Here is a 66,643-nt window from a genome sequence, read left to right as displayed (position 1 = left end):
CATATTTTATGTTTAATTTTAGTTTATAATCAAAAAGATTTATTTGACTAAAATGACAAAAAACGTTAAATAATTCATAATTTAAATTTATAGCATCATACCTTGGTATAAGATAGATGCAGTAGGAAAGTTAAAAGATAAATGCTACAAATTGCAGTATCGTAAAAATTAATTCCAGTTTATTTTTGAATAAAATTATAATTAACTATATATCATTAAGATAATTTTTTTTTACATTTATTTATTTCAATAATTTTATAATAGATATACAGAATAATACATTATAACTTATAAAAATATATCTTAAAAAAATCTTGTAAAGAACTAAACTTTCGCTTCGCTGCGCTTGTTCCTCGGAGAATAATATTCATTTCAACGAGTTTTAGCCTGAATAATAATTCAATTTTTATGTGTAATATAAATATATTAAATCAAAAGAGCATTATCAACGAATCTTAATCTCGAGTTTAAGAGAGCGGGAGCAACAAGACGAATGTTAGGGTTTATTTTGTATTTAGTTGTAAAATTAATAGAATATTTGATTTTTTTTATAAGGGAGTAATTGGTGACAATTATAGGAAAATACGATACCTAGGTTAAATAAATTAGTTAACTATAAAAAAAAATCATGCCGAAAATTGCAAAATAGAAAGAAAAAGGTTAAAAAGAATTAATACTTTAAAACTAAATACTTTTCAAAAATGGGAGATTTATATATTTTTTTTACAATTATTTAAGGCATAAAAAAAATAATTTATTAAGGCTCTAGTTTATTATGTATGCCGCATTTATTAGGTTTAAATTTCAAAAAACTTATGCGATCAAAGCATGGAAATAAATTGGAGTAGAATAATATAAAAAATCCTAGAAAAAAGGTAAAACAGTATACAAAAATGTAGAAAATTAGATAATTAGTTTCATTGTTTCTATTGATCAGTAACTGAATTATTGAGTGAGCTAAGCTTAAGATAATTTTTTCCCAGACAGTAAGTGATATTTAGTATTTATCTGCCAAATATTTCATTAGTCAGTTAAATGAAAAGACCGAATCTAGTTTAGTGTAAACGTAAAAAAAGTGCGATTAGATCCCCTATGTTGAAAATCTACATACGGGTTAATATTTCAAAAACTGTATATATCATAATTTTTTATTAATAATTTAAATTGATTTTATCCTTTAGAACGATGATTCGGCAAAATCCCGACAAAAAAAATAAATAAAATATAATAAGTCGCTAGACTTTGATAATATGAACCACAAACATTAAACTCTCACTGGGAAGGTGAGTGCATAGAAATAATAATGATAAGATAGTAACTCTAAAAATTTCCCAAAATTATCAGGATTTTATGACTTCAATCGTGGATCAGGGGATAATTTATTTATATTCAAGGTAAATCAAGGAAAAGAGGCAGGATAAAAAAAACGAGAAATAATATCTAGAATATTTAACTTTTAGATTAACATTGATATATCTCAGTCGCAGCAGAAAACTACGATCTATTTCTATTTTCTTAGGAGTAACACTCAAGGGAATACGTCGTTATAAAAATACATCATTATTGAAAAAACGGGATATTGATCATTATATTATTCTGGGTGAGGCAAGCTAAGGTTATAATTCGGTCAGGTTCGGCTAGCAGTCTTTTTTTCAAAGACAGAACCGCGAAACCGATTCAAAAAATTAAACAAAACCATGAAAAAAAATTTAACTGGGGATAGAGAGATTTTTTAGTGATTCTAAATATTTTTATAAAATAAAATATCATTTTGAAAATTTTAGCCTATTTACAAATAATAGGAGTAATAGAATATGATAAATACAATGACATAGTATATTTGCAACGACATATTATATTTAGTCTTTTTAAAAAAACCCGATTTTGATTTTTTTTTTCATAGATGGCAGAAAGATTTGGACCTCTATTTGCTAAATCTTGAGTATTATGTAATATTATTTTGGCTGAAATATTAATCGGGCAGTTTTTAAAAATCCATTCAAATTCAGCCTTTTGAACACTAATATTTATAATGTCATATTATATTACACAAAAGAGTTGTTAAATAATCGAGATCAAGGCATAGATAGTCATGGATTCTATCCTAATTTTGGTAATTTTCCCCGGAATGATTATTTTCTATTTGAGAATCGTGATCGAGATCATTATTGAATTTTTTACATTTTTATAAAATATATTTTAATTAATTTTTAAAATAAAATTAACTTATTATTTCATATTTTCATTTTCAGTATCCCCTATAATATAATAATCCATTACAATATAAATGAAACAGCGCGTACGCAGGATTTGGATCTGGGGGGGGGGGGGGGGTTAATAAAATTTTTTAAGAAATATTATTGTTAATTAAAAATACTAAGCATAAATTTATTAGGACTAATAACAATTTTAAACTAATGTGAATTAAAAAAATTATATATATAAACACCGGCATTGAAAAACTATAAAATAAATGTGAATTATAAAATATAAATTGAATATAACCCACGATATGAATCACTTAAATGACCCAAAATTGAAATTTGAATTTTTTGAGCTTTTAAAATATAGTATAAAAAATTTAAATGTTGGAAATATAAATTAATACACAAAAAGTTTCTTAGGAATAATTGTATTTTGTATGTTTTGAGCTAATTTTGCAATTATCTATCCTTGCTTGGCGTTAAATGCCTATGAATATTCAAAAGATTCAAATCATTCAATCTACTTTCAGATTTTGTATTTCATAGGTATGTTTTTCACAGACTTGCAGGCCCAGACCCCGAGCCGGACCGTATTTTAATTTTTTTAATACACGGGTAGGCCCGTAATTTTTTTTTAAAAAAACACCCGGGCCGGGCCTGAAAATTTTATTTTCAAAAAAGCCGGGCCGGAAAAAATTTTTACAAAAAATCTGGGCCATGTCCTTCAAATAGTACCTCTGCAAAGCTCTGTTATTCTTCTTAAAAAAGAGAATGTTCTCTCATTAGTTTACTAAAGAGCTGCTAATATATACACATATATATATAACCATTTTAATACATTGGGAGTATAATCTAAAATGTGTTTGAAATAATGCAAAGCATCCATAGCATCTTTTGGGACTGCATCAACCATAGTTAATCTTTAAATCAAAGTTATTCAGCTAATAAGGCATCATAAGATATTTTAACATCTTCATGATAAAAATCTAACAAATATTTATATTTTTTTTCTATCACCATATGAAAAAGGTTGGGAGAGGGGACATTTGTTTTATAATACTCTTCTAATGATATTATATTAATGTTTTGACGATGAGCTTGCTTGCTGCAAGTCGAGGTAACAAATATTAAAATCGTATACCTCTGCTTTTGAGTCAACAATAACATATAAAATATGAAATTCTTCATCAACATTAGCTCTAATTTCCTTGAGTTCTAATTAAATGCTCTCCGCTATTCTCATCTTCTTATTCAAGTCATTGTTATGCTTTTGAAAAGTATTACATAAAGTAGTTGTATAATTAAATAATACATTCTAATGAGAAAAAAAATTTGGAATAAGTATTGAATCCAATAATTTTGCTTCTGAGGAAATATTTCTTTCAAGCCATTGTGATATTTCAGTAATAGCATTAATATTAATCGGCTCTTCTAACTTCATAAAAGCTGTTACTGCTTGATGGCGGAGACTTGATCTCGTTGGACAAGCTTGCAATTTCTTTCTCCCTGTTGGACAAGGAGTTTCAGAGATAATTATTATTTGACTAGAAATTTAGATAAATATTACGCCACTAATTTTTTTTAAATAATAGGTAAATTACGCCAAGGAAAACTTGAAATCGAAATTAATTGATAAAATAACTTAGTAGATGAATGTGATAAATAAATGTAATTAAATATATATATGAGATAGTAATAAATATTAACATATATAAATTAATATTAACAATAATATTTTTGGAAAATATAATCCGGCATCTGCATTTTTTGGCTTTTGGGGGGGGGGGGGATTTGCCCCCCCCCGCTGCGTACACTAATGAAATGAAAACCTTCTACCCTTACCTTAGCTTCAAAGCTTCAAAAGTATTTTACCATGTTAGTAACGAAGATCAAGCTTAATTGGCAGTATATAAATCTGTCACAGAATAAACTGTTAAAGGAAAGGGTTATAACATATTTGGAAAACCAACTTGATCAACCTATTTGCGTTTCAATGATAATTTGGGGGAAATAGAAATTTTGGGATTAGTATTTAACAAAATACTATAAACCTTAATAACTTTTTTTTCAACTGATGAATCAATTAATATATTTAATGCCTATGCAATTAAAAAAAATATTTATTGAATATAATACCCTATTACCCCAAAGCGCTCATGTGAAGTGCTTGTTTATTAAGCAAAACACGTTCTTAATGAAAGACATGGGTGTCTAAATGATATAGTATTTTATAATTATAAAATTGTAGTTATTAAAGCCAAGGGCCTAGCGTCATATTTACAAATGGTGAATAATTTTTTTTTATAAATAAAACCATACAAGATATTGAGATTTATAACTAAGCAGATATTTCATTGTGTTAAGTAAAATATTAAAGCACTCAAATATATTAACAATTTTGACTCATCTTGTTTCTATTAGTTTATTCTTTAAGATGAAAAATCCGCTGTGTACTTATGATTTGAGAGTCAACAATTGGATTATAAAAATCATTGAAAAAATATATGTATGATCAATAAAAGGACCTAACAAGCCTATTAAAATGTGGGCCAATATAAATCAGCTGGTGTCCTGCCAATTTGGTTGCACATGTAAGAAATTTACATTAAAATTTTGTGAAAACATTTTTAAAATAATTATTATATAGGAAAGCAAAATAGCTTATCACCAGCAGATTTAAATTCAACGCTTCATAATGCATCATCGGTCTAGATAAGTATTATATGTCATTGGATATCATACAACAATAATAATATTATTTTTTATCATAAAATAATAATTTCAATTAGATTTGATATATCATCACTAGATATCCACTTATGAACCATGACCTAATACGCAAGATAGATTGTATTATTTATCTTCATAATCATTTCACTTTGCTACTTAATCATCTTTTAACAGCAATTGTTCAGAAGGAAAAGTTGATTGAATTGCCGACTAATCCCTATGCCAGCTAGTAAAGACAAATAAGGGAATCTAGTAATATCAAAGTAATATGCAAAGGAAAAAATTAAAATATGATATGGAACAATTGTGTCCTATTGAAATAGCTGTTCATCAGAATAGTGATTTTTAAAACTCAAAATAATAATAAGAATATGTTTTAAAGATATGATAACCGTTTATCAAGATTTATATATATATAAAATCAGTGTCCAACCTGCTTTTCTGAATAGATTTCAGAATTAAGAACCAAAATTATTAGACTAAGACCACCCTTATATTCAAAGTAACATTTTAATATTTTATCACAGTTTAAGCTTATGTTGCCCGTTTAGTGTCATTAATAATGGAAATTATTGTTACGCGTATACAATAATATAACAATAAAAAGTGGGGATACGTTTTGTGTATGAATGAAACTTGATTCCAAAACCTTTTGATATTGTTTATATATATTCAATAATCATAGAAAGTTAATATATAATCTTCCACCGGTTCAGACTGAACTTAACCAAGTACCGTTTTCAAAAACAAAACCATTAAAACGATAGCAAAGATATCTCAACCGTTCAGTTTGAACCGCTATACATGCCGAGAAAACAACCGTTAACTAACAGTAGATCAGACGCTGGAGCAAAAAACAAAGAATGGAACGTGATAGGGCGTATAGGAAACTATGATAAACTAATAAAATAACTGGTAGAGACTTTATTATATTTAATTCATAGTTAATTCAAAGTCAATAAGATATAATAATTTATACATTCAAGATGTATAAATAATAATCAATTTCTAAATGTTCATTGTTTTTTAAATAATAATGCTCATTTAATACAGGCATAAGAAATTGGTAGTTCAAGCATTGATAATGAATAAAACTTGGCTATTTACAGAGAAAGATGATTTAATATAGAGAAAGGAAACGATTTCCTGTAAACAAAAGATTCAAATTTAAGAGTATTAGAGAATAACTTACATAATGTTTAGAGACTGGTAGTTCAAATGAAATAATTGCTTATTTATATTTTCTAAGCTGAATAATATATATCTGTATATCTTATAAATTAGATAATAAAATACATATAATGCTCTGACCTTTGGTTTGTCATATCTATGATTCTAAATAAATTTGAATAATAAATATAGATATTTTAATTTGAATACCCATAAATATGGTATTAATAAAATCAAAGAAGGATTTAAGTTCTAATTTGATAAATCAACAATTAATAAAAATTAGAAGGGCGGCAAATAATTTGGTTAAAAGTATAGAATATAAAAAATTCATAAAACAAATTTGAAAAAAATTTGGCTATTTTTCTCAATCATGGATGATTTCTATCATATGAGATGTTACAAATGCGATCAAACAATTAACGTTAATGAGATAATTGATTCGAAACTCACTACCTTAGGTTTTTAATTCTTTTTACAAATTAATAATAATATGAAGTATAAAGATGAAACTCATTACACAGAATCAAACAAATATCCACTGCCAGTTGAAGTGATATATTTATAGTATTAATTTTATATATTATTTAGGTGTTCACCCGACTCAATGATATATTAAAAGGGTATGTAGAGATAAATTATCCTTTGTGCCATGTAAATAACAAATTAAATACTTTCTTAACACTATTTAGGAATGTACTGACACTCTTTATGAACAACTTACATATGAGTTGAGTGATATTGAAAAGGAAATACAATTATATAATAGTGTTATTAAAGTAATTGATGAACATGAAAACCCACATATTGAGATAGATGATAAAAAACTAAAGATAGAAGAAGAAGATGAATCTGTCTTGAATAAAGTTTAATAAAAAAATACTATATATAGGAAAATCCATTAGCAAATTTTTTGAACAAAATTTTTTATAACATAATTAAAATGTAAATTTATTTATACAAAATGAGTTAAGTCATTACTCACTTAATAGTCTTATGATTAAACTTATAAATATAAACAATCAATTTAGTTATTGCAAATTTATTTTATTTAGACTAAATTAGAGGAAGAAGAACTTAATAAAAAATTGGAATTATTAAAAATTGAATGCCAGAAACTTGATAATGATTACAAAAAAGCTATAGAAGAGAGTGAAAAATTGACCCTTATGGAGAAACAGTTCTAAGAATTACTTAATTATGAATTTTATTATTATTAGGTTGAATGAAGAATACAATCAAGCCAAATATCAAACAAATGCAGAAGAAACTGAAATGAGAAGGTTTTATATTTATTATCTTTTTTATATATTTTTAAATTTGATGACATATGATCATACAAATAATATAGTAATTATTCATAGTATATAAAACAATAATCAAATGACAACAATATCTTCTTTTTTTAAATTATAGGTTAAGTTTTAATCTATTTTAAACACAAATTTATTTATATTAGCCTTCAATATCAACTTGATTACTTGGAAGGTGAAATTGAAAAATGGTCAAAAATTGATCCTATAACCTCTGTTTTTAATATAAAGTATATATATTTGTTAATAAAATTTACAGGAAAAAAATCCACACAATTAATAGTGCTCCCCCCTCTTTTCCTTTTAGCAAAATCCTGGCTATACTTATAAACATGAACTAAATAGGTTCTAGTTATCAATACTTAATAAAAAACAGTTTTGATTCCTGAAGGTTTTATAAAGAGGTTTAAGTTAATAGATTTGACTATTTATTTGTTCTAACCTGGTCAGTTATTGTAAGGTTTCACTTTCTAGATCTTTTATGGTTCCAACTCTCCTCAAATTATTTTAAGTTAAAAATAATATATTGCTGGAGGTAATGTATAGACGTCCTACAACTTATTTAAATATTTAAGATAACTTTGTTTTTAGCAAAATTTTTGTTATTCTATCAGCTTAATTTTCAAGCATAGCTTATTTTAAAAATCGACAAAATCGAGCTGTTTAATAGATATAGCAATGCTTGCTTAAATTGTGTTGTTTATTTTAAAAGGTTTGAAAATCACTTTGGCATTATTAATGGATATCGATTGGGGAAAATTTCAGGCATGCAAAATTGCAATGTTCCATGGAACGAAATAAATGCCGCTTGGGGTCAAACGTTGCTCCTATTGAATTCTTTATCCAATAAATTGGGATTTAAATTCAAAAAGTAATCATTATTATTAGGGGTGTACCTATACCACTTTTTGGAGGCCAATCCAATCTGATATATCCAATATTAAATTGGTATCAGCCTATTACAGATCCGATATTATATCTAATTTTGTATTCTTAAAGATATCAATGGTTTTAATTTTTAATATACTTTTTATTAGTATAACATCTATATTTTAACTATACCATAACTTATGTCATTTAAATATATTATAATGATCAGTTATAGTTTATATTCAATTCAATTGTAATTTTAAAAGTATATAAAATATTTTTATTGTTAAATCACTTTTATATAACAAATAATACATTAATCTATATACATTAAGTAATAAACAAATTTATATGAAATTTGAAATAAATATTTAAAATAATATTTAACATTAATATATCGAAGATTTCTTTTTAGAAATACCAAAATTTCCAATTTATCAGAGGTCAGCCTGCGGTGATGGTAACTGTCAATATCACCAGCTTCACTAAAAACTGATTCTGAAGATATTATCGCACACTTTTATAAACAGAATGCGCAAAAAAATAACACTATGGCAGAATGTTTATTAATTAATTATTATTATTAAAAAAATATACATAGAAATGGATTTCGATTTTATTTATAAAAATAAATGATTTTTGATTAACATTTTTAAAAATTTTTACATTTTATTTTTGTTAAAAAGGCCATTTTATAATGGATCGGAAAATTTTTTAATATTGGCCAATAACTGATATTTTAAAATGGGTGAAATATCGGCCCGATCCGAACCGATAAAAAATATCGGTGCATCCCAAATTATTATATTAGATTGTATTTATTATAAATTTGATAATATTATTATTTCCCACAAATTAGTTACAACTCGAAATTATTTTCTAAATAAAGGTGAAATCTAATTCTAATCACGTTTGCATAACAACCTTGAATGAGACTCCCCCATTTTACTAATTTAAATAAATAATTGACATAGCATCATAATTGTTTAAATTTAAAAGATACGAATTAGTGCCGTTAAGTATCCATTCATCCATTCGCGTATACGAAGATTTCAGTGCCTCTCACCTAGATAAAACGCAAAGGGCAATAAACAGTAGGTTACTACCCTTGTATTATACTGGAGGGTTTAAATTTTTTTGGGACACCAAATTTGATCAAGCTATGCTAGCTTTTTTGGAATGCGTTTCACAGGTATAAATCTTTCTTATTTATTTGTTTGGAGGGGGGATTTTCTCACTATCGATACATTTACAAAAGCAAATAAATTATATTTGAATTTGAAATTAAAATTAAAATATTGTTGTTATTCGAAAAATATAACTGTTACGATCATTATTTTAATTGTTACACAAAAACTTTAAATTTTGTTAATAGATTAAAAAACGACTGCAATTTATTTTTCTACTTTGTTTTATTTTTCAATTTCATGTATATTAAAAAACAATTATATTTTACATCTTCGAATTTCTTATTATTAAAAAAACATTTCTATGTTACATATTATTTTTTTAACTCTTTTTTTTAATAAATACAAATAATAATAATAGCATATATAATTTATAAAAAATACACAACACCTTCATGATTTTTCAGAATTATATACTTCAATTACTAAATATATATAACAAAAACTACATATCTAACAATATTGTACTGAAATTTAAAGCATTATAATATAATTGACCATGTTCATTTGTTCAGATCTTGAATTACCATATCCTTTAGAATTTTCATCCTGGGTCCCCTGAATATTCCTCTGCAATACTCCTGGTCTTTGGACCGTCTTCATCATGCTAGTAGGGCGTCGGAGGGATAGCGGATTACAGTGGACCAATTTGAGCTTTGATGGCATAATCGATTTCCGTAAATTTATCGGTTTTCTAGGTATCTGAAGAATTGTCCTCTCCATTATTATAAGTCTAGGAAAAGATCTTTGTAGTATCCGCCTTCTATCATTGATGAAATATGAAAGTGTCTATTCTTGCTGGTTGCTTGGACAATAACTTACTTTGTGTCCATTACCGCCACAGGTATAGCACGTAATCTTCATGCTAATGATAATATTGTTGTGTATTTTTTTTATATTTGTTTATTATATATATTATTATTTGTATTTATTAAAAAAATATAGTATAAAATATAATATGTAATATCTAAATTTTAATAATGTTTTTCTAATATAAGAAATCGAAAAGATAAAATAATTCATTCTGAAATTGAAAAATAAAACAAAATAGAAAAATAAATTGCAGTCGTTGATTAGTCAAATATCACCAAAATTCTTCAAAATTAAGCGGAAAGGTGCATTGATCCTTTCCTCATTTTCCTAAACACTGAGACAATTTTGGCTAATGGTCTTGATTGATAGCCATATAAAATTAGAATATTCCTGCAAAACTTCTTTTGATATAGAAAGAGGTATCCTATTTTATAACAAATAATTAATTTCAATATTATTTGTAAGTATAAATATATATAATTTTATAATAATAATGCGCCAGCTTGCGGATTAATATTAAAGAAGTTAATTTAAAATATTTTTCATTGAAGTTTTATTTAATTTAACAGGCAAAAATTGTTTATACTAACAAATTTTATAATATTTTTTATAAAAATGAATTAATAATAATGATAATATAAATTTATAAAATAATCAAAAATTCGATTTGGTAAATAATACACCATAATTTAGGAATCATTTGATTACTATAAATAATCTATTGATATGTTAATATTTTTATCATAATGTAACATATTTTCCCCAATAGGGTTGCTTGAATTAGTTCATTTTTGAACGCTATAGGCAACCTAGGGAAAAATCAAAAAAAATAATTTAGACCATCAACTCTATTCTAAAAGTCTTAGATTACATAACGTTTCCTTTTTAAATAATTAATATTTTATTGTACATTTATAGCAGACATTCTATACTAACAGCTGGCAATTAAGCTCAAAATATATATTAATCAGTTAAAAACCATTTAAAAAACTAATTTGACAATACTTAAGGATTGAAAAATATTTTTTCTTTACCACCTGCACCTAGTGTTGTTAAACAGCTCATTTTGAGCCTATTTTTTAAAACGGCTAATTCAATATTTTAGCCAGAAAAATATTGCCTAAGCCTCGAGATTTCGATAATATATGCCTATACCTTTGTTCCTTCTATGAACAAAATCTTCAGGCTTGCGTAATATTTTTCTGAATGAAATATTGAGTTAGCCGTTTTTAAAAATCGGCTCAAAACGAGCCGTTTAACAACACTACCTGCACCTATAGCTTCATAGTATATAACAAGCTAACTCTTAATTAAAACTATTAACAACACATTATCTAGGAAATAAAAATACACCACTCACATTCACTATGTATAATTAATTATTCTGATTCCATCTACAACAAAACACTCAAATAATCCTACTCCAATATTTTTGTTTAAGACTCAAAGTAACAAACTTCTCAGGTATTAAACCATCTTCTCATCATTAGCATGAAAGGAATCTGGCCAATTTGTCATAGACTTATTAATTTAAAAAAAGATGACCATCTATACAAACATGGCCCCATGCTCTCCCTTGCTCAGGTTCTAATACACAAAAGGCCAACTACTCCGTTTACTTGGTCGATGTTATTATTTTCCATGCTGAAGAGAGATCATCCAGTACACAGGGTACTGGAGGACCCTGAGGCCATGCAAGGCCATTCTTAATGTCGTTTATTCAGTTAATCATATATTTATGTATTAATTATAAACGGCGAGGCTATGTTCAATAGCAATACTATGTATATAACAATCATTATACCATGTAATCAACAAGACTATACGTATTGTCGTGGGGTGCGAACTTAGTTTTAACTATGGAAAAACAAAGAGTTAATCCGTAAGGTAACGCAAGGATAATTTATTTTAATTTTAAGAAATTCGTAAAAAGTAAACAATTATCCTTGCGCAGCCTATTTATAGGCATAAGACCTTACTTCTCCGAGTGGATGATTTGGTTCGGTATTTGTTTTTCCCTAGTATAAGGCTGAAACTGATAGGTCGCTATTATCATAACGTACCGTTTCCAGTGGATCTATCGATCCTAATTTGACTATCGTCGAGTGATTTTACAATTTATTAATTAAACTTGTTATATAATAAAAGAATCTATATAGTTATATATTAGTATTAAAGTGGGGTAAGGGAGCGTTCCTCGAGGGTCGTATGTTCCTCGCAGGCTAAAAGGTAGGCCTAAAACGAATTATTTGTTATTCGATTTGATTCGATTCGAAAATTCGAATTTCCAAAAATTAAAACAAAACTGGTACTAGTTACTTAGTAACTAAAGCTTTCTTATGAATATTTAGAAAAAGTATTCGTCGAAAAGTAAATTTTTATTATTCGATTCGAAATTATTCGTGTTATTCAAAATTATTTATAAATATTCGTTAATATTCATAATTTTTCGTAAATATTTTATTTTTTCGTTAATATTCGTAGTAAGTAAATAATAAATTAAATTAAATTTTCCTAGTGGATTTCATTTCATTTTACTTAATTTTTTTCCTCTTATAAATCATATGTTATATTTTGTTTGATGCCCCAATAAAGTAAATTATTTAAATTAATTTTATTTATATATTTGTGAAAAAGAAATATAATTTTCTAAGAGCTAAAATTTTAAGTTATGATTTTTTGGGTAGTAAATTTCAAAATGGACAACTACAAAATTAATATAAAATTGTCAAAATAAGAAAAGATTGATTTAACCCTTCACTATACAGGTGGAAAAACTCTAATAGTTTCTATTTTACTCCAAATTTTAAATAGCTACATCTTAGATAACAATAAAATTTAAGACCTAAAATTTTACACAATTATTGTAAAATTATAGGAGATAATAAATACAAAATTTCTATATTTCGATTTATTTCTAAATAAAGTTATAATATTTTAACTAAAGTTGCACAAAAAAAAATCCTTAGTGAAGAGTAGAAAGCATAATAAAATGCTTATACTTTTTTGGTATGTGTAAGATACTAATGTCATATTATCTTGAAAGGCAAATAAGCTTGAATAAATATCTTTCTTTTTAAAATTAAATGATGTTGGAATCTGCTTTTTATGTTTTTCTTAAGGTTCCTACTATAGTTAATGAATGGGAATTTAACAATAACAAATGTTTAGCAAGTTCATATCTGGTAAACTAGTTATCTGTGATGACACATATATTAGTCTTAGACAATTAGTATTTCAAGCACATCAAAAGGTTGATTGCAGGTTTGACCTGCCACTTTATAGATGAAGTCATTGTTATTAGATATAGTACCATTTACTGATTCACATTCTGATGAAAATATACATGGAGAATTTTCTCAAATTATAAAAAAGTATAATATAGATATTAGTAACATGGCAATTACTTGTGATAATGCAATATTGAATTTAACCTTTATAAAAATTCTTCGTATAAAACAACCAACTTGTAAAATTTTACATGTACGATGTTTTGCTGTACTTAATTTGGTAGTACAAGAAATACTTAAGAAAGTAGACAGTCAATTAACAAAATTAAGAACACTCATTAAAGCTATTCGTAATTCTTTTATAAAAACAAATATTATGAAAAATGTATGCGCTTCCTTACTTCCCCCAATGAAATATCTTAAATTAAAATTAGACACATCCATCAGATGAAATAGATGGGAAGGGCCATTGATGAAGTTGTGACTCAGATATATGATGATATAGATATAGAAGAAAGACAACTGAGTGAAGTATTTTAATTGGTTTAGGTAAATACAACATAATCTTTGTAATACAAAACCTAGTAGATATTCTGACCTGGTTTTTACAGTAGTTTAATATTTGTAACAAGGAATACAACTTCCAAATTTCATGATTATTGATTTGACAATTTTTGGGATATATGTAATTTGTCGAACTTGGGGTAAAATATTCCCCACCTGTGTAATTACATAATTTTTTTTGCTACTAATTATGATTATATATGGCAGGTTAATATATAAAATTGATTTTTTTTTATTTATTTCTATATTTTGATTGATATATATGACTTAAATTGAACATATGATTTATAATTTAAATTATTCTAATGAAAGTAATTCTATAACAATTATATAGGTAATGGATTTTGAATCAAGTGATGATAATTTTTTATTAGATAGAAATCACAATTCAGAGATTGAGGAATCACAGAGATATGTTTGATAATTTTAATGAAAACTGTAAAAACTCTTATAGTGTTGGACAATATGTTGCAATTGATGAAATGCTTCCAGCTTTTAGAGGGAAAATCCCTTCAAGCAATACATGCCAAATAAGCCTTCAAAATAATTTATGGCCTAGTGGATTCAAGAATTTTTTACTCTTTAAAAATAGAATTATATGCTGGCAATTATAAATTGAACAATAAACCTTTTGATGTGCTTGAAATACTAATTCAACCAATTTCTAAGACTAATATATATATGTCATCAAGTTAACTAGTTTACCAGCTATGAACTTGCTAAACATTTGTTATTGTTAAATTCCCATTCATTAACTATAGTAGGAACCTTAAGAAAAAATAAAAAGCAGATTCCAACATCATTTAATTTTAAAAAGAAAGTTATTTATTCAAGCTTATTTGCCTTTCAAGATAATATGACATTAGTATCTTACACATACCAAAAAAGTATAAGCATGTTATTAAGGATTTTTTTTGAGCAACTTTAGTAAATTTACTTTTTTGGGGCATCAAACAAAATATAACATATGATTTATAAGAGGAAAAAAATATAGTAAAATGAAATGAAATCCACTAGGAAAATTTAATTTTATTTATTATTTACTTACGATTTACGAATATTAACGAAAAAATAAAATATTTACGAAAAATTATGAATATTAACGTTATAAATAATTTTGATTATTACGAATAATTTCGAATAACACGAATAATTTCGAATAACACGAATAATTTTGAATAACACGAATAATTTCGAATAATAAAAATTTGCTATTCGACGAATACCTTTTCTAAATATTCATATTCGATTCAAATTTTCTAATCGAATAATTGTGAAATTCGTATTCGTAAAATACGAATCGAATCGAATTTCGAATAATAAATAATTCGTTTTAGGCGTACCCATTAGATATCTCATTACAAAATACTTTTAAAGTAGTAATTTTTCTTAACTTACTTTATATCTAAAATTTAAATAATAGCAACTTGCCAAAGTATAGCTTTATATCTATATTTTAAATAATAGCATTTAAAGCAAGGTTGGCAAGTCGGTCATTTGACAGAAGGAGTATTTGACCTGGTCAAATACGGTCAAAAACTCTAAAATGTTATTGGTGAATAACTGTATTTATTTAATGAACTAATATGTATTTAAAGAATATTTATCTATCTAATTTATTTACAAATTATTTTAAAATATATTTTTTATCATCTAGGCATCGATTTAATTATAATTTTATATAAAAATATAATATTTTCATATTAAAATATTAATAATTTTTTTCATTATTAATTTGATTGAATCTAAATATAAAAATTTAACTTAAGCATAGTTTGAGAAAATTGCTAATTGCGAATTTATATTACATTATGTACAATTATCCAAACAAGATAAGCATCACCAATTAAATATAATGAGCAATAACAAATATGCAACAAAGCTCTGAAAGCAGCTGTTGAAGAAGTTGGATAATTTTCCGAGAGAAATTACCAATAATATATAATATATTAAATTATATATTTTGGACAAAAAATTTAAAATTTTAAACTATTCATAAAAACATTTAGCTATCTTGACCTTGGTTCACGTAAAAAATGAGATGCTTAATTTATAAAACACATAATACAATCATGTCCATGATTTTTTAATTTTCCAACCTAAAGAAAAAATATTAAAGATTAGTTTTAAAAAGAAAACATCAAATACATGTGATCACCCTCCATTGCTGATTATTGATCTTCAATATAAGGGCCATCTTACTTGTGTTTGATGAAGCATATGACATAATACAAAAATTAGTCGTTTTAAAGAGATAATCATCAAAATATTTTAAGTGATATCATAAATTCCAGAAGTAAAAGCGGCGTATAGCCAAAAAGAAACCAGTAACTTTCATAAAAAAACAATCAGATTTTGGGCTCAAGTTGTATTGGGCTTTGTTCACTTTTAATATTAAGAGAAATGTCTAAGAAATCAGATTGAAGATATCGACAACCAGAAAATTGGTGGGAGTATATCATAACCTAAGATTGATTAAAAAATGTTAAAGAAAATAAGATTGAATATAAATTAGAACAAGGTTCTGCCATGGAGAGCGAAACATTAATTATAGAATTTAAAAAATAATTTAATATACATACATTTTTTACTATTATATATAAAATAGAATTAATAATATCCTAAAAATACATTTATTTGAATTTGACCATATTTGACTGGTCAAATATCGGTCAATTGACCGAATCTTATTTGACCGGTCAAATGCACAACCCTGATTTAAAGTGATAATCTTTTTTTACTTACTTTATTTTTAAATGTTAAACAATAGCAGCTTGCCAAAGTATAGGAGTTAGACCCAGTAGATATCTCATTACAAAATGCTTTTAAAGTAATAATTTTTCTAAATTGTGGTTTAATTAAATATTCAAATTTTATTTATAGATGATACATTTTGGAGCAATATTTTCGTCATATGCTTCATTTTCTATCATGATTAAAGAATATGAGCAGCCAGGCTTAGTTAATTTATATGTTGCAAGGTCTACCTTGTTAAAAGCTCCTCACCCTGAAGAGATCATAAATCTTTTTAAATATCAAAAGGTTTATTATTCTTCTAAATATGGGGGCTCCATACAAAAAAAAATCGCTCAAGAAATATAAGGAATGCCTCAACATTCCGTAAAATGTCCTCATTTAAATTTACAGTTTGCCTTAAACACAAGGACAAAGTCACACGTGTACTTATGGTTTTGTCTTGTCGCCACATATTAGCACTTCATGCTGCCGTAAAATTAGATATTTATCTTAGTCATCTCTGTGGAGAGAAGTTGATTAAAAAATATTCACAGGATAGCTCAATAGTGTCGCCTGAAGATTTTCCTATATCTCAGTCATATTTAAACATTTCCCAACATCATGATTTTTCATGAACAAAAAATTTATCCACCAATGAAAAATTTAAACAAGTTCAATGAATATTGATGCCTTTCATGTTTAACATCTCAGCTTCCTTAAGAAATTGATATATATATCGAAAAACCAAAAAAAACTTGATAGTATAGTTCAAACAGAAAAATATTTTGTTGTCATTGAGATCAGGGTATCTTTCCCAATCCCATAGTTATTCCAAAGATAAACATTATATAAGGATCCTGTGTATATTTTTTAGTCCACCTCTCTCCAAAGATAAATATCCAATTTCAAGGCAGTATGAAGTGCTAATATGTGGCAACAAAGCAGCTTTATGCAAGTCAAAAAACCACATGTACACGATTTTAGTGTGACTTTGTCCTTGTGTTTAAGGCAAACTGTAAATTTAAATGAGCACATTTTACGGAATGTTGAGGTATTCCTTAATTTTTTTGTATGGAGCCCCCATATTTACAAGAATAATAAACCTTTTGATATTTAATAAGATTTATGAGCTCTTCAGGATGAGGAGTTTTAACAAGGTAGACCTTGCAACATATAAATTAATTAAGCTGACTGCTCATAATCTTTATTCATGCTAGAAAGTGAAGCATACGAAAATATTACTCCAAAAAGTATCTGCTATAAATAAAATTTGAATATTTATTTAAACCACAATTTTGAAAAATTATTACTTTAAAAGTATTTTGCAATGAGATACTGGGTCTAACTCCTATACTTTGGTAAGTTGCTATTGTTTAAAATTTAGAAATAAAGTTTAGAAAAATTATTACTTTATTCTGTAATGAGATATCTACTGGGTCTAACTTCTATACTATGGTAGTTCTCCCTATTATTCGATTTATTTCTCAAAAAATGGAAACAAACATATTTTAAAATATAGTGGGTTATCATGTGAAAATGAATTGTCATGTGATAAAATGTTATTATATCACGGGCGTTAGCTCTAGTCACGGTCTAAATTTAAATATAGATAAAAATGGCAAGTATCAGCTAATACTATGAATGACGGGTCAATTTCCAATATTTGGTATCGGAGCTTTTTTATGGTTTAAGAGCTTATTTTAATTTTTTTAGATGTCCGAAGAACTTGAAAGGAGGGATGATCAATTTAAACTACCTTACAAAATTGACAAAGGACGTCTTTTAGAACCTGCCACTTCCATTTTTTATTCTATCAAGTTTTTAAATTTTTTATATTATCTTTGTAGAGTTATTTTGGCAAAAAAAGGAAAAGGAATAAGGTGTTTAAAATAAACATTTAATTTAAATGGATTATTATTTAGATGACATGCAATATTTAACAGCTGATCGAGTGTATGAAATCCTTTTTTTTGATAGATGAAATTAATAAATGTAAGATTTTTATAAATTTGATCAGAAATCGCGTCCAATGTTAAAAGAAGTCTTTAGCACGCGGAAGAGTAATTCAGGCTTGGTGAAAACGTGCCTCTTATCTGGCAATGCCAAAGCCTTTTATTTTTATTGCAATAATGAAAATATTTTTATTTTAAATTTTATACAGAGCTCAATTTAATTCGGAAGAAAATTGGACGAAAGCATTAAAATATACCCTGACCAATATGCAATGGCTGCAAACTTGCATAATATCATCATATTAATTAATTGTGTTTTTTTTATAAACCAATCAAATTACCTCGAATTAATTTTAATAATTTTTATTGTTGTATATTAGTCTCTTGCGTAGCGAATATAATATAATAGATGCATAATTAATTTTTTTATATATATTCATAAATAATGTCTCATAAACGGCTTGAATTTTAGTGCGATCTAATTGCGCGTTCAAAAAAATAATATGATCAATTTGCACAATACCATTTGAAATGCATTGTTTGCGGTTTTCATATATAAACGCAAACGTTCAATTATATCGCACTATTATAAAATATTTTTTTTCTAATATTTAAATTTGATACTTCTTTTAATGAAAATTATTATTTTTTAAAAAAAATTAATATTGGATTGAATAACTTCATAGTATCAATGATATAGCAACTCCCACTTCCCCCTATATAAAAAAAAACATTGATATAATTTTACTGCATGAAACTTAAAATTATTGCAAAGTATACAAAGTTATTACGCAATTTAAACAGATCATAACTGGAAGTATTTTATAAATTGAATGATAATGTTAAAATTTATTCGTAATTTATTTTTATCATTAGATGGGGTTTAGTTAGCTCATCCAACATAAACTTTGCAATATTCTAGTTTTACGAACATGATCCTTGCACCTCATTCACCATCTATCTTAACATTCTCAATTTCATTATAGACAAACTTCGCCCCTCCTTTTCAGTGCCCATGTCTTTAATCCGTAGAGGATGGTAAATTATATCTGATTTATATACTTTGCTCTTTGGCAGAGGACATATTTTTGTTACCTATAATACCCTTTGGACTTTTCCATTTCTCCCATCACGCATGTATCTTTGATTTAATTTCCCTTTTTATGCCTCCCTCTAGTTGTATTGTGGATCATAAATATTTATAACCATCTATTGATATCATAAGTCTTTATATATGCCATTTTATCCCGAGAAACTCTGATATAGAACATTTATTATACAACATGTCGTCTGATGTAGCAAGCCGTTCATACATGTCATATTTTCGATGGTATTTGGAAGCCATTGTGAAATTATTGACATAAATATAAAGAGTTTAGACAATGTGCTCCACATCAAAGATCTGCAAAGTCCGTCTATTAGAATTCTTGCACAAATTACCCGACCTGAAATTTCTATTTTACCTGCCTGCCAAGATTAATGACAATAAATATTAAACTATTCGTAGCTCACAAATGCGAATATTAAATCGCGTATTAAATAATGTGAGAAAATTTGATTTTATATATATATTGTGGAGCAAATAGGTTATTAATATATTGAATGCCTACTGATTATATTTCGCATTAAAGGTGGAACTGAAATCTTATATCATGCCTTAAGAATTTACACCCAACACCTACAGACTCATGATAAATTGATTACACTTCAAAAATGCCTTTAATAGCTTGTATTGTGATACCTTTCTGAAGTCTTTTTATGTAATTTTTCTTGGCTACGCTAATTTATCTATTAATCATGGGATCATAACACCCCTTCTGTACAAGTTCCATTACCCCATTGGATCCCGATACGCTTTGCCTTAAAGTCTATAGTTGGATAGCTGTCAAATTTTATAATGGTACTTAGTTGACCCACTCATTTGTGGTCCGTCAATAAATGCACTCAAAGTCTTACACTATCTGGAGAAGAACTTCTCAAACATGAGCCCCTTATACTTAATATAAATTTGTTTTTTAGATAGCAATCCTGACAGAATAAATTGACCATGCTCGGCCTCCCTTTGAAAATAAATGTTATAGGAAAAATTCATAAATAAAATTTCCCATAATTTTTATAACATGTTAAACATTTTTGGCTCATCAATCTATTTTTATTTCATACAATATTTAATTTTTTACAAATCTTCATCATTATTTCTAAATATGGATTTCTGCAAAAAATTTTTAATTGGTCACTAATGGCCTCAAGTGTCTTTATAGTCAGGAAAGTCACGACGTCGAGTAATAGAAACACATTCCAAATCACTAGGAATCATACAATCTGTATCCCGAGGAAGGCCTAAGATCAATGGGCCTAATTATAATCGGAATCAGAATTTTTTAAATAAGGGATTATACGTGTGTCGTTAGCGTAATTTCCTTCAAATATCAACTCCAATCTTCATATTTTAGTCAAAGCAAATAAACAGAATCTTGATAATTTCTTACTAGGGAAACATCGACAAATAATCATTTTTTCGCTTACTTTTATATTTTTAAAAACTAGGCCACAAAATCAAAAACTTAACAAGTAATTTATATTATTGAAATTATTTGTAGATATAAATATTATTGCTTTGTGAACATAATTAACCATTATATAGTTTTTATTTTTTATCTATATTTCCATTATAATTCTTATATATATTTTTTAAATGTGATATTATAAATTACTTTAATAAAATATTTAATGAAAAAGAATAATCTTATAATATTTATTAATAGGTTTTTACCAAACAAAGAGCCCTAGTTACAACCACAAAAACGACTTTCACTAATAATTTTTTTGAAATAAAGGATACTATAGACGCGTTTTTTAAATCTAAAAATACTCCAATTTTGATAATTTTTCTTATACTAAAAATATTTATATAAAATTAAATACTGCCTTTCTCTTAATTGCTAGTGTTCAAAATTTATACTTTCTGATCGTCGCTCTAGACTGGGAATGATAGTATAGAAATGATTTTTTTATCAAAATGCAACAAAATAATTAAAAAATGAATATTACCATAAATATTTATTTTTATTACATAAATTTTTTATAATCAAAACTAATTATATTTAAATATTTATAAATGTTGATTTTTATGTATTATATACTATACAATTACATTATAAGTAAAAAATAAAACAAATTTATTCTAATTTTTTTTACAAAAAGCAGGCTAAAAAGTAGCCTAAGCTACTTTCAAAAAATAGTAGCTAATAGCGCTTTACTTTTTTTGATAATACTTAAAAGTAGGGTTTAACAACTCTGATTAAAAATCACAAGTAATATCTATATCGTCGACATTGTTATAAGAATTTAATTGCTTAAATAAAAAAACTAATTTTCCTGCCTTTTTCTGTTTATAACCGATTCCTAAGTTTCGAATGAACAACTCTAAACGATGAGAATACTCTCGACTGAAGCGGATGATGAAGATACAGTAAATAGTTGTTTTATTATTTTTAGAATATTCACATCCTTTATCAAATTATCTTGGGCTACCCACCATTTAATTGGGTCTATTTTATTTACTATATTATCCGAAAACATATATTTAGTAAATGGCTCTGATCTTGTTTGAAACTTTACCAAGATAGATAAAATGTCAGTGTTTGGATACAGAAGTCCCCCGTATTCCATTGCCGTTTCCATATCATTGGTTGTTAAATTTGAACGATATTTCGGATTTAGAAGGTAGGATAAGAAATGTACAAGAGTTAAAGCTTGATTGTATCGTTTAGATAAGGATGAAAGTTGATTACTACTTATTTTTTATTAACATGTAAATTGTGAAAAACGTTTGCGAATTCTTTCAGCCATTAAGAGTTTTAAATTGGGTTAATTCTTAACCGGTTTAGAAATAGCATAGCTAATTTTAGTTTGGGAAAATTAAATTTCATTTGGCATTTTTATTTGAATCAGAAAATTCAACTATAAATTTATAGTAAATTTAAAATAAATTATATATCAGCGGCTCTTTATTTGGAAAAATAATCTCAAATTACAACATTATTTAATTTTCAACAATTTCCTAACCTGTTCCCTTGAACATTAGTCCTTTACTTGCAAGATAATATTAAGCAGAAATTTAAAAAACTATTTTACAATCATATCCCATAATTCTTTAATTAAAATTTTTATTTGATTTAAATCGCAATTTAAATTAAAAAAATCTATTTTTTGATATTTTTTTAAATTAGGATGGATTTTTACCAACCTTATTAGTGGCTATATTGAAATATGGTGAATAGATTTTAATAAATAATATTTCGCAACTTATTTTCGTACGAATACTATTTTCAAATATATTACAAACTATTGTAATTATGATATTTAGTGTCAATATTTTATAAGGCAAAACACGAATGATTATTTGCAGAGGTCACTATTTTATTTAAATTATTTTATCTAATTTTTTTTTTTGAAATTCACTATTTTTTACCCTCCCAAGCCTTCATTCTGAAATTTTGTCAAAAAAACTTGATATTTTTTTAACTTTTATTATAATATTAATAAATAATACTATATTATTTTATCGAATTTATCCTTATAAATAATTTATAACTTAATAATTCATGAAATTTGGCCCCACTTATAAAATAATGGTATCACATTTTCATGTTAACAACTTGACTAGAACAATAAGAAAAAAAACTTCTAAAAATAGCTCATGAAACTATGATTTTACAATTTGAATTTAACATTTTAAATTATATTAAAGGATCTTTAAAATACAGTTTTTGACCCTATTATTAATTTCCAGTTAAAATTATGCCGCCATAATTCTCAATTTTTAATATAGAAGATTCTTTCTTTCCCATTTTATCTCACTCTATTTCATTCCCATCTATATACTTTTTAAATTTCACCCATTTAATAATTTTATTAAAATAGTATTTTCTAACTTTATCGAGATCCCAAATATATTTTTTATTTTTCCATTTTAGGGTATGTGTGTGTGCGTGTGTCAATTAATAAATTACATAATTGATAAATCTAGTATTTTAAATCCTACACGAGTGAGGTACGAATATAATTTTTGATTTAAAGTTTTATATTAAGGAGGTCTTTTCCTTTTATATTGGATGATCTCCTAGAGTTGTTGCTGGAGTATTTATTGTCTCTAAACTCTGTAAGCATACCTTTGAGTTCACTGATATCACTCTTTATTTTTTCATTAGCTTGTTTCAGCATGCCGTATTTGATGTCAATCGTGTCACCTTAAGCACATATAGAAAACTCGAAATTTAATGTATTTTTTTTTTGAATGAAAGTTATAAAAAATTGGAAAATGACAATAACCATCATTCATAATAATTCCGTGTCACTCACCAAACCCTCTTAACACGTGGTCCGCTTATTTTTTTGGAACTTCAAATAATTTACGACAAATTTTGATCTAATATTATATAAGATATATTTTTTTAAATAAAAAACAAATTTAAATATTAAATATAATTAGAGTGGGGTCCAAGTCTCTCCCCACCCCCCATTTAAAAAAATTGGGCGGGCTCTTGGATATCTCAATTATTCCAGATTCCAAGAAAAAAACAGAAATCCCTTGCAAGACACCATTGTCGACAATGTTGAATAATATGAATATTTAAATAAATAGGTAAGCTTTATAGTTAGCCAGTTTTTAATATCCCATGTTAAATAATTTATAACATATATGTGCCTAGGCTAGGTCTCCCTGTTGTCTTTTAGCTAAATCCATAAGAAAGCTATATTTTAATAATTGGGAAATAATTCATAACGAATTATAAGGGCGGCAAAATGGGGATATGCACTATTATATTTTTTAGTGATGATATCAACACATCTTTCCAATTAGTTAAATTTCGTTCAGTTAATAAAAAAATGATAATCATAAAGATATTACAAATTTATATTTAAAACGATATCAAATAACTATTCATATAGAAGGAACTCATACACACCTTAATCTAAACATTTTAACTTAATGATATCATTGAAGCCCACTGTTTTAATACATAATAAAGCTTTTTTTGATAACCATATACTCAACAATATATATTCCTCCCTGGAAAAAGTATATAGATGCCTTAATGATTTTCGCTCTAAAAAGGGGGATTGGACATCAGATTTTTATTTAACTTACCTATTTCAATATTTATATGTAGGCCAAAATTTTTACCCAATTACATCTTTAAAATTTTATTCTCCGACTTTCCTCTATTTTCCCTACTCCCTACTACCAAATCAAAATTAGCAAACAAAGAAAAAGGAAACAAATTAAAACTACCTCTACCCCCCTTTAATTTTATTCAAATAATGATAGAGCCTATATAACCCAATTTCATTGATAATCTTGAGTCATTCTCGCACTTGTTTGGGCTGCAAAATTCAAAGATTTTTTTAAACTATTCATACATGTTACGCCCTTAAACTAAACAGCGAATTATGGCCAAAAATTTCAAAATCTTCATATTTTTATATCTATCATTTTTACTTCACTTATAACTTTTGGAAAACTTGCCCTAACATTTTTTTTAAAAAAGAATTATGGGCTCACACATCTTGAATCAAACCGAGAACCACCCTATGGAAGCTAATTTTTGAGGCAGAGGCCAACTAAAACTATAGCCATTTTCAAGGCCAATTAAACCAGCCTCATGATGGTCTCCATTTGGAGAAACCATCAGAGGTATTCCTTTTTATTTTTCTCTAAAGAAAAAAAAATAAAGTTTAGTGTATTTTGTTGAATAAATATAATAATGTAAGATTAGGATTATAAATAGTTTTATATACCCTAACTTTGGATGAAATAAAAATTATAATAAATTAGTACCTTCATTTTGTGGAATTCTTGAATACAAAATTGCGTGCAAATAACGTCTTATAATTTTTCTCATCATAATCTGATAATTTTATAATATTATTATTAATAATAATAAAAACTATTTTAATAAATCCATTTTTTTGAAATAAATTTGCATAAATATTTTTTTTTATTGTAGTATATAAAGGTGGAACTGCTACAAAAGATACTTCCTTATTTTATTCTAGCTAACTAATTAGGATTTTATTTAGAGTCCCTAAGGACGATACACATTTGAGGGTATAATTTAAAAAAGTTTGAATCAAATTTATTATGGAAAGAAAGTGTTTTGCATATATAAATAAAGGTGAATTTGATGGAAAGGGTTTAAAAGATTTTCAATTCAAGGAATCAAACGGAACTGGTAAAAAATATGTATTATTTAGGGTCCATGTTCCAGAGCATCAACTAACAAAAATCTTAAGGATTATTGTTTTCCTGGATGGAATAGTAGTTAAGTAAAAGAAAATATTTCTCCGCTCCAAATTTAGCGTATTATATATTTTTTAAAAATACCATGACAAAATTAATTCCCCAATTTATGCTTTAATTTTCCTTTTTTAAGGTTCAAAATTTATTTACAAAATTATATCTAAATAATTATCTTTTTCAGACATCGCTAGTAGATATATTGATCTTGAACCATACATAAGCGTGATAAATCAAAGGATAGTTTTTAACGGAAAACGAAATATAGATTTATAAATTCTTGAGAACTCATGGCAGTGCTTAGAGTTTTGGCATCCAGGGTCAAAATAAATTTTGCGGTTTTTTAAAAACCCAGAAAAACCTAAGTGCTAAATAAAATCTAAGTTTAAATTAGCAAAGAAAGATAGGAAATCAAAATTAGCAACAAAAAATAGGAAATCCAGATTAAAATTAACACAAAAAAGATAACCAAAATCAAACCTGACCCCTTAAAACATTAACTATAATATCCCTTTAATGAATGACAATCCACCCCATTGGCTTACATCATATTTGTCGTCAATAATTCCATCCCGCTTATTTTCCCGGTTCAGCCCATTGGTCAACCCCATTTCCCGATTTCTCTAAATAATAAAATTTTTAGTTATATTTTTTTTGAAAAAAATTCTTATTAGTCATTTATTTAGTAGCACTTCATTAATAGGGGGGGGGGGGAAGAGGGAAAAAAACTAAAAATAAAAAAACTGTAAGGATAAAATCCTTATTAAATAATAAAAAAAGGATATTTAAATTGATATAAATGGAAAAAAAAAATATTTATCTTTTAAATAAAATGGAGAAATCACCTTTATAGATACCTATTTGTTGATCAATTTAAATTTGAAATTTATCGGAGTTCTGCTAGTAAAAAAAATAGTTAGTGTTATTAAACAGCCCGATTTGAGTCGATTTTTAAAAACGGCCTGATTATAATTTTAGCCAAAATAATATTATGTAAGCGTCGATATTTAGCAAATAGAAATCCAATCCTTCTGCCATCTATGAGCAAAATCTCGTGGCTTACATAATATTATGGCCGTTTAAAAAATCGGTCCTAGCTGTTTAACAGCGCAAGTAAATTTTTTTTATTATATTAAGATTTTTTTAAAAATTAGTTCATATTCTTTCCCAGAAACCTGCAGAAGGTCAAAATTGTTAAAAAAAAATTTTCAATTCGGCCCGGCAGAGTTTTGTAAAAAAACGAACCCCGTTCTGTTTACGTTTTAGACCGATTCCGATTAATAGAAAATTTTGACCTGGGTTTAGGAAAAAAAGGATAGGTTATTAAGCGTTAAAAATTAGAAATCTTGATTATATCTCTAAAAAATTTAAAAAGTAATATTAAAAATAACAATAATATATGCTAGGCAAGTAAACACTTGTATTTAAATTGAATATTTAAAAGGAATCGCAAATGGAGGAAATATCATCATTGTTCTTAGAATAGAGAATGATTTTTGGGAATATTTGTGCTTTTTAAAAAAAAAACGTTAACATCTCCCAAGCATATTTATTAATTTCATATTTACTTAGAAATTTTGCTGAAGATATAATCGATTTTCCCAAATGTATTTAGGTTCAGATTTGCTCTGCAAACTTTAAAAGGAATTTAATTTATTAAGCTTTTTAAACCATCCCAATATTATAAATTAATTTTGGTGTTCAACTATATATATTTCGGGTTAGGCCTTGGATTTAAAAAGCCGGACAAAACCAGTCCGGTAGTTAGTAAAAAATGGGACCGATTCGGGTAAGGCTGAATACAAATTTGGCTGGGCAGTGAGAAATTAAATCTAAACTGGGCTGGACCTAAAAATTTAGCCCTTTGGAGACTACTACTCTCTATGTAAAATTTTATGTTGAAATTTATTATTAAAATAATATTAATGACTTTTCAATTTGATTTAGTAGGGTAGTAATATAAGAATTATAAAGGTTACATTTCTTATGTATAATATCATAAAAATTACCCTTATTCTGAATTTATAGTAAACGCGTTATGTTCAAGCATTGCGTTATTTAACGCCATCGAAATCACAGCTGATTCTTCCCAGCGATAATTTAATTGATATACTAAAATAAAGATGATTATTTTACAAAGAATTTTGTATTTGGCCTTTCATTTTTTTTAGAGAAATAGCTTGCCATTTTGATAATTAAAGGACTACAGCCAGGGTTGTTAGGTCTACCACATTGACTACTAGACTATCACAATTTTTTTTAAAAGTAGAAATTTAGCATACTCAACTAAACTACCACAATTCTACCATATTTCTAAAATTTCCCTAAATACACCATAAAACTCTCACAAAATCTCCCACATTCTAAAAAATTTTCAAAAATTATGTTTTTTTCTTTCATAATCCTTAAACCTTAAAATTGATACTCAAGATGTAATGGCTAAATGTGATAGCGGCCGATATGAGAAAAATGAATCTTACAATTATTGATGCTCAGGACCGTCAAAAATGGAAAAAAATATCAGAGGGAAAACTGGCCAACCTGGGTAAACCTAGGAATCGCCATTAAAGGGAGAAGAAGAAATAAAAGAAATTTATCATTTAAAAAAAATAATTTAATACTTGTCCACTTATTTATTTTTTTCAAATTTATCTTATCAGATATAATAATGTCCCGTTTAATATTAACAAATGATCCACCCTTAGTGTTTTCTCCATTTTAATTAAAAAGATAGCACATTTCTTTGTGGCATGTTTTAAGTAAATATTTTTTCCCAGCAAATTTTTATTTCCTAAGTTTTCCTCAATTTTTTCCCTGCAGTTTTTTCAGGTTTCTTTTTTTTTCCGGATAGGAAAAATAATTTTGATGCTATAAAAATAAAGAAATAATTTATAGAAGATAGAATATATACAAAAATATTTAAAAAAACTAAATAATATTTTAAAATAATCCAAAATTCGGTAAAGACTCTAATTATCGATTCTAAGGCTATCTGGGATTTCACCAAACCTTTTAGTTTTTAGAAAAGTACTTTTACTTTAAATAAATTTTAGAACTATAAGAGTTATATATTTAATGTAAATTTGATTTTTAGAGGTTGTGTGAGAGATTCATTAAAGTTTTATATATAAATAGTCAGATTTACGATCATAAAAAAAAATGTAATTTTACATTGTAAATATTTGGGTCGTTAGCACCGCTATGAAGCGACACTTTGCGCATAATCAACAAACTGGTGTGCTTTACAAACTCTGCCAAGGCAAATAAAATTCCACTCAAGAAATCAAGCGATGGAATCAAATTAAATGGAATAGGTAAATATTCGCGTTCTTGGATAAAAGACATCCAAAGCTTGGAACGGGCATATTTCCATTCAACGTCTTCATCATCCTGTAAGATGGAAAAAGAAACGAAATATAAGAATGCAAAGGGGAAAATGTAGAATAATGTGAATCTCGAAAAAAAGACCTATGCAAAAAAATTTGGACCAATTAAACTGCGAAAATCACGGAAAAATGGAACTTAAATAAACTGATATACTGGGGCACAATTAAAAAGATAAGGATAATTCTTGACCTTAAATATTATCCTTAGTAATTATTTTCCGCAAGTTATTTTTCCCCATTATCTGATTGAACTATTTATTATTATATTTAAGTGCTAAATAATTGTCAAAATATTTATTAATCAAGATTCTATCCTGGAACAACTTTAAAAAAATGTCAAAAAGGAAGGCAAAAAAAAACTTTTATTTGTTGAAAGGAATCGGTCATCATAGCTATGAGCATATTAACGAGCACGACTAATGAAGTAGCTGTATACATTCCATAAAGAATATACCCCGAATTTTGGATGAAAATCCTTGATTTATTATCAAATTTGGGGGCACTGGGGTCACCCATGCCGAAAGTGGACCAAAAGAGTATCCCGAAAGTACCTTGTAGACTATGTATATACATATAATTTTAAATAATTTATTTATTAACGCTAAAATACATATAAATTTGAACAAGAAAAACGACTAAAATATACGAATAATAATATTTGCTATTAGAAGATCTGCGCCGCATAAACCAAAGGTCTGCAATGGGCGAGTTTTGGCCAAAAAGCACGCCCACTCTTTATTTTAATTTTTTTAACCCGCCAGCCCGTGTGCCCAGGGATTTAAAAATATATAAACATGCCCGCTCATTTTGATATTAAAATTTTCTACCCATGACCCAGTATTTATAAATTTTTTAACTCCTGGCATTTTTTTCAAAAGGAGTGATGTGGCATAAATGACCCTCAAGACTGGCCACAACTCTTTAACTTTTTGGTATATTAAAATTATATTATCAATTAATGAAAATGATAAAGATTCTAATTTCTACGGGCAGGCATCCGCTGATTTTTAAAAAATAGCCCGCACTCCCATCATTATTTATAAATTATTTTTATTTTACGTATTCAGTTGCAGCAAATGGGCGGGTAGGACAAAAAAGATCAAACAATGAGCGGACAGGCAAATGGATTCTAACCTTCCTTTTATCAAAACCCTATAAAACCATCTGTGAATAATATTTTTTTACGATGTAAATATATGGTTGGATCCTTCTATACTGTACATTCCATACAAGTTAGTCATACCACAAATGAAGGCCGTTAAGACCAGCACAAAAATAAACCCGAATTTGACTATATCTTCCATCATCCGACCTAGACTAATTTGTAATGGACCAACTTGCTCGTTAGCGGGTAAGAAGTAAGCCATACGCATAAAGCTCATTACGTTTGCCAACGAGAAGAATACGTTAAAAATAGCTACCGGTGTTTCCAAGGATTCGGCTATATATTATGTTATATTTAAATTATTCGAAATATATAGGTGTGATATTATACGAAAATTAAGATTTCAACTTTGTTGAATGGTGGATTTTTATCCAAAAAATATTGGTTTCGATCTTCAAATTGAGGTTAAATTTAGAGTTTTAAATCATTTTTTTATTCTAAAAACCTGACTAAATCACGTTAATGTTAGTAAAAATTAGGTAAAGCTCTGACAAGAGATACAAGGATGATCTCTAACACTAGGGGTTATAAATAAATTGCATCATTAAAATCTTAAGGGGTACCCTCATAGTAAAATATTTAGCTAGTATCCATTTTATATTTATCGTGGGGAAGGGAGTTTCACGCTATCGGCTTGGGGAGGGGGAAGAAGGTAATGCTAGAGAGTTTTGGATATAAGGTGTGACAAGGATGATAAAAAATATACATCTTTTTCCGTTGCGGCTTTCAATATCGGCCAAAAAGTCTTGAAAGGTCGTGAAATTGATTGTATTGTAAATTTTGAAGTATATGGTGAAGAGTGTAGCGTAAGCGGCAAAGTAAAGAAGAATGAGATTAAAATGCAAGTAATTCCACCAATCAGTTAGGTAATTGGCAGGCCCTTCGTTGAAAATCTGGTTCACTTCGGTGACCAAATAACCTTTTAAATATGGCAAAAAAAATTTTAAATTATTTTAATTTTAGAAATTCATATAAACGATAGCATAGAGAGCGGATAGGTATATATTTTTATATTTTAATTAATTGACCTTTAAATGGATGGATTAAATTACCCCCCCCCCCCCCTCATTATTTACATACTTATTATCTGAATGATAAATAGTCAAGTTTTTTTGAATAACCTATGACCCATAACACGACTAACAAATGAATTATGCCGAAAAAATAAAGATATTGAGCTTCGCGCAATTCTTCCTTGATGTTATCGTTTGAATATGTTGCCAACGGTGGTAGACCCAACATTTGTCGGAACAGCTGATCATTTCTTACACTCAAAAGCCCCAGGAGAATAAGGAAAATAACGTGAGACATCGCGTGCATCATAAATTTTATGATGGGACTTTGCAAAAATCGACGAAACTTTTTTTAAAATAATTCAAATTTTTTTAGGCTTTTTGAAAGGCACCACAAGCATTTATCATAAAAATTTTTGAATAATTATTTTCACAATTTATGTTAACTCATATATTTTTTTAAAGGATCTGAAATTAAAAATATATATTTTTAGGCTCAAGATTAATGAAATACTAATCAGTTTATCAGAAATAGTTGAGTCAAAAAAAATATCGAAATAAATTTTTTAAATTTATAATTGCACTAACTTGCTTGATAGGCAAGATGTAATGCCCCAGGGCTAATAAAGGAATAAAAATTCCTATTAGAAAAACGATAGCTATTTTCCCCATCGAATTACAATGTTGCCAAAATGTGAAGCCCCGATACCAAAATATGGATAGTTGTTGCTGGCAACTAGGATGTGATATAAACTTTTATTTGAATAAAAAAAATGTATAAAACATATATAATTAAATAATTAACAATGTATCTCAAAATATCAAGAAATTGTCCTATCTGGGAAAATATGATTATTGGGATAGTTAAAAATGATGTTAGATTAGATTAGATTCTATCTAATTTAAACATTTGTTTAAATTATTCATGAATTTTAAAAAGATGGAGGTTTATTATATACTAGCTGATAGGCCGTCAAGAATGACGGGGAATCAGAATTTTCTTATTTATTTAATGATGGATGAATAATAAATTTTCCTATTTTTACATAAAATTCATCTAGCAAGAATATATTTTTTATATTATAAATTACAAATACAAATGAATAAAAATTTAGTTTAAAAGATTTTTTATTGTGCACATAAATTAAAATACTATATACTTTATAAACATAATTTATAAAAAATAATGGAAAATTTTAGAATAACTCCTCATCTAAATAGATATAAATTTCTAAATCACATCTCATAAGATAGGAAAATTTCTGATTCATTCATCATCAAATAAAGGTAAAAGTTATTATTCATCCATCATTGAATAAAGAAGAAAATCTGATTCCCCGTCATTCTTGACAGGCTATCAGCTAGTAACTTATATTTTTGATAACGGGTTCTTAAAAAATCCCAAAAATATATGTAAAAGGAAAAGTCACAACAGACATTATTTTTTTTTGTTATTTATGCTAAAATAAAAATGGATTAATATTTCCTCCATATATACACTTCACAATGGCTTTCTTTATTTCCTTGTGTACAACAATTTCTTGAATCCAGCAATTATCAGAAATTTTTTGCAAATGATTTAAATAAGGCATATCTGTGGTTTGATTATTCTTTTAGGTTCAAATAAAATCAGATGGAAAATGAAATAATTCAGTTATTGAAATTAGAGACCTTCACGGGCCTTGATTTATTCATCAGCCTCCAGTCCAGGTCAGCAGTAAAAATAGTTTGCAGGCCCAGTCCATATTTAATAAAATATTCAAACCAAAGCTCATCATAAGTTTCAAAAATTTTGCCCAAGCCCATATCCAAAAATTTAATTTATTGTTTTAAATAATAAACAATATTTAAGTGTATTTAGTCAATCACTTTGTTTGCAATACTGACATTTATTATTATTAGAAGAAAAAAAAATCAATATATTTTTAAGTTAGTATTTAATAGGCTAAATTTAAATGAAAAATTTTGAGGCTTTTTATCAAAAACCCTGTCCTGGCCCAGGCACGTTAGTAAATATATAATACCTGGCATCCCTCAATAAAATATTTTGTCACCTGAGTTAGAGATTATTCTATCCCCATTTTTGTCAAAAATATTTTTTTTGATTTGATTGATTATTTAAGAATATATTAATCCATTTACATAAAAAATTTTTAGAATTTTAACTTATAAATAAATTATAGCTAATATTAATTTATTCTGTTTCCCTATTTCTTCTTATTGATAAAAATATATTATTCTGATATTTTAAAACATTTTTAAGTATTATGTAAATGGAATTAAGAGTTTTTTAACTAATAATATGGTTTTATATAAAGATCCTGATATTACTGGTTAAAAAAACAAAAAATTAAAAAGAATATTTTTTATTTATTATTTAAAAAAAATAATATTACTATAATTTTTTTCATTCCATTAAAATATACTAAAATATTTAAAATAAATGGTAATTATTATTTTATAAAATTTTTGGATTTAAAGAGAAGTTGTTTGGAGAATAGAATAATATTTCTTAAAATAAAAATAAAAATTTCATATTTATTCTATCTCCAGTTTTAGAAAAATAATAAAAATAATTTTTTAAGAGTGATGAGGATTAAATATACACATGAATTTCATAGAAAACCTTCTCTTATTTCATAAAATCATTTAAATAATACTCTTTTAAACAAAGACCTCCTAACATAGATTTGAATCAAATATGGGGTCAACCCAGTGGCGCAGCTACGAGGGTGGTTTTCGGGTTTGGACCCCTCCCAGAGCAAAATTTTTTTTTAGATTATACGTTCAAAAGACTTAAAAGTGACTTTATATCAAATAAATACCATTAATATTTATATTTTCCTGATTTTGTGGAAGGATATTATATTACTATTGAAATTATTCTGGATAGTATTATTATAAAGTCACTGAGAATAATCTACTAAATTATAATAACGTATTATTGATGCATTTAAAAAAATATTTATTATATATTATCGAAGATATGTTTATGATTTGTAAGATAAACCCGGCCGAAGGCCGGACAAAAGGGCCGAAGGCCCGTATAAGGGGGTTGCTTTTATATGTATGGACCCCTTCTAAGGAAAATTCCTAGCTACGCCACTGGGTCAACCTGATTAGGTCACAAAAACTATGTAATGGTATTCATCCCATTGCAATTGGGTATTTAGAAGATTATTAGCAAAAATAATTGCTATGGGTCAAAATCCAGAGTCCTAATTTATTAAGTATACATTGCAATTAGGATTGAGTGTTAAGGGAGAAGTCAAAATAGCATGCCACTCTTATTATATTCAGAATCCTCTTCCTAACATGGATACTATCAAAGTCTACTTTAAAATGTTTTGATAATAAATTTCGAGAATATTTCATTAATTGTTTTACTCCTAAATACCTAGAGACATACATGGTAAAATGTGTTAGAACTGGTAGCTTGTCTTGTCCTTAACTGCTGAAACACCCAATTAAATGGCTTCCACCACCTAAAAGGGGGAATATCCAGTGCAGTGAATTTGCATCCACTGTTTAGCAGTAAAATTTACCCAACTGTCAGGGCCCATTTAATTAAAAAAAGATGATGGTACCTGTTCCACTAATTGACAGTAATTTACCCTACTGTCAGGGCCCGACAGTAATTTATATTGGTAAGAATAGAAAAATAAGAAAATACATAATTAATAAATATTGTGCTTAACTTTTTAGAGTAATTGTTTCAATAGATTAGTGAATTTTTGAATGATTATATGAATAATTGTAAAAAAATATTTGATGGTAAATCTAGAAATAAAATTAATGAATGATTATAAAATAATTTATTAGTTGTTCTGTGAAAATTAATGTGGTGTATCATTGCATTTAATCATTAATAGTTTATCATAATTAAAACATACAATTAAGTGGCTTCCACCACCCAAAAGGGGGCATATTCAGTTCAGTGACCTTGCATCCACTGTTTGGCAGTAAAATTCACCCTACTGTCAGGGCCCATTTAATTAAAGAACGATGATGGTACCTGATCCACTAATTGACATTAATTTATCCTACTGTCAGGGCCAGATAGTAATTTACATAGATTATTAGTATTTGGTAAGAAAAGAGAAAGATTAAATGCAATGATATTCAAAAATTCACTAATCTATTGAAACAAATACTCTAAAAAGCACACTATTTGTTAATTATATATTTTCTTATTTTTCTATTCTTACTGAAGAATATATAACATCTTTATTATTTGCATAGTTAGATAAATCATGCAGAATTGTGATATTATAACTTTTTTATCCTATATATTATTACAATTTGATTATTCATATTAAAATAAATTACATTTTACCTTTTTATATTATTATGAATTACATTTTATTTCTCTTTTTCCCCCAAAAAATGTTCCTTTTTTATCTTTTTTAAACAATAAATAAATCATGAAATAACCAATTATATAAAATGAAAATGTTCGTTTAAATTTGAATTTAAATTGATATCAAAAATATATATCAATTGTCAAAATAAATTGATTTTAAAATAATGTTAATACGATAAAATAAAACATTAATATAAAATAATCTCGATCACTTATTTAACAATTACCAATGTAAATTACTGTCGGGCCCTGACAGTTAAATTACTGTCAATTAGTGGATCAGGTTAAGGAACTATCATCTTTCTTTAATTAAATGGGCCCTGACAGTAGGATAAATTTTACTGCCAAACAGTGCATGCAAATTCACTGCACTGGATATTCCCTCTTTTTGGTGGTGGAAGCCACTTAATTGTGTGTTTTTAATATAATAAACTATTAATGATTAAATGCAATGATACACCACATTAATTTTCACAGAATAACTAATTAAATTTTTATATTAAATATTAACAGTTGAGTCTTTAAATCTTCCATCAAGTTTATTTTGAAATCTAGATATTTGCCTACCATCTTTAAATCTTTCATCAAGTTTATTCTGAAATCTGGGTATATTTGCGTATCATAGTAATATTTTCATAGAGTTTTCCATATGATTTATAAATAGAACTGGTAGCTAAATTGAATGAATGTTGAGTTTGGTAAGGGATTACTATTGGACCGATTACGCTATAATCATTTTTATTGGACAAATACGTTTTACTATTAGCTAAATTTGATTGACGTTTTTTGAAGATTATTATAATAGATATGTTTACGGTGTGGTTTTTTCCCGCAATGTGTTATTTTTTCAACTTTAAAACATTTTTTAGGCGCGTTTTATTTAAATTTAAAAATCTGATTTTAGCGGAAATGTATTCCAGCATGTTTAGAATACCTATCTTATGAATTGTAAACAATTATACCTTAACTTTTGAATGACTTAAATAAAATAAATGATCAAATATATGAAGTGGTGAATAAATTAAATGTTATGAATTTTATACCTTCTTTTGTTTGGTTTTGATGGCGATTTTGAGCATATTCAATTCAGAACCGTCGATCTCGTCTGCGTTGAAAGCGTCTATGTTTTTCGTAAGGTTCTTGTCTCTGTCGCTTTTAATAAATTTGTTTGTAGGTTTTGGCGTGGACTTCCCCTTTAAAATTGTTAGCAGTTCATCAGTGGATCGACATAAGTTCTCAAGAACAACGGAATAATCTTTGCACTGGTTGCTGAGTTTCACATATTCGATCTTTAATTAGATTTGTGAGTTTTTTTGTAACTATTAATCTAAATAGTTTACTTTTCCAGTTACCAATTATTTTTCAAGTTAGTATTTTTCAAATTACAAGTTACTTTTCAAACTACTAGTCACTTTTCAAGTTACTAGTTACTTTTTAAAATATATTAAATATTTATATATAATATATCTCATTCATTATCTTCATTATAGGATTTCCAAAATTTAAAACTACTGTTTATTAAATATAATGTCTCAGAGGTCAAAGATCATGTCCTATCGGTCTTAGAACAGGACCGGACCGGACCGATTCAATCTTTTTTGAGGACCGTGGTCCGGACCGGTCTTTTTATTTTTTACGGTCCAGACCGGTTTTTTATTATTATTTAAGTTTGCTTTACTATTCAATTATTATAATTTTTTTGTATATTTTATTTTATGATATTTTTATAGATGAGTTATTTTAGATTTTTTAATTTTTATTTTACAATATGAAAACCATAAGCTTGTCCAAGAAACATTTTACTTATAGTCCCAATAAAAAACATGAGTATGTGTTCACTGCAGTACCAAATTTAATGTATCGCCAGCAACAAGTAACAAAATAATTATAATTTTTTAAGCAATATATTAATCAAAATAAGCGTATTATTATTAAAATATTTGGGTTATTATTTATATAGTTCTATTTTTTCTTAAGAAACTGTCTGAATAATTCATTGTCAAAATAACTTAACCTTATTCTTAATAAAATAATTAGGTACCTTAAGTAGACATCTAATAAAACATAAAATATATACTTCTAATGATGAAAATGAAAATATCTCAAAAACACAATCTACTCTTAATTTTAATATGCCCTCCACAAGTACAAAATCACTTTCTTCAATACTATTGGATAAATTTTATTGTTTATATAATACTCTTATATTTAATAAAATGATAAAACAAATTAAATTAGGTTAAAAAATTTTTTTAAACAACGGGACCGGTCTTTTTATTTAGGACCACGGTCTGGATCGATTTTTTCTTAAGGACCGTGGTCCAGTCCGGTCCGAGGTTATCGGTCCAGCCCGGACCAAAGACCGGACCGTGACCTTCACTATGTCTCACTTACATTCTTTCGGACTGGCGCCATATTGACTAGTAAAAAAAGTCTCACGAGGTCCCTTAAAAATGCAGATGTTGATGCCTTAAGATGTCTCTCGGACCCTAACAAAATATCTTGTAGTTGGGGACTTCATTGAGGCCCCAAAATATATTCGAAGTTCTTTATTTTATTGAAATTTTTTAAAATAACTATATTTCAAATGAAAGAATGCTAATTATTATGTATTTGTACATTTTGATTTAAATTCACTGTAGGCAAACCCCCTCTGAAACCTATGCCTGACCATCTAAAATAATCGAATTAAGCAGGAAATATGCAGAATGGCGTGTTACAAAATCAAACTTATATATAGCAGGCAGGCATAGTTTTTATTAGTATTGCAATCGTAGGCGTTGAGTTTTTCCATATTGTCTCGTGAAAGCATTTGAGAGAAATTTTTTTTATTAAATATTAGTTTTCTTACTACTTCTAAACATATAAAAATTATTTATCTTCAAAGTATTTAATATTTCTAGATTGAACATTTCATAAAACTGTTCCAATTATTTTGGAAATTTCTAACTAAATTATAGCCGTCAGTAAAGTTTTTGAGAAATCCGGCACTTCTTATTTTATGTTAAGTTTTCATAACAAATACATTTCCCACATTTGCTGGTTTGCCAATTCACGATTTAGCAGGATTTAGAACCGTTAAATATAAGTTAGGTTCTTTTCGGGTTTTAGTTTAAAATTTTATAAAGGTTTTGCTTCATCGGTGTTACATCTGAATATTTATTATTGTAAAGGTTAAGATATATTTTAAAAGGTCACGTTATATATTTTAAAAGGAGGTTATTTGTATATTATAACTTTCCGACATGTAATATTATATTATCGAGGTTAATCAAATTGCATATTATTAGAAGTTAAATTGGATAATTATATAAATGTATATATACCAAAAGAATTACAAATAAAATTCATTATCGTTTTTTAAACTTTAATCGATTTAATATTTGGCGACGAGGTAGAAGGTCGCGCGGTTTTCGGTCTTCGGTCAAGTTAAATGTTATATAGAATTATAATTTTTTTTTCCTGTTATAAAAAAAATAAATAAAATAATAATAGATTTGTTTAGAAATTATGGATAAATGAATGAGATAAATGGGCTATTGACGACTATAGACACATAAAAAATCCTCAAAATTTTCTATTGACGACTTAGAGGAGGAATTGATTTCATTAGATTAAGTCGCGGCCCTACTGAATCCATAATAAAGAACTAAGAATTCGCGATCAATTAATCGCCGGAGAACTATGTTTACTACCCAGATACTAAAGACGAAGACCAACCGTTAAAACTTAAACAAAATTATAGAATTTATGATAAAGGCACGATGCAGCCTATTTAGATTTCCATGGATTATAGAATTTATAATGATAAAGGGCACTATCAAAATGATTTTGCAGCCTATTTAGATTTCCATGGATTATAGAATTTATGATAATGATAAAGGGCACTATCAAAAGTATAACCTATTTAAATTTCATGGATTATAGAATTTATATGAAAAAGGGCACAATCAAAATGATTGATGCAGCCTATTTAGATTACCATGGATTTTAGAATTTATAATGATAAAGGGCACTATCAAAATTATTTATACAGCCTATTTGGATTTCTGTTTATAAAATTTGACACAGCCTATTTGGATTTCCAGGGATTATAGAATTTGACTTATCGTTACCAACATATGTAGAATTAACATGATCAACAATATAATGATAATGGTAACGTGAATATTGACAAACTATATAGAGTAACCTGGAGTACTCCAATGGTAGTGGTACGTAAAACTTCAGGTGAACTACGATTGAGAATAATTCTACCAACGAATCGCAAAAATCGCTATAGATCTACAGATGATAGAAAAACTAGAATCGCCATCACAATCCTGGAAAAGGGAAGAAAAAAAAATAAACGTACAAAACCGTATTAAAACATTCCGACCAACTACGAATAAGGGAAGAAAGGGAAGAACCAGACGAAATCAAATCAATAATAACAATTGAACTCAAAAAGGAAGGCAAACGGGTTCAACAAGGGAACTAAAGCCAACAAAAAAATTAATAGATGAACTTGAACTTGATAAATAAAAAGATTGGTAGACGATCTTAACTTGGTGGGAAAGAAGATATGTTACATCTGAATATTTATTATAGGTTAAGATATATTTTAAAAGGTCACGTTATATATTTTAAAAGGACGTTATTTGTATATTATATTATATTATCGAGGTTAATCAAATTGCATATTATTAGAAGTTAAATTGGATAATTATATAAATGTATATATACCAAAAGAATTACAAATAAAATTCATTATCGTTTTTTAAACTTTAATCGATTTAATAATCGGGTTTTTTTGAAGAATTTTATATCGGTTTGAGTTGGAATTTATAATGGTTCTTTTCGGATTGTTCGTGTTTTTTAAATTTGATTTTAAAAAAAAATTAATCATAAATTATATATATATTTTTAGGGAAAAATCTTTATTTATATTTGTATGTTTGTAATGGTTGAAGCCAGGTTCGTTGGCTGTTCATCCATCGGAGAGGGGGGATCGACTGAGTTCGATGGTCCGGGATTATCGGAAAATAAGACTGGAGGACCGGACTTAGCGGGCATTTTTGTCATCGTAAGTGGTATTTTAGACAGAATGTAAATTTATTGAAAACTAAAATTGTTGCCGTAAAAGAAACAAACAAAAAACCATAAAAATATAACTACATAAATTATTTAATGATGTATAAATTTTTTAGGGAGTCCTTATATACTAAACATTTCCAAACAAAACGAATAAAAAAATCTATCGACGTATTGTTATAATTTTTTTCCTCATGTAATGGCCAATCTTGAAACTGGCTAGGACCAATTTTATAAAATATAAAAACAAGCTTTGTCTATAAATTACGATTAGGGTAAAACAAAATAATGGATAATACTGTTTTGAGTAAAAAAAAGAAACCATTTAATAACACACTTTTATTTCTGTGATAGTACCAAAGGTATAAAATTATAATAGGATTTTGTGACAAACAATGTGGCGAGGCTTTGGTGGGGAGGGGGGTATATAAGAGATTTTTAAGTGAAAAGAAACGTCCCATCGAGATTAGGTGTATTAAACACAATAAATTTAACCATAAAGATTATTTCTTATCTAATTAACTAGTAATTTGCCTAACTAATTTCTATTAAATTAAGTATATAAACTTGGTATTATTTAATATGAAGATAATGGCGATTTAATTGTATAAAAAATTTAATTTGAAAAGAAATCACAAATATAAATTTCCCCCAAGGAAAATTAAAATCTCATATTTAGGTTAATAATTTAAAATTAATATTTTTAAAAACCCTTATGAACCAGGTTAAACAGGTTCAAAATATTTATAACAGTTCGGTTCACTCTTTTTATACTTTCTTTATAGCTGTTCGGTTACAGTTCAAAAAATTATAACTGTTCGTTCCGGTTTTTGGTTCGGTTCGAAACCTGCTATTTAGTCTATATTTATATTCGGTAATAACCAAACAATTTAATGTTCATTTTGTATGCAATTATACTTTCTTAGAAATAATTTTGTTATAGTACAATAAAATTTAATTTTATATGAACCTTTGTGGTACTCCGCATATATTTCTAAGTGATTAAATTAATTACCAGTACCATCACATCATTGGAATTCACAGACAATTAAAATTTATCCTAAATATTGTGCTAATTCATTTTTGAAAAATGATCTCAATATTAGAGGAAGATTTTCAAAGAAAGAATATAAATGAGCTATAAATGTTTATCAACTCTTTAGAAAAAGAAACAAAGTTTAGAGATAATATAGGCAATAAAATTGTTCCATTTATGATTGCTTTGGGTTACCCCTTTTCCAGGGAGCAGTTTAGCTTGGCATTTACTTGTTTATCATTTTTTATTGGACGAAAAATTGTTTTCTGGATGGCGTAACTTAAAGTGTCAGGTCCGGATTAGAGTCCCATAGATTAAATTTTTGGACCCGTTTTATCATGCTATTGGTTATTTAAAATAATACTGGGGCTTTACTTTAAAAAAATGGTGGCCTCAGAAATCAAATAACATACTCTTTTAAAATTCTTTTTTAGGGAATTGAGGCGATTTTATTTGAAATAGTGGATGAAAGTAATTAAATTCTAAAAAATCGGAAAATACATTATTAAACCCATAAGTTACTCTCTAAGGAATTAATTCTGAATTTCTAGCAAATTCGTTTTTGTTCCAAATAGTATTGAGACTGATTTTTGCAGTAGATCTAAAGCTATAGACATTATTCCATCTCGTAACACAAGACACAGAGAACAATAAGCTTTCAAAATTGCAGATATAGGATTACGAATTTGTAACGCTGTGCATTTAATCTTGATTTAGCCTCTTCTTTTTTAAAAATTATAATTAAAGTTTTTCATTTAAAAATTGATAACTTGAAACTGAAACTTAGATTTGTAAGATTATCTTCAACAACATTTACATCCAAATTACATATTTTAAATTCAGATTGCGTAATTATCACATTAAAAAGAGCAAATAATTAACTTCTCTTTTCTACCGATGAATGAGGAAAAATTGGATTTATACTGATTTTTAATATTTATTACTTATCAAATTGTAGTAATTTATAATTCTAAAATCATATTTTTATGAATAATTTTCAATTAAAAGTTACTAATATTTTTTTGTTATCAATTATATATAATTATAAATTATTATTTGTTCCTACATATAATTGATGGTAATTTAATTATATACTATAAATCTAACATAGCTGACTTATGTGATTTAAATGATCAGGTTATCAAGGTTTTACGGCAATAAATTAGTGTAAATAATAATTTCTTTACCGCACTATATTTTAACCTTAAATTCTTTTTCTACTTTGGACAAGTCAGCGAGCTCCTTGCTGAGTTCAAACGCCGTGTTAAGTGGATCATTGCTAGAGAGGCTTATATAGGCCTGACTGGCCAGCCCTTTGTAAGCATTAAGCCTGGAGTGTGAATGCCTTACGGAATCAAATTTTCGTTGATTACTGCAGCTTATGCATTTGCAGTCGTAAATGTGTGGTCGTGGTATTATGGCCCCATTTGCCAAGAGCAATTGAATAAGTTTCACATTGTTCCTTTGCGCAGCCAGAATAATTGGCGACATATCGGCAGAAAAACTTAGGTTTTCTGTCTCGGTACTGAAAAAGGAATCGTTACCTAGGAGTTGGTTCCTGATAAGTGTATTTCTGTGGAATGGATGTTGCAAGATCTGCTCGCATATTGCCAGATTACCTTTATCTATAGCATGGAGCCAGGCCTCTCCTACCCTTTGCAACTGCATTCGAGGAATAAGAAAGTCGATCACATCGATCTGTTCTTCCAGTACTGCTAGTTGCAATGCACTTCTGCCTAAGTAATCGACACAATTGAGATTTAAGCCCGGGTTTTCTTGTAAAATCTCGTGAAGAGAAATTTGGTCTCCTTTTTCCGCGGCACTTAAATATCTGCTCTCTATTTCAGTCAAAGAGGCATCACCAAATATTATATGTGAGAGTCTTTCGTGCAAATTGTTTTCGGGATCTAGGGAATTGTTGGTGCTTTGATTTATTTTTCCAGCAAGTTTTGGATCGTGAATCTTTTGGGAGTATGAATAGGGGTCTTTTGGTTGTTTCATTCTTTATATTATCGATTGAGTTTTGGATTGTGAAAATATATTATAATTTCCTAGGTTGTAATGACGAAAAATGATTATACTTTATTAGTACGGATGTTAGCGCGATTGCCTCAAACCATTCAAGGAAAACGTTAAATAAAAAATAGATTTATTTGTTTTTATTTTATTTAAAAAAAATTTAATAAAAAAAATGATATAAATTATATTACCTGTTAATATTATAACGAATCGAATAAAATAATCGAAAAATAAATGGAAAATTTTATAAATATTTTAGTGTTTTAAATTTTATATTAAGAATTTTCAGCATTATGGAAGTATATGATAGTTAAGCATTATTATGAGCTACTGTCTTTTCATCAATGTTTACTAATTCTTCTTTTCTGCATTTTAAGAGAAAATAATTGCCAGATTAGTTAGACTCAGACAAACATTCTAAGCCTGCATTTATAGTTAGCATGAATTCGTGGTGAAGTATACAAAAATTAAAATTATTATATTTATATCATATTTTGTATATCTCGCCACGAATTGGCGCTAACTGTGAATGCAGGGCGAGATGAAAATTGTATTTTGGATTTTTTAAATATACTTATGTATATAAAAAAAATTCAAGAGAAAAATGAGAAATCTATTTATTTTTATTTTCCTCTAGCATGTATAATTTATCCATCTTTTTTTAAAAAATTATATTCTTTTTCTTAGTTCTTTAATTTTTTTTTTCTTAGCGGATAAGTTTGAAGTGGATCAGAATCTTTAAAAAATAGTAGTCATTTCGGATCTGAAGAACAGAAAATTTAATTTTTTTTCTCGGATAGGGCGGACTTGATACAAAAAATATATCGGATGCGGGGTTCTAATTCATATCAGATTTTTATATTTATAATATGATAAAAAAAAAGAATTGGTTTTTATAAATTATATTATCATCTGCTATTAATTTCTAAATATTCCATATTTTGCATTTTATATTGTATAAAATTTAATTAAATTTAATATAGTACTAGGAATTTTTTTTTAGTGCCCTTCCACTTATTATTCTTATGTAGGTAAGATTTTGGCGACTTTCTTATAAAACAGGTTGTAGAAGAATGTGCAAAATAATAAAGAAAACCATTTTGCGTTTTTTTTAAAAATGGCTTCCAATGCCAGGCGGTAATATGAGTAAGATACCATTTGAAATAAATTATTTCCGTTTGACCCTGTATTCATAGAGCGCGAATTCGCGCTGGAGTATACAAAATATGCTGTAATTTTGTATTATTTGTCGCGAATTTTGTATGTTTCGCTGGGAATTAGCACTAACTGCGAATGAGGGGTGAAACGCTCAATCTGTGCACACTATAATCCTGAAATAAAAGTTGAGGAATATAAAATGCAGCATTCTTTACATATTGGTAAGTATTTGACTTTATTTTTTAAAATTCATGGCTTAAATTTTTTATAGATCTAGGCCGCCTGATTTGGATTTTAAGAAACTAGCTAAAAATATTAGGTCGTGCCGGGCGCACGGGGAGGGCATGACACAAGATCTCCATTAAAATTTAAAATAAGATGGAATTGGGGTATGAGGAAATATGGAGAGGTGAATATGGGTTTGGCTAATTTTGATTTAAATTTCCTTTTTTGCTAATTTTGATGATTTAGAAGTAGGAAGGAAAGTAAATTTTTTTTTAGGAAAGGGAGGGTGGGGAAATTGTCATTTGCATTTTAGTGAGTGTAGAAACTAGAATGGGCTAAAAAATATCACGGGCAATCCAAATATATTTTCTAATGATCTTTAGACACTGGGTAGTGCTGATATTATTATTATAAATTTATTTTTAAAAAAACTGTATTTTAAGAGAAAACATTGATTGTAGATCTTTTCGTTAACCTTCATAATTTTTAATTTTTTTTAATCTAATTTTATCTACGAAAACTGTCAAACAATAATCAAATATTAAATTATATTTCATCATTATGTTTATTTCTTATACAAATCCTATATAGACAATTATAAATATGGTGTGTGCATATCTATACTTCTCTCCTCCATTAGCTCAAATTATTAGACAACTTATATATTTTCCTTAATTTAAATCTGTATTTTAAATTAAGATAACATTTTTGACTTTAATTGCTACTGTAGTATATTCAAAATTTCTTTGATCTTTTCATATAAGAAAATCTTTTAAATATAGTAGGAAAGATCGAATCAATTATTAGTATCGAATTTTAAACATTGCACCAGATGAAAAGCTAACTAGTCAAAATAAGACTATTTTAAGTGCGCTTTGGTTCTTGCGCATTGATTTTCAATTCCTTTTTCTTGTTACTTTTGATTTTGATTTACTTTTCTTAGGCCTTGGGAGTTATGATTTTATAATTTAAAATAATTTATAATTATGTGATTTCTCATTACTTGCATTTATTCTTCGTCCAGGATTGTATATATCAATGCGAGTTGAATAATTTGCCATACTTAATTACTTTAGCCCGCACATATTTTACATTTTGTTCAAAAAACATAGGTGTGAGAAAGCATAAGATATGCAATAATAATATTGAAATTTTGAGAATCACTGCCAAATTGTTAGATCTGTCAATCAACCCTGCATTCCATTTGATTTTTTATCTTAATTATATCGTTTATAAAAGATACTTTTTAAGATGTATCGATATCTCAATAATAATTATATCACATGACTTAAAAATATATATATAACACGATACGCTTTAGAAAATTTATCGAGATATAGATATAATTATTTTCACTATACAATGCAATATATTATAATTATAACTTAAAATATGCATAAAAATGTCAAGATCTCATATTTTATAGCGCATATATCAAAGCTGGCTATGAAAAAATGAAAAAATTGGATTATTTCTATTTTTTCCTTCTTCTTATCTTTTGTAAATTCCACCAAAATATTTATCTGCATTTTTTATTATGGAAAAATTATTTTAAACATTAATAAAGGAAGGAATTTTTATTGAAAATGGTTGAATTCCATGTAACAAAATCAACTATTTATCTAGACAAGAAAAGTTTGAGTAATGTTTTCATTTTTTAAATAACTGAGATCTTTTTTATTGAAGACGAATACCATTTTCTATATTTGATTTAGATTTAGTCTTCTGAGATTTTTTTGTTTTTATCAAAATAATCGAGTGTTTTCTCTTATTAAAAAGGAAATTATATGCCCTTGCGTCTTCAGGCTCCGCATTAAAGGTTAGATATTTTAACAAATTCTAATATCTTTAATTATACCAAATATAGGTAGCCTTTGAATGATAAATAAACACATAAAATGGGGCAGCAGAACTTTTAAAAAAATTCCTCTTATTCTTAGCTATTCATTCCATACTATCTAAATTATAATATTTTTTCTTTGTTATTTTTTTTATAAAAAGAAGATATTTTCGCATATAAATTCATCATGTCATAATTTTTTTTCCATATAAAATCGAAATACCTGGTCAATGTTAGTAAAAAAATATGTATTTTTTTTTATGTCATAATATTTTTATTTTAAAAAAAAATATTTTCCACGTTTATTAGTGATATGATAAATCGCATTGCCCTTTAATCATTATAGATACACTAGAGCCATACTACCAGGTATTCCAAATTTCCATCAAACTGGTTATAAAGTAAAAGGGATCGAAGAGCCCTATACTCGTTTGTAGGCAAGACGCACGTACTTGTACGCATGATATGTGGTCGAAAAAAAAAGGATTGGGCAAAGAATATAGCCGAACTCAACTATAAATTGCATATATGTATAATTACTTTATAGGGTAAGGGAAAGGGGTAATTTTTATTTTAAATTACTACATATCTATGTTAAATAAGTTAATTTCGTTGGTTGAAAATATTGAACAAATAACTTTATACCATGTTGATATAACGTTTTCGTAAACAAGTATAATTTTATAGTTATTCACTTTTAATTAAGCACTATCTTCGTGGATAAAATATTATTTTAGGAATAGCGTGTGATTAATTTGGGAATTTGGCCTTATGTTTGTGAGTGATTAAGATGTAAGGCGCGGCAAAAATCTATTTTTAATTTGAGGTTATAAAAATATATAGATAATTGATTTTTATTTTCTAATTTGAAGCCTATTCTATTACTTTAATCTTTATCCTATAATATAAATAAATTTATTGCGTTTAGTATAATATTTTATTACTTCTATATTGGTAAATAAATAAATTTTTTAATTTTATAATAATGATATTATTTATTTATATTGTGGTCCACAGTTTTGATTTGATGCTTGAAAATTCTCTTCAAACCAAATGTGAGTGGTGACCCTGAATTAACTGTACTATTCTTTCGTTCGAGTTATGTTATAAAATTCAAAGTAATGGATTAAGTTTTAAATTATTATTAGATACATAATTTAAATTTGAATCTAACAATCGTTGTTTTGGGATGACCAATTTGTGTTAACATTATAATTTTATACTATAAAGTTGGTGTTATTATATTAAAATTAAAATAAATATCAAGATGTTAATTATGAGACATATATACATTCAGATATTTTATAAGTTATAAAATAATATAAAACATGATAATTACCCTTAGGAAATAGGTAAATATATATATGATGCTAGATATAGGTGCTGCATTTTTGATTATAAGTTATAAAAAATACCGTAAATATTAGTATAAGAAAAATATAATTAGTTTGACAATTTAATGCATCAAGAATAAAGATCTTAGGAAAAATTAACATTTATAATGAATAAAATAATTAAGTGTCTAAATTTATCGATAATTGATATAAAGAGTAGAAACCAAAAATGAGGTGGGATTGTATTGCAAAAATAGATGTAGTTAATATAGCAATTGATATAAAATATACCGGAGAAATTGATTAAAAAGAAAGGAGAGGAAAATGATGTAAAGGAAAGAAACAAACAATCTCAGGAATTGGAAACATGGCGAAATACCATAGTAAATATAATAAATAATTATAGTAAATATTGAGATTTGAGATGTTTAGTGAATTAAATTATGAAGTTGATTTCCATTCAAAAGGAAGGATTTATGTCAATGTTGTCTAGTAAGCCGAGTTTCATCTAAATGGAGAGCAAAAATGGAAAAATAATAAGATAACTGGGTGCGAGAAAGAATTAAACGTTGGTTCTGGCGAAGGCCATAAAATTGAGGTTGTGCGGTTCTCGAATTACATTGAATCCTTTGGTGATGGAAATGAAATACCCGTTGCCATGAATAAAGGAGATTTTGGTAAATTTGAAGGGAGGAAAGTATTTTTCGAAAATAGATTTTTCGCATGCGCATTTGCAGTTACCCATGGCAGAAACCCTGAAGTTATTGAGATCCCGACATTGGTTATTTACTTTTTGTCGGTTACTATTTGGGTTAGGATTATCAGTCCCCATTTTTCAACGTACAATAACGCCCGGCTTCCTGTGGTTAGAAAGTATTTTCTATTACTTGAATGATGTTTGGTTACTGGAATAACGATGTAACAATATAATTATAGACTTGAAGACGTTATTATTGAGTGGCGAAAAGAGCGCCATGAGTGTAAGCGAAATTACATATTTGGGTCATAAAATAAATGGAACGGAAGTGAAATAGTTTGATAAAATTTAATGCATTAACGAATAAGGCAGAGCTCCAATTTTTTATGGGAATGACGAATTATTACCATCGTTTTATAGCGAGTTTTTAGAAAGAAGGAGCACCATTATATGAATTATTAAAAAGGGTTTATATTTTGAGTGAAAAAATGATCCAGAAATAGCGTTTGAAACATTAAATTAAATAATTGTGGAAGAGCATATTCTAGTATTTTAATTGTGGCGGTGGAAGCATTCAATAAAGATATGTGTCGGGCATTATTACATTGGTGGATAGATGGAATTGAAAGACCTATGTTATTATTCTCGAGTAGGTAATAATACAAGAAACTTTTGCTGTAATTTTTGGTTTAACAAAATGTCGCGAATGTTTAATAGGTAGAAAGTATCAAAATTTGCATTGTATACGGATCATCATTGTTGATATGACCGATTAATACTAACCTTTAAATTGTTTTTTTAATGTTTATATAAATTGATTTTTTTATAAATTGTGTAGATTGATTTTTTTATATAAATTATTATATTAATATGGAAATTGTTATATAAACCTAATTTTTTAGTTTTATGGGAGATGTAAAATTTTAAAATAAATTAAATAAATTTAAATTCGTAACTTTGATTTGTTCTAAATAAAATAAAATAAACTCGTAACATTTATTTTAAATTAGAAAACTTCATAAACCTTTAATATATTTGTTTAAGAAAGATAACAAAGAGTTGATGTTATCGCCGCGACTTCAACTTTGGTTGTTATTAGTGGGTAGTTATGATTTGAATTTAAGATTTTGACGAGGAAAAGAAAATCAGTTACCGGATATTTTGTCGAAATTGTGAGCTAGATAATTGATAAAATTAGATATACTGTAAATCTACGACATATAATATTCCATTGTTTGTATTGAGCTTTAATTTTTTTATTTAATTTATGATTTAATTTTATCAATAGTTTTATAATTATATTTTACGTTTATTAAGATAACTAAATTAAAATTACTCACTTTATAAAAAATTATATTTGATATATTATATTATTTAGTAATTTTATGGATCTATTATTAATAATTATAATACATTTCACTTTTGTCTTAAGACTTATCTTTGGCTTATATTCCATTTCTTAAAAAACATTTTTGGTTCACCTATTTTATATATAAATGATTTTTTCCAAAAATGTATAAATTATAAAGAATAGTTTTAGTTTAAAAAAATATCAACTTTTACATTTTTTCTTTCAAATGATTGTTTAAGATATATGCATATATTTTTGGGGGTCAGCGAGTGGTGGGAGGATTAAGGGGGATATTTTTTATTAGCTTAAAATGATATTCACAAAAAGTGATAAATTTTTGAAGGGCTACATTTTATCGCATATATTCCAATTTACATTTATTTATCACATTCTCAGCAGTAGTTTTGTTAAAAAGCCTGATTTGGATCAGAAATAAATACGCTACTTATTTATATAAGAATTAATATCGATTTCGGATTTTGGCGTTATAATTATCTGCCATTTTTAAATTTCTCAAATGAACATTTTCTTCTTTTACAAGAATAAAAACATACCTGAAATATTGCCTAAGCCTCGAGATTTGGCTACTAGATATCACCTTTTTGCCAACTATGAGCAAAATCTTTAGGCTTGTGTAATATTTTTATGGATAATATATTGTGCTCGCTGTTTTTAAAAATCGGCTCAAATCAAGCCTTTTAACAATAATTCTGAGAAGTATACCTCATAAGTTGAAAAAATTATGAATTTAGAAATTGTGTTCCCAAAAAGGAAAGCAGGTAATTGCAGCTATATTTTTTATATATAATGATTGGCAAATATATTTATCATGGAGACAAAATTATATAAAATTAGTCTTCTACATTAATACTAAATTGTCACAGTGTTCAAGAAAATTTTATGACAAAATTGATCAACAAGCTTAATATAATAGTCTACATTTTTGAGCAAATTGATATTTTGCTAAAACACCTTAAAACAAATAAAATATTATATTTATTGTAAATTCTAAAATTACCGTCTGAATTCTAATTATAATGTCAAATTGCTTAATATTTTCATATATTCTATAAAAATATTAGCAAATATCTGACCTGAGAACCATTTATTAGTTTATCCTCAGTGAAGAATTCTAATTTTTAAAATCAACAAATTGAATATCCATTTGTGTTATGCTGAACCCAAAATTTTATTATAAATTCGAAAAAAAATTGACAATAATAAATCACATTAATAATAAATCATAATAATAATAAATCACAATAATATATTAAGTATACCATATTATATACCATACTAAAATGCTATGCTAATTCCAATGTTTTATTATAAATTCGTAAATAAATCACAATGTTACTAATCTTCATATAACTATGTTGATGGAGATTGGTTGGAAGGAAATATTCATAAATGATGTTAAAAAAAATATATTATTAATTTTATTATAAATAACTAACAAATAGCCGGCCAAAGATTAAAGGGTGAATTGAAGTAGATATTTTGTACTCAACTATTGCACGAATAATTTAATTTTAACAAAATTTTGTCAAACATTTATAGTATATTAACATAGTGTCCTTTTTTTCTGAAAAACATAGTTACTTCTTGACTGAAAAATTCTAGAAGTTTATCAATATATGTTTTTAAGTACAATTATATAAATTCTCGAATTTTGTCCCTTTTTTCATCTGGGTACAGTCTTATAAGAACAATAAATATATCTGTTATCATTTTGAGTGGGACTATAGTTTAGTAAAGAAGAATACCAATTTTTTTAGAGATATTATTAAATTGTAATCAAATAATTCATTAAATTAAGCTGGGCATTTCTAATTCACTCTTAATTATTCAAAGGGCTATTTGCTAGTGTTATTAAAATTTGTATCACCTTACGGTATATAAGCGATCTAGATCTAGTTATTATTGCTACGTACAACTAGTGATAACATACAGACAACTATAGAAAAAAAACGAAAGAAACATACGCCAAATTTTGTAAATTTTAGCCCATATCTGTGTTTTGGCGAGATCAGAAATGATTTTTTAAATTTAAATAAATAAAAAGCTAACCCCTTCTTTTCTATCCGTAATATAAAACATATAAAGAGGATACCGCTTCTAATATTAAATTAGTTCCAGCATAATAAATTTATTAAAAAATATTTTTTTTGTAATTGGGCTCAAATAGAATTTTCTGTACCATGCCGGATTCCGCAAAGGTTAGGACTATATTTAAAATTGGGGCTAACTAAAAAAAACAAAATTCAACTTATAAAATCCATTATTTATATATTAGAGTCTGTATTTTGGCAAGCGCTATCGTTCTGTAATTTAAAAAGTAGAAATTTATTTTTATGATCATGTTATGTATATCACTAATTGCCCATAGCGCAAATTAAATTTTTAATGCAATTTTGTTATTATATTGTATAGTGTTAATTATATATCTATCTTAATTAAATTATTACAAAAGAATATTGCGATTTTGAAATATCATACATTACATTACATTAAAAAATTATAATAATTATTGAATTCATACTTAAAATAAGAATTACTAATATGATCTATTTAAACATTATCCAAGATAAGCAATCGTTTAGGAATTAAAAGGTCCGTTTCCCCCGGGTCCCTGTTTATAAGATAAAAATAACTTGTACAATAAAAAAATAGGAATTAACATGGTAATATACAGTTTTTTCGTAACGTATTATTTCTTTCAAAACAGATTTCGATGAAGTTGAACTTAGACTATAATAAATATTTCGTTCTAAATTTAAAATAATTTTAAAATGACCTTTTGGTTCAGATTCTTTATAAAATGATTCTCTCATATTTTTAGTAGTTTCCATGGTCTCTGGCCTGTTAATAGGCTGCAATTTTATTTGAATAATTAGAAACGAATTTAATCCAAAATTTTGAATAAAAAAATTATAGTCTTATTATAGAAATGGTTCACTTCAGATCCCCCGAATTTTTAAAAGCTTATTACGGTTCAGGTGGTTCCTATGGGTTTAAAGAGCGAGTCGCAGGTTTTGGTATTAAATTTGCCATGGCTTTGAGAGTTCTGGTTCGAAACTCTTATTTTATGAAACGCATTTTATGTATATGTTAAATAATAGCTTTACGGTTTATATATTATATTTGAAATATTGAAAAAATAAACAAACCCAATTTTGCCTGGATCTGGTTCGTGCAACAGTTACTTTAGTAGTTGGAGCAACTGTTGTTGTAGTTGCTTTCATTAGTAATATAGATAGATTGATTATATAAGTATATAGAAAATAATTAATAAGTAGTAATTTTCAATTTTTTCAAGTTCAATAAATTTAAGGAGGGGGTTATATTTATTACACATTTAATACACTTTCATTTTGCAAAAAGATAGATACTATGTTTTGGAAAAAGACAACATAATTTGGTAAAAGATAGACATGCGTAAATTATTACTTGGATCCATAACTAGATTTTGATTTGAAAAAAATGTTTATCAAGATTTTGAATTAATTATATATTTTTATTTATGATCAAATATCAATATATATTATGTTAGCTTATCTATATATTCGAATTTTAGATGTCGCTTCTGAAATTAGTTTTTATTTTCTTAATGAATAAAAAGTTTTTCCATTTGTGCTTGTGATAATAGGTATTACCAAAATATGCAGTAAATTTTAATATATTTGGAAACTTAAAATATATAAAGTATGCAACGCTTTCGTGACATTTCTTGGAAGATTATCCCCCAGAAAATCTCTAATGTCAAAATTTAATTTCTGGAATTAATTGTCTCTCTTGACAAGATATTTGATTATTTTAATATCAAGAATTAATGTATCTTCAGAGGGATTGTAAGATGATAATAGTTATAAATTAAATCGAGTCATATAATGAATCTCTAATTGTTTTATTCATATATTTGGGTCAATAAAGTATATCTAAAAGTGTTATAAAGACGGCAATTTTATAATAATTTTCAATCGAAGCAACACTAAAACGATATCTCATTCATATAACTTTGATTTCATTTCAACAATTTTAATATCTAGCAAAAACATTGGTCAATATACTTTTTTAAGTTGTACTACATTAATATTAACGCTATTATCATTTAAAATTTTCATTGTTTGGCTATGTGGACTCACCCCCCCCCCCCACACAGCCTCTTGCCGATTTTCCACTGGCTATGCGTCCGACATCAAAAATAATTGTACATTATGATTTATGACCTCCCCTTGTGCATTTTAATTTAAAAATGCCACCTTTGAGTGACGTTGGAAATTAAAATTAATAATAGTAATGATTGCAGATTAAATAAGAATAATTACGGAAAAACTAACAAGGATAATTAAATAATTTTGGAAAAGGTTAAACCATTTATATTGTTAATCACGAGCGTTATCTTTATAATTTTCCATAAAATTTTGATACTATCTTAAATCTTTCATATATTCTTATCGGTAAAGGATAAATATTATATTATCTTAATTCTTTTAACTAAAAAGATCAAAGATTTTAAGCGAAAAATTCCTCCACCATTACACACTACCAATATTTTATTGCATTCATATTGAATATATTTAAGAATATTATTTTTAAATGATTACTTAAATATAATTCCATAAAAAATATTATAAATAATATGATATATCATAATATCAATTTCGTGCTATTATAGACCAATAACCTTTTAAGGTCTCAGCTGGATTATTACTACTGTTAGTATCATTATATGTACATCGGTTATATATAACCCCAAAATTTGTTTGGTATTATAAAACTCAATTTTAAAAATAAATCTAAAGAAATTATGGAAAAAATTAAATTCTTAAACCTTGCCCAAAAAATTATGATTTTATTGATAATATCACCACGTAATTATAAAATTTAATGTTAAATATCTTTTTTAAGTTAAAATTTATTTAATAAAAATATTAGATATAGTATATATAATGTTTTACCCCTAACTGTTAGAATTGTATTTTTGTGATAAGAAAAAAAAATATGAATAAATAAAAAGAAAGACTAAATAAAGAGATAATGATATAGTTACATCCTAAATAAGAGATCTCTATATAGTTAATATCTCGATAAATTATTGACCATAAAATTTGTAAAACAATAACGTAGAAATAAATATATAAAATATTCAGCTTATTTTTTTTGCGTAAATACATTTTAATTTTAAAAAAAAATCAAAAAATTTATTTCCAAAACTTTATTCTATAATCTGTATTTTTTATCCAATTTTGTGTTAATAATGTTATCAAAAAAATAGAAAGATATGCAGCAGCCGCTCTAAATAATTAAAGATATTTATATCTAAATATCTCAAAATTAAGAGTAATTTTGTCAACTTTAATACAATACTGAAATCAGTATATAAAAATTTATTAATCAACTTAATTCAAATCAACCCTATACATTATGAATGTGCCTACAATTGGCAATTTGGAAAAAATATTCCACAAATCATGGGAATTTTTTTTTATATTATGAAAAATAAAATAGTCTAATAATAAAAACATCGGTGCTTTAAATTCTTCAACTAGTAAATTAGAACAATATTAGTAATCAATAATAAAGCATCAGTATACCTATAACAGATTCCAAAAAATTTTAATCATTAAACAATATACATTATAAATAATCAAGTCTTTACATACATAAAGTTACTTTATCCTTGTGATAAATATTTTTTTTAATTATTAATCAATCTCAATAACAAGTATAATTAATATTTATGATACAACAAACTCACCTTTTTTTATACAATAAATTTCTTCAACAAACTCACATTTTTATCACATATTTTTAAATAATATTTTTGAAAATTTAGTAATATACATTACACAATCACATAAATTAATATTCATGCTGCAATAAAATCAAAAGCTTTTTTTATAAACATCAATGTCTTCTTCTGATTTTATACAAAAATGTATGATAATTTTAAAAATATATATACCAAAGAGAATTAACTATATAGGTTTGTATATTAACCGTAACATGTACATTAAAGTTAAACCAATCTCGAAATTTTACTCCTTTCTTTAAAAGAATTCGGATTTTTTTACATAACCATTATTACAATAATATTAGACATTATAAATTATTGTCACTTGCTATATCGCATCTCACTATTAAATCATGCGTGAATAAAAAAAATTAAGTTAAAATATTAAAATAAATTTGACGATGCTTGTAAATATATTTAATAAATTGATTGAGAAATATATCAAAATCATAGTTTGCAAAAATATATTGATTAATTAAATAAAATATTTTACAAATACAATTTATATTAAATTTATTTTATTCGTAAATTTACTTAAAAACTCTCTTTCACTAGCTAAATCAATCAAATATAACATGTTTATAAATATTGATAACTATTATCAAATATATTATAAATATACCATAACCATCAATATACTTTAAAAATTATCGGCGATGAGGCTTTTCATTAAATCAAATTTTTAAGGAAAAAAATAACTACCAATGCCGGAGATCACGATAAAGAATTCTCTTCTCCGCCAAATGAGCACCTTGGAGATTTTTTGCTCTTATGCATTCATTCCTCCTTCGGGTGATGTACCTTCACATTCTTTTATATTAAGTCATTCTTGGAATTCCCTATACTCATCCTTTCAAATTATTTAGTCACATTTATTATATATAATATCTTATAACTTTTTAAAATATTTGTAACCATCCTCCTGTTATATTTTATATTGGTCATTGCTCAATAAAGTTTTAATTATTATGATATTTTTAAATTTAACTATTTCGGTTTTCATTTCATGTAGATAAATCAGAAATTCCATATGAAAAAAGTTATAAAAATCAATTGGTAACAATAACAGAATCAATTAGCTATAATCGTATCCAAGCTAGCTTGAAAATTTAGTGAGAATGGTTTCCTCATATTAATATGCTTTATTAAACTCTACGAAAATTATACCAATCGTTTACATCGACAACGTATGACATATTATTTTGAGCGATATTTGCATTTTTTTTACTCAAAGATAATAGAATTTTAAATATTATAAAATAAATTATTTAATTGATTTTATCTTATTTATTCATTTAGTCATATTAAGCTGGCATCTTTCACAATTAAATTTATTAATTAGCTGACAACATGTCCAAGTTTTTCCCTCCAGTTTTCTTTACTTCCTCAAGCAATCTATTTCAAGATGGGCGTCCTGCTATTGATAAAAATGTCGCATTCCTTATGGGAACAGCTTAAATACATTTAGGCGATGATGTTCAAAAAAGTCGTGGGGAAACAAGCTAATGCCTCAATACCTTAGAAGATTATAACAGCTTATATTCGGACAATGATGCTCAATCACTAACAAATGAAGCTAATGCCTGACTATGGTATAAGATCATTATATCAACAATTCCCTGACGCAAATGAACCATATTAATAAAAAAATCGCTATTTTGTACTATACTCAATGCAATTGTATAATATTTTAGGATATTTAATATATATCCATTCTGGTTGGCACAGAAAGTTATTGCTTAATATATATAATAGACCCATTATTCCCTTAGCTCGCTCACAAACCTTCTAACAATCGTAACCACTTTTTTTAAATATTTAAGCTAAATATTGTTAATCACTTTATAAATCTTTTTTTTCCAATAAAATATTATAAATAATATAAACAATTATCTGAACTTATTTATTATGAACAATGTACGAATTTCTAAATTAGTCAAATAATTTATTGTATAAATCAAATGCAACTTAAATATAACTTCAATGTTCTCTTAGAAAATTATTATTTTATAAATCATTCAATTTTTGAAATTAAAACATAAACAATATTCTAGACAATATATATATAAACCTATTTCACCATCTGTTTCTATATAAAATTGTATATGGTTTAACATAGTTAATTATTATTAATAAATCCATTAAAATTTATCAAAATATATCTCAAGATAGCTCGATGAATATTATATAATATATAGTAATAGATACTGATAAAAAATAATTGCTTTTAATAAAAATGCAAAATGTCAGTTAAGACAAAAATTATCATGAGCTTTTAAATATATTTTATGCTAGAATTTTAGACAAACCATAATACACTAGCGTAAACATAACAATTATAATGATATTTTTAATGTGATCTGTTTAGTCATTTTAGTTATGTACTTTTATGTAATTAATTGTAGGAGATTTTAAATATTAATTATTCCTTAGTGTTTAATAAAAAAAAATAGTTAAAGAACTTAATTCGATCCCTAATTCTGTTGGCCCAGATTTTAATAATGCTTTTACTTAAGAAGAAATAACGATATAATACTTGATTGTAATAATCCGCTTGTGTATTATTTACTTCGTAACTAATGACTCGATTGTCAACAGTGTACATGTATTATTTTCATTGGAGTTGATTTTTACCTAATTATCATACTATTCTTTTCGGGAAAAATTATTAAGGGAAATAAGTAACGCAGTTAATTCAATGATGGGCGAAACAATAGACTCAAGACCAATTCAGGCTTTGAAAGATACCAGGACAAAGTAGAAATTATTCAAAATTATTTGGGCCTTGAGTTTTTTTTAATATTAACTAAATTTATTGATGAGTTGATTAGCCACGTTCTTCCAAATATTATGTTATATTATGTTAAAGTGACCAACTCAGTTTAAATTGCCTAATTCTATGCAGGGTTAAAGAATGTGTCTTTTGGCATACTATAGATTCTAATCAATGCTCAATTATTCAACAGTGTTCTAAAATTGTTCCCTGCAAGGTGATTAACATTATTATTGCAACCTTCGATGACCTTTGATATCAACAAAAACAGTTGTTCCATAAATTTTTCATAAATTCGCATCCCAGTTTTCATTTTAAAAAAAAGCTCTCAATCAACTTTTAATGAAATATTTTTATTTAATAAATGGCATCATTTTAAAAATCAAAAAAAAAAATATTCGTTGTATATATAGTATATACCATAAAAATTAGTTTGTTTTAAAATATAATATTATTTCGATTTATACCATTAATCAAAAATGCAAAATTAAAAAGTCTATTATATTTATTTCAAGTGAAAGGAAAGTTAATGTTCATGATAATAATTCAATTAAAATATAAAAAAATAATTTTTTAGGAACCTTTTAACTGTAACTATATCTGGCTAACCTTCATTCTAAACCCAAAAGGTTGGTTTCAGAAAAAAAACTGGTCCTGGCCGTTCATATTGGCATTGTCGGTAAGTTATAAAATAATTTGCATATTCAAAAATATAAAGGATTTCGTTCTTAATTGTTCTTTTATAGATAATAAATAACATCTTCTATATTGTATATTTTTGCAAATTTTTATAGTCCAAGAACATATTAATCGATGTAAAGTAAAACGGTTCTTGTCGTTAAACTTGATCATGTCCTAATCAAAAATATCCGCAACTTTCTGAAAGAAAGAATAGATTACCCTTATTTAATGGCCTTATGAATATGGCTTTCGGTTTGGTGCACAATTTTATATTTTTTGATTCTTATTAAAATAAAAAAAATCTGACTCCAGCAGACGATATCAAAATATTTATTTAATTTTAAAACAAAAATGTAAAAAAAAACATTTGACCAATTTGAAATATGACAAATATAAACCATACTAAAATTTGATATTATGATGCCACTTTGAGAAATATAATATTTAAACTTGCTATTTCCTGATATAAAAAAGACTATTATAAACCCTGTTATCTTCTCATATTACATCTGGCAATATTGACATATTAATCTTATATATATATTTTGCTAATGCATGCAAGATTTAACTCTGGATATCCATGATTAAAATTTCTCTCTTCTCAAAATGAGCAGTCACTTTTCTAAGAAATAAGTTTTAAAATAAACATATTTTGTCTAAATTGTTATTTCTTAAAACCTTAGAATTCATAAGTCCAAATTTTGAAAGTGTTACGAGTATATGATATTCTATTATAATCATTGTGAAACAAATTCTATCAGGCTGTGCTGTTCTTCGTTAATAATAAATAATAATTTAAGAGAAATGAAGCTATTGTGATAAAATTTTAAACTATTTGTCAAACTAAGTTCTTTTTAGGAATAAGAATCATTTACAGAGATATTATGTGGTAATAAAGCAAATGTTACAAAATTAGCGGCTTATAATCTCTTATTTAAATTGCCAGAGGGTATATAATTCTAAAAAATAATCTAAAGATTTCAAAATTTATATGATATAAAAATACGTATATTTACTGGTCCTATTTATAATGTCTCTAGCTATTTAAATTAAAAATTTATAAAGAAAATAAATCATATATACATTACTAAGCCAATGAAAAATTGAAATAGCTTATTTTTGATTGTTTGCTTATTTAATTAATATAATTTTTTTTTAAATATTTTTCTTGGCTACATTTTATTTCTTAGTTTGTTTGTACGAATTCTCAAGGAAATATAAATTTACCTAATTGGAGATATCTCCTTGCTATTTTGATATAAATATGAAAAAAAATAATAAAAATTAAGAATATAGTATAGTTAGTATAGGATTATAATGTTCACTTAATACAATTATTTAAAGGTCTAAAATAGTATTCCAATTCGTAAAAGTAACAATTTCAAACCTATGAAGTAGTATTTTAAACTTATAAAGCAGTGGCGTAGCCAGGATTTTATCATGGGGGGGGTTTAAAAATTTTTTGGGGGCTTCGCCCCCCAAACCTCCTATTTTTTTTGAATACTTAATTGCTTATATTTTTGGATTTGTTAAAATTGTTTTATATTTTCATATAACAAAATTTTAGGGTATTTAATTATATATTTTACATTCTTTTATTTAAATCATGTATATATTTTTATTAATTAAAATATTTTCAAAATGTTGATATTTTATATAATACAGATTTTAATATTAAAAATTATAATGTATAAAGACACTATTTAAAAAAAAGTAATTTTTTACAATTATATAAAATATGTGTAATTCTTATGCAAATAATGGTATTTAAAAAAATATGATGATATTATCTTATAAATAATACTTTTTTTACAAAAAATAATTGATTATATATTAAAACTAATAAAATTTTATTGCTATTTTTTGATTTAAATTTAAAAAGAGAGATCTACTTTTCTCTGAGATTTTGCTAATTCATCTAGAATCAAATTTTTATCTAAAATAATCTCCTTATAAATATTCAATAGGGCTAATTCATTTAAACGTTTTTCACCGGTTGTGTTTCTTAAATAGGTTTTTAACCTTTTTAAAGTTGAAAAAGACCTTTCATTAGTGCAGGTACTAATTGGCAAGGTAGCTAAAATAAATAATAATGTTTGATATTAGGCAGAGAATCTAAAATGCAATTACACATGGAAAGGGCCTGCAGAGCATTTTTTGGTCTCAAAGAATACCCTATTCTGTCAAGATTTTTATACCAAAATTCGACATCACAAAGTAACTTATCATATGAACCTACTAAATCATCAGTATAAAACTCTGAGATTTTTTAAATATCGTCTCGTGTTTCAAGTGTAATCAACAGTTTAGACTCAACCGGCAAAAGAAAATAAAAGCTTTTTTATGACTAATAAATCTTTCTTTTAATTGAAATTGTATCAATAAGGGGAATAAAAATGTTTATTTTATAAAAATCCTCAATCGTAGATGCATCAATATTTGATCGATTGGATTGTCTAGAGACTACTCTAGGTTTAAAAATTTCAATTCCAAACATATTAGCAATCTCCTTTACTTTTTCATATATTTCATGAAATTTTTCATCCACATTCTCTCTGATATTAGTTAATATTTTAACAATATCCTTTGCTCTATTCACAATCTCCCTTAAATCCAAATCAATTTTTTGTAGCATTTTGCTAAAATCATAGTATAAATAAATAAAAAATAAACACATTGAATTGAAATTAAAAACTGTGGCTTAATAATAGCCTGCAAAAGATTTTCGGCATCTGCTGAATCTTTTTCCTTGCTTGATGATTGTTTTTTCATATTGAAAATGAGAAATATATATTTTTATAAAATGGAATATGACAAACTAGACAACTTTTATGAAATGCAAAATAATATAAAATTTATTTAATAAAATATAAAAATAATCAAATGTGTATATTTATTATTATTTATTTTATTAAATTAAAATTTAAAATTTAAAAATTTAAAAATTTAAAAAATAAAATTTTCATTTTTTTTTCATTTTTCATGGAGGGGGGGGGGGGGGTACGCCACTGTTATTAAGTCTTTTATAAACTTATAAAAAAAAATTTTTTTCAAAAGTATATCATTTACGTGATGATAATAAGAAAATGAATGCCATTTTTTTTATTGAATATAATTTTTGATTTGTGAATTGATGTTATCAAATCGATAAATATACCTAGGATAAATGATGAAAGATAAAATAATTCAAATAAAATCCCTTTCTTCCAAATCTTTTGCCATGTCATTTGAATTGGTGACATGCAAAACCACTCGGAAAAATCCGGACTTGCATCAAATATTTAAAATGGATCATTATCCTTGGATAGATCCTAATTGGATCCAATATTAATTTTAAAAAATAGGTTGGGCTATTTTTGACAGTTTAAGGGTCTTGGTTCTAATTATCTGAAAAAAAAATCATTTTTAAATTTGAAATTAACATAACAGAGAACCCTTTCGCGCCCAGCGAGATCATTTGTCATCAAAATTTTTAATCAATTAATTTTTATATTTAAAGAAACTAATGGTTGGTACTTAGAGATATTAATTTATAAAACAATATATATTATTTCATATTTTATCATTAACCTGTCAAAATCATTATTTTATTATATCAAAATGTCAAAATCATTATTTTATTATATCAAAGTACAAGTATTTTTTGTTCATGGGAAATATTCCAGGCGCGAAAGGGTAGGTTATTTAAAATAATAAGGATAATAGCTGTAAAATGTATATTGCTATTGATTAGTTCTCGTTTTGATCTATTATTTGACAACCTAAAATCTGTAAAGGATATTTTATATTTTTTTTTTAAAAACCCCAATGGTGCTTGGCTTTTAAGTGAACAATTTATCGTTATATTTGTTTCAAAATGCTAACTTTGAAAATTTTTAAAAAATTTTAAAAATAGTGATTTGATACATACTGAGTTCTCCATAGTCCAAAATTAAGGCTTGAAAAAAACATTTATAATACAAATAACAAAATTATGGTTTTTATTGTTATTTTGAGAAACCCTGCTTAAAACAAATGTTTTATGATTAAAGCTAGAAATCAAATATGCTCGAAAAATCTATTATGAGAACATGGTGAGAGATCTGCCTTAATTAGGATATCCCTTTTGTTATCTCATTCCAATCGGATAAAAATACGCACTATCATTATACGCAGAATTAAATTTAATAAAATAAAAAAATATATATAAACAATTATATTTTGGCTCCTATTTAATCGCCAAGAATCAAAATTGAAATGTTAATGAAAAACAAATTTTCAAACGCTCAGAATATATACTTAATGCTCAGAAAAAATAGTGAATGCTCAAAATTATTTCGTATGCTCAAATAAAAATCTTATTATCCCAGAAAAAATACTAAATGCTCAGGTAAAAAATGAAATATTAAAAAATGAATTCCTTAGAAAAATATATGAGACGCTCAAAACTAGTTGACTAATTGCTCAGAAATATTTTTCATAGTACTATTGATTTTAAGAAATTTGTATACGATTATAAATTTTCAAAAATGTAATAGCCCAATCCAGTTCCCATAGACTCGTAGCTGGGTATGGAATATATAGAAATTTAGAATCCCACAATTATTTAAATCATTTATTTTTAGACAATTTTAACCCTAAAAACTTTTCTGTATTTTTATAATTTATATGAAAAATCTATATAATAATATATATAAATTTAGAATGATTCAAACGTCAACTGCAAAATTGTTTGAAATTGACAGAATGGGTAATCTATGTAGACACTTATGGTCGATTTAGATTTTTGAAAATTATAAATCGCCCTCAATGAACTATATTTGAAATAGAGTTAATATGAATCCTTAATGGATAGGTCTCACGACTTATAAATTTTATAATTGTAAATTACCTTCTCCTTCTGCAGCTATAAAATTAATTATTTTTTTAAAATAAAAGTAATTTAAACATAATATATTAATAAAAGTTTTTTTAAAATGAAAATATATGAGATATGTCAATTGTTAAGGTCTTTAGATTGCTATTTGATTTTAATATTTAATATTGAAACTGAAAGAGCATCATTCTTTCATTCTCTTCGCTGAGAATGCTGTTTATTTTTAAATACACTTTAATTGATAAAAAAAACTTGTTATTAAATTTTTATTACTCATTTTAGAGGTAAAATGGAAAATATTAATGGTATAATTTATTTTATTCACTCACCATCAATCTTGCAGAAAGTCAATGCCAAAGATAGCAGGAGGAAAATAGGTAAAAGTTTATTCATCATAAAATTTTAATTAAGTTAATTTTTATATTAAAACAAAGAGTAAATTATTTAACAATTCAAAAAAAATTACAATTAATAAGTATTAAATTTTTCAATTATGATAATGGAGTTTTGAATAACTTGACCTGGGAATTTATAATATTCTTATTTTATTTGCCAATTCCCTTAGCAAAGCTGCTTAAAACTAGTTTTTGTTATTGTTTAATATATTTATCAAAATTCTTCTTTTTTTTGCCGGTAAAAATGTTAAACGTTCCAGAAATTTATATAAAATATTTACATAACCTCCAAGTTTAGAGTTTTTTTAAGTAATATTTATAAATCAGTTTGTTTGCTAAACCCTATTTGTTCAACCCAATTTTTCTCTTTCGCAAAAATATTTATATTTACTAAAGTTTAAGGTCAAAGAGAGAACTGGGGTAAAACGATCAGTATTTTATATATTTCATCATAAAAAAACAAACAAACAAATTTTATATCAGATATGTTGTTCAATTTCTCACCTCCAAAATAAAAAGATAAATCTACAAATCTCTAGGAGAGTATGATTAATTCGACATTTTTTTTTATTTCACCCTATACTCAGGATAAAATGGCTATGCACCAAGGCTAAGTGGTTAAAATTAAATTGGACACCATTGTTTTTTTTATTGAACAAAATATTACAAATTTGTAATGTTGTAAACAAAAGCGGGTTTTTTTAAAAAAAATAATGATGAACGGCGTTCCTTTTTTTTTGATCAACTTTAACTCGTTTGTTTTTTTACGTTCCTTCAATTTTGGAATATTCTAATTTTTATTCATTTGAAAATAAAAAAATATTAATTCGATATTAATCCGAATTTTTTAAGAAAAAAGAGTTATTTTTTATTTAGCATTTAATTTTTATCACCAGCCACTATTTCTGTCCTATAGTATAGTTTATTAATTTATTTTATAGATTAGAGTAATCATGAATTTATTTCATCATCATTTGATTCTGAAAATTCAAACAGATGAATATGAATTAACATTACCATGGCCCAAATATAATAAATACTTTGCAGTAACTACCTATTTCCAATAAACTAATTCTATCCTTAGATTAAAATTTATGTGAGGGTATTGTTTTATTGTAATTTTCACTTCTGAAGCAGATACATCCCTCATAAATAATTATGAAAGTTACATTAAATTATATGAGGGATTTATAATTTCCATATTAAAGTGATATGAATGTTTCAAAGGATTTCGAAAAACAACCACTCGTTGAAATGTAATAAACTTAATTTTATATGATTTATTATATTTTTGAGAAAAATTAATAACTTGTCATTAGACCTACAAAAATTCGAATCGAATAGTAGAATTATTCGTATTCGTACGAATAATAAAATAATTATTCGATTCGAAAATTTTATTTAACCATA

General features: G+C 26.2%; 2 protein-coding genes across 6 annotated transcripts; one reads left to right on the top strand and one right to left on the bottom strand.

Moving 5' to 3' along the window:
* Positions 1 to 6,458: 6,458 nt before the first annotated feature.
* LOC135931878 (beclin-1-like) lies at positions 6,459 to 19,160 on the top strand. 3 transcript variants are annotated; one of them, XM_065469185.1, is made up of 11 exons: positions 6,459 to 6,565; positions 6,611 to 6,651; positions 6,696 to 6,758; positions 6,797 to 6,970; positions 7,160 to 7,284; positions 7,325 to 7,387; positions 7,564 to 7,647; positions 8,130 to 8,288; positions 9,287 to 9,479; positions 18,531 to 18,634; positions 18,979 to 19,160. In XM_065469185.1, exons 1-11 carry the CDS (start codon positions 6,478 to 6,480, stop codon positions 19,073 to 19,075), a joined length of 1,191 nt encoding a protein of 396 aa, XP_065325257.1. In that variant the 5' UTR covers positions 6,459 to 6,477; the 3' UTR covers positions 19,076 to 19,160. The 3 variants fall into 3 exon arrangements, with proteins under 3 accessions (XP_065325257.1, XP_065325256.1, XP_065325258.1); XM_065469184.1 differs by having other exon boundaries at positions 6,611 to 6,657; XM_065469186.1 differs by lacking the exon at positions 7,564 to 7,647 and having other exon boundaries at positions 6,611 to 6,657.
* Positions 19,161 to 23,806: 4,646 nt separating this feature from the next.
* Positions 23,807 to 44,160, bottom strand: LOC135931370 (short transient receptor potential channel 6-like). Of its 3 annotated transcripts, none has more exons than XM_065468432.1 (11): positions 43,330 to 44,160; positions 37,043 to 37,288; positions 32,225 to 32,389; positions 31,745 to 31,982; positions 31,330 to 31,542; positions 30,644 to 30,899; positions 29,819 to 30,017; positions 29,244 to 29,462; positions 26,618 to 26,695; positions 25,614 to 25,683; positions 23,808 to 24,021 (listed from the first exon to the last, which is right to left on the bottom strand). In XM_065468432.1, the coding sequence occupies exons 1-11, from the start codon at positions 44,107 to 44,109 to the stop codon at positions 23,846 to 23,848; spliced, it is 2,640 nt and encodes an 879-aa protein (XP_065324504.1). In that variant the 5' UTR covers positions 44,110 to 44,160; the 3' UTR covers positions 23,808 to 23,845. The 3 variants fall into 3 exon arrangements, with proteins under 3 accessions (XP_065324505.1, XP_065324504.1, XP_065324503.1); XM_065468431.1 differs by having other exon boundaries at positions 23,809 to 24,021; positions 43,312 to 44,160; XM_065468433.1 differs by lacking the exon at positions 26,618 to 26,695 and having other exon boundaries at positions 23,807 to 24,021; positions 43,312 to 44,160.
* Positions 44,161 to 66,643: the final 22,483 nt, after the last annotated feature.

The sequence above is a fragment of the Gordionus sp. m RMFG-2023 genome, chromosome 1 (assembly GCF_954871325.1).
Source record: "Gordionus sp. m RMFG-2023 chromosome 1, tfGorSpeb1-WG-v2, whole genome shotgun sequence".
NCBI classification, from domain to species: domain Eukaryota; kingdom Metazoa; phylum Nematomorpha; class Gordioida; order Chordodea; family Parachordodidae; genus Gordionus; species Gordionus sp. m RMFG-2023.
This window is presented reverse-complemented; position numbering and strand designations above follow the sequence as displayed.

Excerpts from the sequence above, each read along its gene's own strand:
- LOC135931370 (XM_065468431.1), bottom strand. The coding sequence starts at position 44,109 with ATGAAACAACCAAAAGACCCCTATTCATACTCCCAAAAGATTCACGAT. Across the intron at positions 32,390-37,042 it reads TCAAAACCAAACAAAAGAAG|TTTATATCACATCCTAGTTG; the intron begins GTATAAAATTCA and ends TTCAAATAAAAG. Across the intron at positions 29,463-29,818 it reads ATTCCTTTCAACAAATAAAA|GATGATGAAGACGTTGAATG; the intron begins GTTTTTTTTTGC and ends TCCATCTTACAG.
- LOC135931878 (XM_065469184.1), top strand. The coding sequence starts at position 6,478 with ATGGATGATTTCTATCATATGAGATGTTACAAATGCGATCAAACAATT. Across the intron at positions 8,289-9,286 it reads TTGGGATTTAAATTCAAAAA|ATACGAATTAGTGCCGTTAA; the intron begins GTAATCATTATT and ends TAAATTTAAAAG. Across the intron at positions 18,635-18,978 it reads TCCATTTTTTATTCTATCAA|AGCTCAATTTAATTCGGAAG; the intron begins GTTTTTAAATTT and ends AATTTTATACAG.